Below are 72,089 nucleotides of genomic sequence, written 5' to 3' on the forward strand. Positions count from 1 at the left end.
TCTTCACCATTAGTTAACCATTTTGAGCCTTTATCCACTTCTTTTCTTCACCTCAATCTTAAACTTGAGCCTTATTGTTTTACACTCTTTCTCACCCTTGACTAGACAAAGAATTGAAGCATGGATGTGTAACTTTGTTCAATAAAAAACAAAACAGTAGCATTCAAAAAAAATGGAAAAAGAAAAAGAAGAAGAAAAAAACCACACAAAAAAACAGATGGTTTTTTTGGGTCTTTGATGTAAATATTTGGTTGTTTCATTGATCTTGTTGACGTTTAATTCATCTTGCTTTTCTCTTGGACTTGATTAAATTATTTGAAACATTCCTTGTATCAATTATGAACCTCATTTTTAGCCTTTTTCCTACCTCCACCTAAGCCCTATTACACCCTTTTTAAAAACCCAATGATCTTTGCATTTTGTTTCTGTTAAGTAATGGAGATTTGATTGTGTGATAAGCCGATGGAATTTTTTGTTTGGTTCTGACTTTAAGAGTAATTGCACTCGAAACACATTTGAGTGGATTAAGTGAATCTATGTGAGGAATTGAGTTAGGGAGAATTTTGATTGATGAATGATTGGAAGTTTCAATATCATTTGACTTTATCTTACTTGTTTTTATTCGATTGATTCGTGTTTTGATTCTAATAGTTCTTATGGACTTAGCTTCTATAATTTGCTCTGGTATGAAATAGTAAACTAAGTTTTACTAACTTGCTCTAAACATGCTTGATGGAAAGCTTAAGACAAATAAAGGGGAATTTAATGAGCATTTTAAGTTGTTACTTTTTACTTGTTAATTCTCTCATTTTATTAATATATTACTATTGATTTGGGTTGTATTCTGTTTATTTTTGTGCAATGATTTAATTTCTAAAATTGGTAGCAAAAGGACGCATTATGCAACTTCTAATATTTTCTGATCATGGTTGTAGACATGGGCATGACGCTGGGCACGAAGCGGGTCAGACGTGATAGATTCTAGAAGGTTCAGTCAGCACGATCTAAGGAGATATCTTAGGAATTTTGTTTATAAGTTTGAAATTAAAACATTTGAATTATATTTTGAATATATTTATTTGAAATTCTATGTTATTTTAGGGTTTAGAAGCCTATAAACACCCTCCTTATGGTAAGGCTTTTGATATCTTGAATTCACCTTTGTTACTTTGTTCTTACTTTAATAAAAGTTTTCCTTTTCTTTATATTTCGTTTTCTTTACTTTACGCCTTTACTATTTTCATAAAACATGCTAAGTATGGTTTCTACCATGCTTAGCTAATTTTTTTTATTAGCTGAGAGCTAGCGATGAATCAATTCCACATGTGAGAATTGAAAAGCACTTAAGACCCTTCGGGTTACATTCTTGATTTTCTATTTTATTAGTTTGGTAATAAACCTTACTTTCAAAATTAAAACGCTTTTAATTCAAAAAGAGCTCGTTGGTCTAGATGTTGTTTTAATTTATAGTTTGGAGGAGGGATTGGCCAGTGACATATTCGACCTCGTGTGAACACACTTAGCGATGGTAGGCTAAGAAAAATTGAGATCATATCCGATTCTTGATGAGACAACATGATCCGAGTCAGGCTTTTCCAAAACATTATCTATTTGTTCTAACAATAATAGTTGTGGTTAGTTCACTCAAGTATCAGCTTTCAAAGAGTAACTTGGAAAGATTGGTTATTAAAGACAAAGGTAAGTTACAATGGGTTAGGACTTGTAGACTGTAACCGACATGAATCCCGTGGGAAAATTCCATTTCGATTATCAACGGAATTGAAACAAAGTTAGCTCAAGGCTATTTTCTCATTACACTTTTGATCTTAATTTACGTTTCCTTTATCTCAATTTCAATTCTTTAATGTTCTACTTATCATTTTTTATTTATTCATCTCATTCACGCCACCCCATTTTTTCTTATTCTTGTTACAGCTGTCTGGTTTGCTATCGACACAAATTTTACATCAGGGATTTCTAAGTCCTCATGGATCGACCATTTTCTCCACTTTACTACTTATTTCTACTTATTTTGAGAATAGAAATTTATTTAACGAGTAAAAGGACGCACATCAAGATTAAAGGCTAAATGTTTGAGGATGTCAATATGGAGTCCCTCTCTGAACCTTCTACAGTGAAGGTCCTCAGTAGCCACTAACCAGCACGTAGTGTCTCAGATGAAGAAAGTCACACTCGCACTCTATCACAAATCAGTCCCCCTGAACCAAGTGGGTAAACTGGTCTCTCAGGTTGTCAGTATACGCCTACCCAATATATTTCTGCCTCAACTTCTCCAAGAATTACTCCCATGTCGGTTTCGCAGACTCTAAAGCTAGCTTGACAATCTCCCACCAGTCGATGACATCACCTTTTAGCAGCGCGGTGATGTACTCAAGCTTACCCTCTGGGGTAAGATGCATATGTCTAATGGTACGAATAATCTCACAGAGCCACTAGTCAACGACTATGAGATCATCGTCTCTAGTTCCAAAGAAATATGTATGTATTCTTGTAACATTAGAGCTGCTCTACTGGTCACTTATGAGGTGCTACGGGTGGTGGTACGGGTGAGGTAGGTCCCTGAAAAAGGTAGTCTCATCTATCATGGCATCCTCCAGTATACCCATCTCCTCAGAGTTTGGAATGTACTGGTCGCCAGTATCTCCAGTGAGTGAGGCATGACTCTCATTGCGACCTTCTTGACTGTGTGTTGGGTCATCGACCATAACCTACATAGTTCAAAGAAATGAGTTATTATTGGAATTCCAGATAACCAAGTACATTTACACTCTAGGGGCATGTATATCACGGACTCTTATTAACTCTAACTCGCAAGTCCTAGGAAAGACTAAACCAGACGCTCTGATACCATTAAATATAACACCCAAATCCGATCCAACAAAAGCCTGGTGGTTAAAAATTTTCTTGAAAACATTTCAAATCCATAATATAAATCATCCCATAGAGTCAAGTAAGAAACAAATAGTTAAGTTTACAAAACAGGGAGCTCCCAAAATAAATCTTAAATACATATAAATTTTCAAAAGTTATGACTCAATTTATAAAATGGTCTATGAATACATGCCCACTAAGAAAATCAAGGCATACTCTATAATCCGTTGATATATGGAATCCTACATTCTTACGATAAGCTATCGATCTGGCACCTTCTAACCTACGAACGAAAACAATTCTGAACACTGAGCTACAAGCTCAGTGCCACCCAAACTACTCCACTATACTACATACATCCACTAACTATGAATGCTTAATATATTCGATCATGATGTAATATAAAGCACCAAGCAGAAATCATAGCAAAGTACGAGCTCCAACACATCAAACGAATACATATTACGACCTTGCCATCTTATCACAAAAGTACCTTGCACTTATACTAAAGTGTCTCAGTACTGATACAAAAATGCATATGTACTGATACTAAACTGCCTTAGTACTGAGAGAGGAAATCAGGATATCTCTATTCTCAATTATAAATCGAATATCCATACACTCAAGTGACTTGGGTGTCCTCATCGTTTCTCGAGTGGAAAACAAAGGCTAGCCTTATGCCACATTAATAATAGTTCTCGTTTTCAACGATTATCATTGATGTTGTAACTTGTAGTCTTAATAGAGATGTCTTGGTGCCTTCTTAACCCCCTTTCAAGCTCTTTAAACTAGTTGAGTTTTCTACCCAAACTAGGACAATGGTACCAATATTGGGCATGGTAGTATTGATATTGTTCTTGAGGTATCGATACTGCCCGAGTATCGATACCAAAATCAATTTTAATGTTTTAAAAATTGCTTGGTATCGATATTCTTTCCAGGAGTATCGATACTCTTTTCAGTAGTATCAATACTCTTGCTTGGTGGTATCGATATTACCCCGAGTATCGAAACCAAAAATAGCTTTGATGTTTCAAAATAATTATGAGTATTGATACTCCTAATGAGAGTATTGATACTCTACCCCTAGTATCGATACTCCCATGAGTACTGATGCCAAAAATGGTTACTAGAATTTGAAAAATATCCACGGTATCGATACTGCCCTTAACAATATTGATGCACACCATCAAGTACTGATACACATTGAATGAGTATCGATATTGATGGCCTAATGTCCCTCTTTCTTAAGGCTATACGAAGAATTGTATCGGTACAGTTGCCTGAGTACCGATACCCTTCCCCAGAATTGCCCTGATTAGGCACGAAAATGGTTCTCAAAAACCACTCACAAGCTTCTCTAAGGCTCTTAAACATTTATTAAGTTTTATATGAGTTCATAGCATCATTATAAGCCATTTCAACACAACATAAACATCAAAACAACACATTTTCCTCAAAACCCACAAAGACCCATATTTACACCAATGAACACAACAAGCGATGAAACATGGTTTAATGACCTACATGTTGTAGAGGGGAGTTAGTTTTGTGTTACCTTAACACCAGCTGAAGAAAAGGGTTCCAATGATTACTTAAAAACCTATTTTTCCTTGCTCTTGGCCTTTGAGCTCTCCCCAAACTTTCTCACTAACCACAAGAAAACAAAGTGATTGCAATCTTTTTTTAAGACCCTAAGTGAGTAGAAAAGTGATTCTAAACACTTACAAACAACTTAGGAACACTCTCAAAACCTAAAACCAAAACCTTTCTAAAACCTCCACATTAGTCACCCTGGCCAAACCTTAAGATTTTGGTCTAGAATTGAAGCTTTAGGGGAGGGAATTACCTTTCTTACCTTCAAAAATTCGTGCTAAGTATGTGAAACAATAAAGCTTCCACCTTTAGAAGACTTGGAGGGAAAGAAAAAGGAAGAAAAGTGATGAAGAATAAGAAGACAAAGATAAAAGCCTCTTGCCAATGTGTGACATATGCACAATTAAGGGGGATCAGTTTTTGTTTCAAAATATGGGTAAATTGCTCCCTTGGTCCTCCTTATTTTGACCCTAATTCAAAAAAACTCTTTTTTAACACATTAAGGGCTTTCCCTCAAGCCCAATTCTCTTCATTCTTGACCCAAATGTTTAAATTAGGCTTACTTAAGCACTCTAAGCCCAACATTAAACACGAAACTACTTACCCAGTTTTCGGGGTGTTACAACTACCTTCATTCCATAATTTATGTCTTATATTGACTATGTATATAGTTTTAGGAGATATATTTTATCAAGGGAAATGACAAAATTATCTCTAAAAGGTGATTGATAGATTTGACATATTTGTTTTGATAGGTGCAAAAGAGTGAGACATATAAGGGTAAAAAATAAAATATAAGTGTTGTTGTTTATTGATTTTTCTAATAAGACATTTTCAACGAGACAATTTTAAGAACCAAAAGAGACACATTTAGTGGGATAGAGAGAGTATTAAATATTACTTCAGAAGCTGACACATAATTTTATGTTAGCGATGACGAACATATAAAATTTTATGGGGAAACAAGCTTATAAAGTTTTACGATGTGACGAAAACAAATTTTGAATAAAAATACAAAAATATTTAAAAATTTGTCATACCTAAATATTAGAAATATGAGTGTATGACACCTAAGTTTAGTTGTCATAATAATCCACTAAATCACACCTTTGGTTTAACCCATCATGAAATCTTTAATTCTTTTATCTTTATATCAATTAGTCTATCTCAACTTTTAATTAATCAATTTAAATTTCTAATTTAATTTTGGATAGGCCTATATTTTAATCAAACTTATTTTTTATCCTTTAGCTATACATTCAAAGTTATGAAATTAATTCTCAAAAAAAAGTTCTAAAATTAATAAATGAATTCTTGAAAATATCTTCAAAAATCATAATTTTAAAACTTGATTCAAATTTTCGAGACGTTGTATCGTATAATTTCAAGTGTACTAGAATACCTAATATTTTGACTTCTGAACTATGCTCTGACGAGACCGTAGATTCAAACCATGGCTCTATAGCAAAGAAAATTTATTTAAGGAAGGATTGTTATTGATGTTTAGTTGCTGCAAAAAGAATACTATTTACTGTTAATAGTATTATATAAAGACTTAATATTAATATTTTATTTGATATCTTAAGATGATAATTATTTTTTTAAATTTATTGTTTACTAATGAATATTGATGTGAGTCATTTTTTATTTTGTTTTATATTTAGTTAGTACTTATTGTCACAATATATGAAAATATTAATTTAACTCTCCTTTGGCAGCTTATGCAAGTAGGCGTGGGTATTGTTACGGAAACAATGGATAATCAAGTGGAACAGGAGAAAGTTCGAAGTGACTGAAGCTGTTAAGGATGATTGTTTGGGTATTATTGTGTAGTCAATTATGGACTAGTTATTTTATATTTGTTCTCAATTAAAATGGCATTGCTAGTGGTTCTAAAATCTGAAATATATATATATATATACGCTAGCAGTGCAGATGGAATCGGTCTCTCAAGTAGTGCTATCATGGGTGATTAATTCAGTTTGAGACCATGATGTTTCTGGAATTTCTTCAAAAATATATATTATCTTTTTAAAAAGTTGGTAAATGTCCTTTTCATCTTCGTTTCAGCATCGATGTTATGTTCAGAGCGTGGTGGTGATTTTGAGAGATTTTTCTTAGTGTTGAGGAGAATCGAGAAAAAAAGAGTTCGTTATTTCATATTTAGAGATACATGTGCAGTATGCTATACGTGTTTTTGTTCGCAGTAAGCTTAGGGTGGGAGTTGATATCTCCTTTGATCTGGTTTGTTCGTCTGTTGATCTTTCACATTCTTGTTTAGTGGCTACAGCAAGAGAATCGTGGACACTTCCAATGTTTCTACAGTGAATTGTGCGATTTGGAGGAGCGATCTTAGTGATTGTTATTGGAGAAATTGATTGTTGTAAAACGAGGATTTAGCACTGACGGGAAAATATTAAATAAAACATATAAAATGGATGATAACCTTGTCATAGGAATCCACTGCATTAGGAGCGAATTCACTCCAATGTGCGTAATCGCTGCAATGGACGAACGGCCCCTGAGGTTGGTATGGCTCTCCAAATTTTGGGTGCAAATTTCGTGCACCCAAAATTTAGAGTGGACTTTGGCGGTATTACTCTTCTCTCAACTCAAAACAACACTCAAAAGAATACTAGTGTTTCAAATCAAACATTTGCTTAGGCATAATCTAAATGAATGAAATTGCCCGCTATTTATAAGATAAATAGTGAGGGAAAATCATCATTTCCAAAAAACAATTTAATTCTATTAAACATAGAATTAAAATTCATTTAGAAATAGGTTACAATTTGATAATTGCCAACATTCTCTCACTACTGCGAAAGAATTCTTTCATAAAAATGAGAGCAATAAAGTTAAAACACTAGAAGATCAATAGCGAGATTAGATGCTTAAGCGTTAATGAACGTATCTAGAACTAGTATATATTGATGATGAGTAATTATTCTCTTAGATAAGTGAACGAATCTTAAAATTTCTAAGATTAGGGTGAACTCATAACACACAATTAACCTTTAATCCATTGAAGTCTTTGATATCTCTACAAAGTATATATATGAATGTATATATATAGTCATATTTCCTCAGGATTCTAGTAAGTTTACTAGAAAATCGAGCCAACATTTTTCAAAGAAGGTGGCTAATCCTTCTCACTTACGTAGGTTATTTCATCAAGTTTATCGCAATATAAACAACCCAAACTTGACTATGAAATAAATAAGAGCATTTTCAATAACTCATGCTCATAATAGGCATGGTGAATTTCTTCAAGTCCATTTTTAAATGAACCACCCAAACTCTAGGATAAGAAATCAATAAGAATAAATATTCAAACTCAATAATCGGTGAACTCAATATGTCTGTCTCACTAGTAACTTCCAAACTCTTGGGTTTGAATTCATTAAGAGTTTTAAGAAAAACTCATCCTCTCTGAGGTAAGTTTATCTCGTCCTTCGCGATTAGGACTACCCAGTCAACATTGGGTTATGAACTTATTAAGAATAGATATTCAATCGGTAAATTCATCAAGTCTTTCTCAGTAAGGCTACCCACAGCTTGGGCTATGAATTTATTAAGAGCAATTAAGCTCATCTTGTGCGTTTACATTATTTGTCATAGGGATATATGGGTAAAAATGTACATTATGAATCTTTTTATGGCTTCGTTTGACCACATTGAAGTAAGATAATGGGTATCTACCATGAATTCCTCAGGCAATGGGCTTTAAACCTATTCCCCTTGACAAATCAAGAACCAATTTCTGACTTTAACCTTTGGTAAGTGGGTCAACTGGGTTCTTCTCTGACTTTAATCATCATTTAAGAGACCCCCCACATCTCTAACATTTTTAGGATAAAAATAAATTAATAAGAGACTTGAACAATGTGTAAACAAATTCTCTTACACATATACTCAACCATACTAGAGTAAAGTTTGTTATCGGTTTTACCCATAAAATTATGCTTTTTAACAAACTTAAATTTTTTTTCAGATATTTATATTCTCGAAATGTTGAGAAGTTACTAGTCATTAAGATTAGTATTCATAACCTTGAAATCATGAAATTCATTATATTTTAGTCCTCCGCGACTTTGTTCATTCAAAAGGAATTTCAATTTTTCCTAGTTCTTCATAATAAGTATTTAGGAAATTATGATATGAACAGTTTTCAATTTTTTTCTAAAATCAGGAAAATTATCTCAAGTTTACTGCAAGGGATTTTAACAAAACTCCTGAAATAGACCATCTCTTTTCTTTCCTCTGCTTAGGAAAAATTATTCAAGGATATTTAATAACTATAATAAATCTTTTAGTAGCAGCAATGTCTATCATATTCTCATTCATGTTATTTAACATATTAGCCATAAATAGACAATCACATAATTTATTTACTTTGGTCTGATTTTGGTACTCTACTCAACTAAATTAATTTCTACATTTTTTCACTTTGACACTAAGTTTAAAGAGATCTTAACTCATCGTAGTATTTTATAAATTGTAATAGTGAGCATAGTAATGAACATAGCACTAGGTAGGTTTCTAAGAAAGAAAGGTGGTGCACTAGGCACGCTTAAATACTAGATCTTTCATAGAACCAATCCCAGACATGCACTTTCATACTTATCACACTATTTTCTAATGAATTATTTTATGAATTTTCTCTTTATTAAGGTTTCTTAAAGAATTATGCTTGATACTTTTACTTACAACAATATCTTATTAAGCATACACATTTTGGGTTCACTACTACCTTAGCCTTAGTAGTTTTTCACTACCTTAGTCTTTATTAGTGGTTTATCTCATTCCATAAAATTTTCACTAAGTTTTACAGACTAACTTAGAAGGCTCAATTATTCTAATTCATGCATTTAAAAAAGTATGAATTAAAAGGTAACAAGTCTAAATATCTAACCTCGTAGACAGAATCATAATTCTTAAGATGACTTGTCCACTCTCACCAAGCCTGAGATCGTCACCTTTTGCATCTTTATGTCTTAATCAGTATCTTAGAGTCTACCAAGATGATCACATCATCAACATCTTTTTTTTTGATTTTGTTAATTCTAGAACCATAAGAAATTCCACTAGATTAACATTGAGAAAATAATTCACTATCTGTAAAATTCACTTAAAATAATTTACTGATAATAATAAAATCCTCAATCTTTAATATCTCATGTCATTGACTTCACATCTCTTCTCCAGGTTAATCATCTCGTACTTTGACAACATTGTTTCTTGAAAAACAAATCAAATTTTACAATAACCACCTTAGACACTCAATGGTATAAGAAAACCATAGGTTTCCATATACATAATTTATGTGCACCAATGATTGTGCTATTTAGACTAAATGACTAGCTTTCCAAAATACCAATGTCATCAATCGTCATTAAGCTAATAATAAGTGGTGTCTCTTGATGTGATCCTGCGTAGGGCCAAATTTCTTCAAAACATGCTCATATCATGGACGTTTTACAATGATGAATCGGAAGGAGTTTTACCTTATTTCATTACTTATTTACTTGTATATGCATTACATGTGCTTTAGCATTTAGATCATGCTTGAATACTTGCATACTTTATGATTTTCATTCATATTACATCTTTACTTAAGCATATGTCATGGATATGTTAGCTCATGCATTCATTCTAGCTCAATTCATGAATACACATTCTATATTTAACTCATTTTATGTTTATGCCATTCTCATTCATCATCTTTAGCTCATTCTATGTAAATGCATTCGTAGTTAGCTTATTTGCATTCAAACATGGGCGGAAACAAGCATTCATCGTTATCCTATCTCAAATCCTATCTAATTTCTTGTTTTTATGTTTTTCATATGTACATTGGAATCTAAGGCAACTTGTGGCAGCTCGTGGATTGAAAATACAATCTTTGGCGGCTCATGTTAGCTCATAAAGATGTTATGCTAGCTCATTTAACACAAGGGAGGTTAATGGAGCTCAAAGATTATTTGAATTAGATAAAGAAGAGATTAACATGGCTGAAGAGTATCTGGAAATACAAAAGGAGCTGAACGCATTTAAGGTGCACAATATGAACACATTAAATCCAATGGACAGTTCATGTCAGTCAGATTGTTCGCCATTTTTGAGCTGGTTCCAAGCATATTGGGTTATAATGTCTTCTTGACTTTTAATCCCCTATTTCTTAGCTTTCCAATTTACTTTGAATCATATCAATTCAACATTGGGAGCTCAAGACAATGCAGGCTAAAAACTCATACGGGATTTACAACCATTCATATCCTTCAAAGAACTTTTGCATGGAGGCATTAATGGAGACATGCATGGACCATAAATGAATATTCAAATGATTTAGAAAAAATTTATTAAAAGATAAATGAATCATCCATGAATCAACATTCATGAACCAGGTGCATTAAAGAAGCCGATGAGTCATGTTCACACATGGGAAAACCAAGTGCATGAATGCTAGTTTAATGATCAAGTTCACATGGAGTTCACATCCATCCAAGGCATCCAAGAGTCTTATTCACACTTAAGAATGATGAATTCATTTAATCCATGCACATTCGTCCAAGCAAGTTCATGAAGGAAGATGAAACAACTTGTTCACACTAATGAGGATAAATTCAACCAAAGGGATTAATTCAAGAACATACATTCATCCAAATGCTTTCACATCGTGCATTGTATCCACTTAGGGGATGAACATTCAACCATGAATGTTTATTCATTAAAGTGTTGCGGAAGACAGCTATCAGATAGAGCAAAATCATAACTGATAATTTGAGAAAATAAAAATGAAGATAAAAGAGACACAAAATTTACGTGAAAAACCCCTAAATAATATAGGGTAAAAACCACGGGCAATGGTATAAGAATTTCACTATGAGAAAATAGGAATTACAATTTCTCTCTATCTACCAAGGAGAAAACGATGATAATTCTCTCTTGATAAAAAGAAGAAAAACAACCCTCAAGAAACTCTCTAAATTCTCTAGTACTGGGAGAAAGCTAGAATGATTTGGGATGGTTTTGAAGCTAAATGAGCTAGGATATTTATAGTTGAAGCTTAAGGACTAATTTATAAATACCCTAAATTATAATGACTAAAAAATTATTTTACCATTTCCAAAAATTCAATATTTTCAAGTTGCAACTTTTGGTGCCCATTAATATGCACATGCACCGAAAGTTGCTTTGTCTTCTTTTTAAACGATCTCCCACTTGAAGATTTGATTGGAACAATCATATCTTCACACCATTCTTTCTACCTTGTACCTTTATGTTGCTTACGTTTCTGTCAGGCCACAAGAGGATCGATACCAAGTAAATTTATCACTATTGATCACTTTTATTATGAAATCTACTATGTTGCCTTTGGTATGGATCTTCTGCATATCTACCGTCCCTTCATCCACCTTTTCACGAATGAAATGGTACTGAACTCGTATGTGTTTTGTCCTTGAATAAAATGTTGGATTCCTTGCTAGATGCAAGGTGCTTTGACTGTCACAAAATAAAGAGACATACTCTTGATTGTGCCCAAGCTCCTCTAATAGTATCTTCAACCAAATTGCTTCTTTACTGGCTTGTGTAGCTGCTACATATTCTGCTTCTGTTGTGGATGTAGCCACAATTGACTGCAATTTTGAAACCCATCTTACAGCTCCACCAGCAACTTTGAACACATACCCTGTAGTAGATTTGATTTTCTCTAAATCCCCTGCATAGTCAGAATCAACATACCCATTGATAAGTAAATTTGATCCTCCGTAACATAATGCAACATTTGATGTCCCTTTAATGTATCTCAGGATCCTCTTCACTGTATTCCAATGCTCTTTTCCTGGATTCTCCATGTACCGACTAACCTCTCCCACTGCTTGTGCAATGTTTGGTCCTATGCATATCATAGCGAACATTAAACTTCCCACTGCTGATGCATACGGTACTTGAGACATCTTCATCCTCTCTTGTTCACTGCTAGGACTCATACTGGAGGATAATTTGAAGTTAATATGAAGAGGGGTAAAAATTGGCTTACAATCTTGCATGTTGAATCGTGATAAGATCTTCTTTAAGTAATTCTTTTGTGAAAGCCAAATCTTCCTATTACTTCTGTCTCGGTGAATTTGCATCCCTAGAATCTTGTTTGTTGATCCCAGGTCCTTCATTTCAAATTTCCTAGCCAGTTGTGCCTTCAATTATTCAATATGATCTTTGTTGGGTCCTATAACCAACATATCATCTACATACAACAGCAATATAACAAAATCATTATCACCAGACCTCTTGAAATAAGCACAAGGGTCTGCATTAAGTCTGTTGTATCCAAGGCACATAATGAAGGAATCAAATCTCTTATACCAACACCTCGGCACCTGTTTTAGATCGTACAGAGATTTGTTCAACCTGTAACCCAAGTTCTTCTTTTCTTTTTCTTCAAAACCCTCAGGCTGGAGCAAGTAAATCTGTTCTTCAAGATTTCCATGAAGAAAAGTTGTTTTAACATCTAGCTACACTAGATGTAAGTTCAATGTAGCACACATTGCCAAAACTACTGGAACTATTGTTAGTCGAACCATATGAGAAAATATTTCATTGAAATCAATACCTTCTTTTTGAGTATATCCTTTGACCACCAGTTTTGCACGATACCTCTCTACTTGATCGTCACCATTTCGCTTGATTTTGAAGACCTATTTGTTACCAATTGGCTTCCTTCCTTGTGGTAGTGGTACAAGGTCCCATGTATTATTTTTTATGATGGGCTTCAATTTCTTCTTGCATCGTCATCATCCATAGTGAAGCATCTGAGTTGTTTATTGCCTCCTAGTATGTTGATATCTCACTGTCCTCTGTTCAAAGGCAGTATGCAATATTTCCTTCTATAACACAATCTGAGTGCCAATTGGGATGTCTTCTCACACGATCTGATTGACGAGTTGTTGGACCTTCAGAACTCTCTGGTTCTTATTCATCATGTGTTGGTTCTGCTTCAGAAGAATCTCTTTGTTCAACCTCCTTTTCCATATGTATATGTGTAGTCTCTGACTTTTCAGCATTATCATCATCTTCTTTTCTTTGTAGTTTATATTCTACAAAGATAACATCCCTGCTAATGATCACTTTACGGGCAGTGGGATCCCACAAGTGATACCCCTTTACACCATCAGCATACCCCAAGAATTTGCATTTCCTGGATTTTGGATCCAACTTTGAAATTTCTTGGGAGTTGTACATCACATACACAATACTTCCAAATACATAGAGGTTTGAATAATCAGCTGGTTTACCAGTCCACATCTCCATTGGTGTCTTTAGCTCTATTACAGTTGATGGAGCTCGATTCACCAAATAACAGGCAATATTGACTACTTCTGCCCAGAATAATTTTTCTAGGTCTGCATTCCTCAATATTTCTCTTGTTCTTTCTAACAAGTTTATGTTCATCTGCTCTGCCACTCTATTTTGTTGAGGAGTGTTTGCCACTTTGAACTATCTTTTGATGTCTTCTTTCCTGCAAAAGTCATCAAATTCTTCACTTTTGTATTCTCCTCCATTATCTGTTCTAAAACACTTGATCTTATTTCTAGAATCAAGTTCCACCCGCGCTTTGAAGTTTTTAAAAGTTGAAAACACATCTGACTTCTTCTTAATAGGATACACCCAACATCTCCTGGAGTAGTCATCAATAAATGAGACAAAGTATTTTGCTCCACCTAGGGATGTAACTGGTGCTTGCCATATGTCAGAATGAATCAATTCTAGAACATTTTTGCCTCTACAATTTGATGTGTTGAATTTCAACCGGTGCTGCTTACTTGTTATGCAATGCTCACACAAAGTAACTGATACCTTTGTTAAGCCTGGAAGTAACATTTGGTCCATAAGGACTTTCATTCCTTGTTCTAACATGTGTCCAAGTTTCTGATGCCATAGCATTGCAGAATCTGAACTACATGAGGCAACAGAGGCTTCTGCTTCTAGCAAAGTCTCTCCCTTCAGCATGTACAAGTTTTCTGCTATCTTTTCGCCTTTCAGTACCACAAGCGCTCCACGGAACACCTTCATGATTCCTTTCTGTGTTTCAATCTTGCTTGCATTATTATCCAACAATCCGTAGGATAATAAATTTTTCTTCAGGCCTTTCGCGTGCCGCACATCTCGAACAACTTTAATTGTTCCATCATACATCTTCAATTTGATGGTTCCCACGCCAAAGATCTCTAAGGCATGATCATTGTAACTATACACAGATCCTCCTGGGACAGATTCATAATGATGAAACCATTCTCTTTTTGAGGTCATGTGATATGTTGCTCCCGAATCAATGAGCCATATATCTGCATGTCTCTTTCTACCTTCCACTGTGGTTGACACTTTACAGCATAGAGCATCTCCATCATCTGAAGTGTTTGCGGTATTGCCTTGTGGATTGGAGTTTTTATTTAGACTCCAACAATCCTTCTTCAAGTGACCCTTCTTTCCACAGTTGTAGCACTTTAAATTCTTCTTGCTCTTCGATTTCGATCTACCATATTTGTGACTGCTGCTTTGGCAACGTTCTGTTGATTTCCCTCTCGTCGTTGTCAATGCTTCTGCTTGTTACAGATTTACTTGTCTGTCTTCCTTGTTCTTGCGTCGATTTTCTTCTTGTAGAACAGCAGCTGCAACGTCATCGAATACTAGACTGGTGACATTATTATTTGTCAAGTTAATGATGAGTTGATCATATGAATCTGGTAGACTTTGAAGTAGAAGTTCAGCACGTTCTTGTTCTCCTATTTTACATCTTAAGGATGGAAGCTGAGAAAACAACGTGTTCAGTGTGTTTAAGTGCTCCGTCACTGAAGTAGATTATGGCATACGGAGAGTGTATAATTTCCTCTTAAGGAAAATTTTATTGTGCAACGATATGGCCTCATACAATTTGGTGAGATGATCACATATCTCCTTAGCTGTCTTTTTCTCCTCAATGCTTGACAATACTTCATCTACTAATGCTAGATGAAAGTTTGTCATAGCATTCCCGTCTATTTAGATCTATTTGTTATCATTTGTGAAATCTATCGGTCTTTCACTGATAGCTGCTAGACAACCATCTTTTCTCAGGATAGCCTTCATCTTCAATTTCCACAACGAGAAATTTCTCCCATTAAATTTTTCAATATCAAATTTCGTTGTCATAGCTTCTATTACGGATAACTCTCATTAATTCACTATCATGAATAGTTCTCTAAAACCTTCAAAGAATGGGTAATATCTTCTTACTATCTTATGTTGAATGATCCACCTTTTGGTGACAACCACAAAGACAATAATCAGATATTACACACTCAAATTTGGCTCTGATACTAATTATTGCGGAAGACAGCTATCGGATAGAGCAAAATCACAACTGATAATTTGAGAAAATAAAAATGAAGATAAAAGAGACACAAAATTTACGTGGAAAACCCCTAAATAATATAGGGTAAAAACCACGGGCAACAGTAGAAGAATTTCACTATGAGAAAATAGGAATTACAACTTATCTCTATCTACCAAGGAGAAAACAATGATAATTCTCTCTTGATAAAAATAAGAAAAACAACTTTCAAGAAACTCTCTAAATTTTCTAGTATTGAGAGAAAGCTAGAATGATTTGGGATGGTTTTCAAGCTAAATGAGTTAGGGTATTTATAGTTGAAGCTTAAGGACTAATTTATAAATACCTTAAATTACAATGACTAAAAATGATTTTACCATTTCCAAAAGTCCAACATTTTCAAGTTGCAACTTTTGGTGCCCATTAATATGGACATGCACCGAAAGTTGCTTTGTCTTCTTTTTCAACATAAAGGTCTTATGTTCGCATTTCAAATGCTTTGTATACTAGGCATCCTTAGGCTTATAAATAGCTTAGCATTTCATTTTGTAATTATGAAATATTTGTGAGAGTTTCTCTCTTTGGTTCTTAAGTGAACTTTATTGACTTATCAAGCTTATGTTTGTGGCGTCAACCCCATCTAACTAAGATGCTCAATCCCAAAAATATATACTATCAATTAGGTTAAGCATTTGATCGAGTCTAATCAAGTTAAAAAATTTCGAATTATTTGAGTTGACGAATCCTATTTTATAACTCAAAGTTGACTTGAAATTTTTTCGAGTTATGTCAAGCTTTTAAAATTTGAGTTGAATTTTCGAGTTATGTTTAAATTTAATTATAAATATTTATAATATTTATGATATTATTTGATTCCAGTTTAAATAATTTTTATAATCTTATACAATACATTTGTATTTCTTCATATTTTTTCATATGTGATATATATTTATGTTACAGAGTCGAGGGATTCAATTCAAACTTGAAAATCAATCCACTAATTATTAAAAATTTTGAGTTATTCGAGTTACCATTCGGGTTATATTTTACAACTTAGTTTGAAGTTGAAATTTTTTCGAGTCGAGTTAAAGTTGAAAAATCGATTTTTCGAGTTGAGTCGAGTTTTGCTCACCCCTATTATCGATATTTCTGGATAAAGGTATTATAAATACTAGTATATATTTAAGGACGGTTCAAAAAGTACAATATATGATTACACATTTCAATTACTAAATATTAGAAATTATGAGTGTACTTGGGACTCCTTGTTCATAAGAAAATCTATAATAGTAATAACAATAGGGGTCCGACCATACTTTCATTATTAACATTGGACAAAGTAAATGCGACAGAATTAATTGTTAATTGAACTGACAGATGTACTACGAACTCTTTGTTCATAAAAGAGTAATTCTATTATTCTTGTTTTAAGAGCGTCTTAATCAAGTCCACAAGCGTCTTTTTCATTTCTATTCTTATTTTAGGAGCGTCTTAATCAAATCTGCTTAACCTTTAATTATTTTTTTCATTAATTTAGTGTGATTATAACTTAGTATTTGTTTTAAAGATTTTTAATAATTTGATGATAAAAACTAATTAATCTTGTAATTTCCGATGCTTGAACCTAAAATTTATAGGGATAACAACCATCAATCAAGTTCTGCGCAAATAAAACGAGTGAATTGCCAAAAAAAAAAAACACATCGGCAAAGTAGTTGCAGATGAAATAGAAGCACAATCTGTGAAGTGTGAACAGAAATCCAACTGTCCATGGTAATTTATACAAGGAGAAAAAGTGATTTAATAGCCATTTAATGATGCAATATCTTCCATTCGATATTAAATGATTGCATGTTGAAGTTCATGCCAAAGCCATAACCAAAACAACCAGATAGAAAATGTATGGTCCAGAAATTTTCTTCATACCAGATGAAAATCACTGGAACCGAATGCCCGCACCTGTGTCAATGCCTACACAAGAGTAAAATCTTTATTAACTATTGCTTTAAATCATAATTTTTATATACTGTATAAAAAAGAAATTAACAAGCCTCGTGTACCGCTAAATAAACTATCTATAATCTCAAAAAAAATAATTAAATAAACATACTATAGAGATGAAGGGTCGATCCGTAGGACTTGGAAATTATGTAGAATATTCTTGATTCTGGTATTTTGGCGAAAATGAGTAATTAAATGGGGGGTTTTGTTTGAAAGAGTAAACTAAAATAAATGTAAAATTAAAATAAAAGTAAATCTAGAGATTTGAGAAAAGTAAAACGTAAAAGTAATTCAATTTATGAAAATAGTCTTTGGATCCTAATAAACCAACAATCCAAAACCAATCTTTGGATCACAATCTTTATTTGGACTAATCACGACTATCGTCGTATCGCCAATTCAAAATTAAGTTTTCTAAAAATTTGATTCGGAATATGTTGTCTTAATCAAAATCAAATTCGATCTCAAAATAAAGCTTTCTAAAAGAAATTTTAGCTAAAAACCACATTTTGAACGTAAAATTAATACCAAACGGGGGGAAAATGTTGCAATAGGAACGGTGGTTTCAAACCAATCACAAAAGATAGAATTTCTAGTTTTTTAATTTTCAACTTTTGGTTTGAAATCAAATTATAATTTTACCCTTACTAATGCATGAACATGTGACACCCGTTTTTGAACATGATTAAAATATATATATTATATTTATTATAATTATAATTATTATATTTATTATTATTATTATTATTATTATTTTATTTACATATTTGTGCAGGCCCTTGTTACATCCCAATTTGCAAACATAACAGGACCCAAGTTACAAATAAGCCTAAACCCGAGGCTTAGCACAGTTCTAGACTTGAATCGACATTTAGCAGACCCAACACAGGATCCAACCCGACCCAGTAACCAAGTTTGAATCTAACCCGACCCATTAGGGTTTTGAAACCCTAAAAATACAACATCAAGCCGCCATCACCCTTGCATTCGTTGGATCAGATGAAGATCCAACGGTCCTCATATATCAAATATTAGGGTTTTTACCCTAAATTGTCACCCAGTCGCAATAGTGAACCAGTCGCCGCCGAACACTCTAACTGAGCCACTGGACCAGCCATCACCGACGAGCCACTAAATGAAGCCATTACCGACAAGCCATCGAGCAACACCATCCTCATTCCATATGTCAACATGCAACCAAAAATAATAAAATCAGACCAAATAAATGTTGAATCCACTGAGCATATTATTTTATCAAGCCAAATCTTGAAAAAATCAGTGTTGATATCTACTCTACCACTACTCGAAAAAATCAGTGGAAAACGCACCAACAAAATCACTATAAATACATGCAGGGATTTCAGACAGAAGGGAGGAAGAAAAAGAAAAAATGAGGAAGAAAAAGAAAAAAAGGAAGCATTTCGAAGGAGGAAAACTTACAGTGGAGATCAGGAAGCCTTAAAGCTGGTCGTGGAAGCTCGAACATCAATAGGTTCTTCATTTTTTACGGTAATCCCTTAGATCTACGATTTTGGGTTGAGTTTTAGACTAAGGGGAGGCTAGATTTGTGTTAAGGGTAAGGAGAGGATTATATCGGTGGCTTTTAGTTACCTGTAGACGCCGGCGCCACCGTGCTCCGCCGCTCACCACCGCGAGCTCCGCCGTGGTTTCTTTTCCCGGTGAGGGGAGAGTTGAGAGAGATTTTGCTCTCTCTCTCTTTTATTTCTGATAAAATGAGAAAATGAGGGTTGAAGAAACAAAAGCCCATTAGTTTGTAAAGCTATAATTGCGCGGATGGGGTAATGACTTATAGGTCCCTGTTAGTTTGTAACATACCATTTTAAACATTAATTGAAGATTTTGATTTTGAGCACTTATATTTCAATATTTATATCTTAATCCTATTTTTATATGTTACATATTTTTGTAAATATTTGACATTGGTCATTATATGTTTAATTATTATATTAAAGTCACTGATTTATATTGTTATAATATTTTCGGTTATGTTCAATTTAACCACTAAATTTTTCAATATCCTATTTCAATCATGCTATTTTTTCAATATCCTATTTCAATCATGCTATTGTTATTAGTTTTAGGTTTTTTTATTTATAGAATTTTCATATTATTTGTTTTAATTTGACCATATTATATTATTATATTTTTTCTCAACATAATTGGTATATTTTTAATTATTTCAAGTTTATTCTATAATTTTAGATAATTTATATTTTAATCTTAGTTATATAGTTTTATTATATTTTAGAGTTAAATTGTGTTATTTTCATATTATGAAACATATAAATTATTAGATCGATTAAACACTTAATTTTTCAGATTTTTTTATTTAATTTATTTTGATTATTATTTTATTTTATTCATAGTGCATTTCATAACTTGAATTTATAAAAATTATATTTGAGTCATTTAAATCTTGTTTTTGTTTGAAGGAGAATGAATACAAGAACCCATAGTTTTGTTGGGTGGGAAACCGTGGGATTTTAGAATTGGGAACATATCACATGTCATGTGATTCAATTGATTTTGAACTCTTGGATTCTAGTGCCTACATATCATACTATACAATATTTCTTGGCCCCCCAATGTCATGCTTGAATATTTAATGCCAGAGACTTTAGGATACAAATATATTCATCTTGGTATGTATTTTTTTAGACATCGTCCTATATATTTTTAAAATGTTTATTCTTTTAGTCCTTTATTTGATGTTTAAAAAGGATATTTTACATCTTTAGTATATAATTTTAAATAATTTATATCTTAATTATATAGTTTCATTATATTTTAGAGTTTAAAATTATATTATTTTCATATTATAAATTATATAAATTATTAGTTTGATTATACATTTAATTGTTTTTAGGTTTGTATTAATTAATTCATTCTACTTATTATTTTATTTCATTTTTAAAGTTTAAAATATTATTATTATAAATATTTTACTATTCAATATATTTTTATGTAAAAAATGATAGTTAATTTATATTTGATTTTATTTTATTTTTTTAAATCAATGAAGGTGAAATTTTCTTTTACAGATAAGAAATAGATGAAATGGATTTACCGATAGAGGATTGTTAATATTGAGATTTCTTTTTAAATTAAAGAATTTTCCCTAATTAATTAATTAATTTGAAGCAAATTAATATTCAATAAACGGATCATATTTTAACTTAATATTTGATTCAGAATTTAACACCATTTACGACAATGTATAAGCGACATAGTACCAATTTTGGGAGCTGTGGGGGTGCTAATCCTTCCCCGCGCGTAACCAACTCCCGAACCCATTTTAATTGAATCTTTGATAAACGCAGACCAATTTTTGTCTTAAAAAATGATTTTTCCTAAAATGATTTTTTTAAAAAGACGTTATTAGGTTTTCAACCTACCTAACCCAAAGGTTGATGGCGACTCTTTCCAATTTTATCCAATTTAATTCCAAATCACTGGATTTTCCAAAACTAAAGTCGAAATTGTTTTTATAAAACAACAATCGATTGTCCCCGCCGAAAAACGGTTACGATAGCTTGGCGACTCTGCTGGGGACTTTTTTTTAGAGTCAGTTTGTAAGTCGTTTACACATTGTCATAATAGTGGGAATATTGAATTGAATATAAAATTAACTTATGATCCTTTTATTGATTTTTTTTTTGCTTCATTTTATTATTGTTTTACTAACATTTGATTTTTGCTTTCAGATCACACCAAGTTTTTATCGAATTGTGTCATTTCTTTTGAGTCAAAGGGTTGAATGTTCCTTCTCACACACGTCACGGGCATTTTCATAGCATAAGCTCTATACCCGAGCTCCGAACCTTTCTAAGTGGGGGAAAAAGCGACGCCTTTGTGAGAATTTATTCTCCGTGCAAGCCTAGCAAGTAACCTTCGGGATTCATATACCTTATGTCTTCGAGGGAATTTATTCTCCACATAGGCGTAAGGGAATGTATCCTCTCGAATTGAACTCGTTCCGCTCAAAACCTGTAATGGGTGAGGATCGAGGGTTTGGTAGCCCAAGGGGGCACTGACATCAAGGACAATTCGAGTACCTTTTCTTGATAGAGCCGAAACTATGCATATAATGAACCGTAGAATGGTCACCTTAAACCTTTGTCCGTCAGTACCCAAATTAAGTATACACAAAGGAGGAGTGTTTCTGAACCTTTATCTTTTTGCTTTAAATTCGTAGAATATATTTTTATTTTCGAATAAAGCATGTGAACTAGATACCATGCGGTTAGGATTAATTTCTTGAAAAATCATTTTGAGTAAATAGCATGTCCGGGTAAGAATATTATTTAATTAAAGCATGTTTGGGTAGATATCATGATTGGGTAGGTGTTATATTCATCTTTGAATAACATTTTTTATTTTACCTGTACTAACTCATTTTGTTTATTTTTTTGTTATTTGCATTGCATCATTCAAGATTGAGGGTGTTGATCTTCAGTTAATTGTCAATTGGAAAGCTTTCAGTAATAGACAAAAAGTATTCGAATCAAGTAGTTCAAAACTCTTAGGTACGACGGTGGGCTGAAGCACTGCAAAAACAGGAAGGGGATAGTTTGCAAGCTGATCATGTGTCAGATTTAGCAGGTTATGCTTCCGTTTCTCTTAAAATAAATGACATACGGGACTTACAAGACATTTGGGAAAAATGGGAGTCGAGTAAGAAGCTGCAGTTTTACCGATGTTATGGGGATATTTCCTATCTATTGTATGTTGATATAGACGATGAGTTGATCCGAGCCTTGATTCAATTTTGGAATCCAGGGTACAACTATTTCACTTTCAATCAAGAAGACATGGTTCCTACCATCGAAGAATATATTGCCTTGTTGCTCATAGAGGAGGCTCAAGAGAATCGGATTTTTTCCAAGTCCATCAAAACTCAACCCTTCAGAATCAAATTAGCAAAAATCGCAGGAGTGCGCGAGGAATGGGTGGTTGCTCGTACCAAACAGAAAGGTGAAAGTGAAGGCATTTCTTGGATTGCTATTAAAGAAATCATTCAAAGTCATCATGACGAGAAGGTGCGATTTGACCTCTTTGCACTAGGTATTTATGACTTAGTCATTTTCCCGAAGGCCTTTGGATATATTGAGGCTGCAGTTGTGGATTTATTCGAACAATTATAAAAAATGGTCAACCCTGGTCCTATGATTTTAGTAGAGACTTTTCGATCCTTGAATGCTTGTCGAAGGCTTGGAGGTGGTCGGTTTTTAGGATGCGCACAATTGCTATATGTCTGGATTCGTAGCCACTTCTGGAAAATTGAAAAAAAAATTAATATCATCGGTTTAGTACCAGTTACTCACCTTTGAGAGAATTTCTAGAGCAAGATTGGCCAAAAGGAGTCACTAAAGACATGTGTATAGATGCCCTTAGGAATATGCAAGACAAGGACATCGTTTGGCGCGCCCCTTGGCAAATAAAAAGTGAGTTCCTCTATAAGTGTGGTGATTATAATTGGGTGATGTTTCTCGATTTATGGGGAGAAATTGGGTACGTACCACTTTTGGTTATAAGGCAATATGGTGGCCGTCAATTTATCCCAATCACTACTGGACTGCACGCATCTGAGTTTGCATTCTACGAAAACAATTACAAGAAAAACATCTCGGATGCAGTTAGAGGATGGAAGAAGACTTTTCGTACTAGAGCCGATGCAGCCAAGGTAATGTTGACGCCCAATTATTAGGAATGGAGATCTGTTAGAAAGAATGAAAATATTCCTCTACCTGATCAAAATAAGGACATCACTATGGAGGAACAAATTTAGATAGTGTCATCGGAGATAGAGATCTTAAGAGCAGAATTTGAAGCTGAGAGAGAAGGTTGGTTGAAAGAGTTGGAAGAGATGCTAAGAAGGAGAAAAGAAAAAGTAGATTCAGAGTTAAAAAATCTGAAAAAGAGTTACTACAAGCTGCAAAAATCTAGGATAATAGTTGGGTCAAGTAGAGCATCAACACAGTTAACCAAAAAATTAAACACAGAGAAACATCGAGTCAAAGATTTGAAGGTGAAAAACGATCATTTACTCAAGAGCTTGGAGAAAGGAAAGGAAAAAATAGAAGAGCTTGAGCATGATAATAGGGAGCGGATCATAAGATACAAGGTCGAGAGTCGCAAAGTTATGGATGAACTAAAAAGGGAGAAAGATCGAGTCAAAAAGCTGGAGGCTGAGAAGACCATCACGTTCAGGGGGTTTGACGCTGAAATGAATAGTATGTTTGTTGAACTTGATATTAGAGGACAAAAAATCGAAGAATTTGATATTAAAAAAAGGTGGGAAATAGAAAATGAACACTTCAATACTAGGCTCGAAGCAAGACAAGAGACAATCAAAAGCTGGATGAAAACGTGTGGAGACAAAAATGTACAAATACAGAGTCTTAATCGAAGGATGCAGGAAACAAAAACGAGACTTGAAGAGGATCTGGCTCAATGTCGAGCTAAAAACATAAAATTCGGTGATTATATCCTGCAACTCGAAGAATCCTTGTTCTGAGGAAGGATTCTCATGGGACTGAGTAACCTTCAGGAAAGTTATGAAGAGAATACCTTACTACGAAATTGAATTTGAAGTCTAGAAAGTACATTGCAGAGCTATCAAGTACGAATCACTGAACTAGAGCAAACTCTCCAAGGAACTATTGAACAGTGGCAAACATCGAATGATTTCTATGAAGAACAGATTGCAGATAGAAGCAGCATGGTAGTCGAGGCCATAATACAGATGAGTGAAGTTGCCAGATACATTGGGGAATTAGCTGTTGAAGCAAAGTTCATCGAGCATCACATCATTCCGGCTTCTGAGTTTGGGAAGAAGATGTCTTGGTTGATTAATGAAGTTGTAGAGCTTAATCGGAGAGCTAGGCCGTATCTGTAGAAGTGAACTATTTTGTAATAAAAACTTTGTGTTCCAATGTAAGTTGTTCTATGACAATTAACTTTATAAGATCAATACCTTTTGCATACTTTCATTCTTCATTGCATTTATATTTTTGCATTAATACATGCATTCATTCTCAAAATATCAAAATTAACAATAAAGGGTATACTACAAAATACTGGGACCTTCCAAGCATCCATACAACACGTTGAAGAAAGCCATGGATGATAAGATTATTCAAATTGAAAAAACTCAGTTGGAATTACAAGAGAGTATAAAGAAAATGCAAGAAGATATGATCAACGCTCAAAAGGATATGTTTTCTAAGTTGGCAAGTATGTTGGAAGGGAGAAATCCAGAACATGGAAAGGGCCCTGTGTCAAGAACTGATGAACCACTTTATCCTCCAGGATTTGCACTAGGAGCATCACATCTTGCTGGGTTTACATTTGACCCCCAACTCTCGTCAAGATTTACACTAGAATCCGGTCCTCCTCCTGGTTTCACACCTATACATATTTCTGCTCATACTCTGGTACCTCAAGAAGCCCGACCTCATGTATATCATCAATGAGAATCAACAACACCACATGGGATCCACATTCCCAAATAATTATCAGCCTGTTACTGAGCACTTAACTCCAGATCTAAATGAGTTAGCCGAAACGGAAAAAGCCAATGAACAAATAACTCAATAGTTGAAGAAATTGGAAGAAATGGTAAAATCAGTAGAAATGATTGAACCATTCTATGGGTCTGACGCCAGAGAGTTGAGTTTGGTCCCAGACTTGATCATCCCGATAAAGTTCAAGGTTCCTGAATTCGAAAAATACAATGGAACCACTTGCCCTTCATTTCATATTACCATATTTTGCCGGAGGATGGCTGGCCATGTGAATGATGAAAAATTGTTGATTCACTGTTTTAAGACAGTTTAACATATTCTGTCGCCAAGTGGTATAACCAATTAACTAGGGCTCACATCAAATCATGGAAGGACTTGGCAAAAGCATTCCTAGAACAGTGTCGCCATGTTACAGATATGGTTCCTGATTGGTGGACTCTTCAGAATATAGAAAAAAGAAGTGATGAGACTTTCCGACAATATGCCCAAAGGTGGCGTGATGTTGCTACACAGGTCCAATACCCTTTACTCAAAAAGCAAGCTACTGTAATTTTTTTCAAGACTTTGAAAGCTCCATACTTAGGGCATTTGCTTGGAAATGCCACCAAAAATTTTGCTAATTTGATTATCTCTGGTGAGCTCATAGAAAATGCTATAAAAAGTGGTAAGATTGAAGTAGCTGAAGGGTCTAGCTCTAAAAGACCTGTGTACCGGAAAAAGGAAAATGAAGTTAGTAATGCAGGTGTCTACCACAAGAATATTGTAAATAGTGTCACAATAACCCAATCAAGGGCGGAGAGGAATGACATGAACACCACCAGAAATGATTTTAGGGGACCTCGTAAGGAGAGAGATGAGGTGTCCTTCACATCACTACCCGTACCATATTCAGATATATACGCCTCCTTATTAAAGGCAGATGTGGTACGCCCCTACCATTTGACTCCTCTTCAACCACCGTACCCTCATTGGTATGACGCAAATGCACATTGTGATTTCCACGATGGAATTGTTGGTCACTCTATTGAGAATTGTTTTGCCTTCAAAAAGATAGTGTAAAATCTGATTAACACAGGAGGATTACAGTTTGACTCGCCAGATATATCAATACACCCACTACCGAATCATGGAGGTAAAGGGGTAAATGCAATTCATGAGGAGAATAGGAGGAAGGCAAAGACATACGCTCATAAAATTAAATCTCCCTTTAGTTGGGTATTCCAACAACTCTGTCAGGCTGGTATGATTCGACAATATCCTAAGCCAAAGACCAATGAGTGTGAATACTATTGTGAATATCACCGAGAAAAAGGACATGAAATTCAGCTTTGCCTTGAATTCAGGGGGTTACTACAAAGAATGATGGATAATAAGGAGGTAGAGTTCTTTGAGGAAGATAAGGAAAAAAAAGAAGAAGATGTCTTCACAACAGAAAATTCTGAGCTCGTTCACATAACAAGTAAACCAGTGGTCATCACTGTGAAACCATCAGCAATGAATTCTGGGTCATCAATGCCAAAAGTTGTAATCACAGCCCCTTCACCATTTCCATTTAAAGACACCCGTAAGGTGCCTTGGAACTATACTGCCAATGTTTCATTAATAAGGGAATCTAGTTCGCTAGATAAAATAAAAGCAGTTGAAGATGAAGCACCAAGAGGCAACTTGATGACTGAAATAGTGAATGAAGTCAGGCACTTTACAAGAAATGAGAGGTGCTATTCTCCCGAGATATCGAAAGAAGTGGACAGAATGAAAGCAAAAGGAAAAGCTACAGTGGTACCGCAGAAGATATTTAACGATGAATCCCCACCAATGATCAATGAGCCAGTAACTGAAATGCAAGCTCAAGAATTCTTGAAGTTTTTAAAATATAGTGAGTATAGTGTAGTTGAACAGCTACACAAGCAACAAGCATAGATTTTCATTCTGGATTTTTTAATGAATTCAAAAGTACATCAGAATGATTTACTGAGAGTGCTCAATCAAACGTTTTTGCCTGATGATATACCAGTGAACAAGTTGGATCGAATTGTAGGGCACATAGCTGCTGACAACTACATAACTTTCACTGATGATGAAATTCCTGATGGTGGAATGGGATCGGTAAAAGCCCTCAATATCACAACTCACTGTCATAGTCATGTCTTACCAGGTGTTTTGATTAACAATGGGTCTACACTTAATGCTATGCCTATGGCCACATTACGAAGGTTATCGGTGGACAACTCACATATGAGGGCTTACCAAAACATTGTTAGAAACTTTGATGGAACCCAACGGGATGTTCTTGGAAAGATGGAGGTACCACTGTTGATTGGACCAACTGTCTACAATATTGATTTTGTGGTGATGGACATTAACCCCTCATATAATTGCTTGCTTGGGAGGCCATGGATTCATTCTGCAGGGGCAGTCCCTTCGTCCTTATACTAAAAATTGAAATTAGTGTCAGATAGTCAGTTGATTAGTATTGGGGTAGAGGAAGAGATCATTGCTTCCGTGACTACTGACGCCCCATATATTGAGGCGAACGAGAATGCCCTAGAGTGTTCCTTCAGAGCCTTAAAATTTGTCAATGCTACTTTTGTTGCTGAAGGAAACAAGAGTCCTCGCCCATGTTTATCTAATTGTACTAAGATGACTGTGCGAGAGACTCTAGGAAAAGGAGCCAAGATAGGAAAGGGTCTTGGTAGATGCTTGCAAGGGACTTTATATCCCAAAATTTTCATGATGAAGAGCGATCGCTTCGGGCTGGGATTTAAGCCTGATTTTAAGCAAAGAAAAAAAGAATTGAAAAAGAGATGTGAAATAAGAAGAGCTAGACTGAAAGGAGAGGACATTCCATGGGAGCATATGTTTTTCCCTCCCCTGATGAGCTCTTTCAAGTTTGGAGGAGTATTTGATATAGAGCAACAGTTAGCCGGAGCAATTGATAAAAAAGAGCATATGAAAGATAGAGACTTGTTCAATGATGCTATTGAGGGTTTGGTCATTAACATGATAACTGGGGATGATAAAGTAGGAAGATATTTGGATGGAATCCATCCTGGCTTCCCAGGGGAAACTCTAAAAATTGGACTGCAGAGGATCTTCCTGTAGTTTTTAAGATTAATTCAGAGTAATACCCAGTATTAATCCTTATACTTGTGCCTGCAAGTATTAAGGAATTTTCATAAGGGCAGCTATGTTAACTCTACTTGCTTTCAATAAAAGATAGTCTTTTGTTTCTTAAATGGTCGTCATTATTTTACATTTTTATTATTTATTATTTATTCTTTACATTCATTTCATAAATGTTGGTCTCTTCCAAATATATATCCGATTCAATTTTTCCCTTTGCAGGTGTCACAATATCAATAGCATGAATGTTTCTGAATTTAATATTGAGATAAACTTTGAGCAACCCATATGTTTGGAAGACATCAATGAGTGTGAGGATGAGGTAGAATGTGATATTCCTAACGAACTATTAAGACTGGTGGAAAATGAGTACAAACAGATCTTACCTCACCAGGAAGAAACTGAGGTTATAAATTTGGGAACTGATGATGACAAGAGGGAAGTGAAAATCGGCAGTGTAGTTTTTGTTGAGATAAGGCAAGACTTGATAGATCTTCTTCGAGAATTCAAGGACATCTTTGCATGGTCTTACCAAGATATGCCAGGGCTGAGTACAGATATAGTAGTGCACAAGCTTCCGATAAAGCCTGAGTGTAAGCCAGTTCAGTAAAAGCTCAGAAGAATGAAGCCAGAAATGCTGTTAAAAATTAAAGAGGAAGTGATGAAACAGATTGATGTAGGGTTTCTTCAAGCGGTAAAGTATTCAGAATGGGTCGCCAACATAGTTCTGTGCCAAAGAAAAATGGTAAAGTTCGCATGTGTGTGGATTACAGAGATCTCAATAGAGCAAGCCCAAAAGACAATTTTTCGTTGCCTCATATAGATACTTTAGTGGATAACACTGCTGGTCATTCGTGGTTTTCTTTTATGGATGGCTTCTTGGGGTATAACCAAATAAAAATGAACATTGAAGACATGGAAAAAACTGCATTTGTGACTATGTGGGGAATATTTTGCTATAAACTGATGTCATTTGGTTTGAAAAATGATGGGGCAACTTACCAAAGAGCTATGGTGACTCTTTTCCATGACATGATGCACAAAGAGATTGAAGTGTATGTGGATGACATGATTGCCAAATCCAGGACTGAATTTGAACATATTCAAAACTTGAGGAAGCTTTTCCAAAGAATGAGGAAATATCAATTGAAACTCAATCCAACTAAATGCACCTTCGGGGTAACGTCAGGGAAACTCTTGGGTTTCCTGGTTAGTCAAAGAGGAATTGAGATCGATCTAGATAAAGTAAAGGCCATTCAAAATCTTCCACTGCCTCGTACACAGAAAGAAGTTCGAGGTTTCCTAGGAAGGTTAAATTATATATCTCGATTTATTTCACAATTAACTGAAAAGTGTGACCCAGTTTTCAAATTGCTTCAAAAGAATAACCCCGAAGTTTGGAACGACGAGTGCCAAAAGGCTTTGGAGATAATCAATGGATATTTGTCTAATACTCCAATTCTGGTGTCACCAGTCCCCAGTAAACCATTGATCCTTTATCTAACGGTCTTTGAGAATTCGATGGGATGTGTGTTGGGGCAGCATGACGAATCTGGAAAGAAAGAGAGAGACATCTATTATCTAAGCAAAAAAGTTCACCTATTGTGAGATCCGATACCCGCCAATTCAAAAGCTATGTTGTGCTTTAGTGTGGGCTACTCAAAGGCTCAGGCAATACATGTTATACCATACTACTTGGTTAATATCTAAGCTCGACCCTTTGAAATATTTAATGGAATCACCGGCTTTAACTGGTAGATTGGCTAGATGGCAGATGTTGTTATCAGAATTTGATATTGTATATGTGAACCAAAAAACAATCAAAGGGAGTGCCATAGCAGATTTCCTTGCAAGTCGTGCCTCAGATGATTATGAGTCCTTAAACTTTAATTTTCCAAATGAGGATATGATATGGATCACAACCAATGAGGAAACAATTTAAGATGATAAATCTTGAATATTGTATTTTGATGGGGCATCTAATGCTATAGGAAAAGGAGTTGGAGCAGTACTGATTTCCCCAGAAAATGTTTATTATCCTCTTACAAGCATATTGGAGTTCTTTTGCACCAACAATATGACAGAGTATAAGGCTTGTGCTATGGGGTTAAGAGCAGCTATAGAAAGAAAAATCAAAGTGCTCCAAGTATATGGAGACTCGTCACTAGTGGTGTATCAATTACGAGGAGAATGGGAGACAAAGGATCCAAAGTTAGTGGAATATCGAAGATTGATCCTTGAATTGGTAAAAGAATTTGAAGATGTCACTTTCAATTACTCCCTCGAGAAGATAATCAAATGGCAGATGCTTTGGCCACACTTGCTGCAATATTCCAAGCAAATAGAATAGCTGACATGATGCAAATTAAAATGCAAATGTATAACAACCCGATACACTGTTATGATATCGAAGAAGAGGTAGATGGTCGTCCATAGTATTGTGACATTTTGCAATACATCAAGCATCAAACTTACCCACAAGATGCATATGAGATCGATAAAAAGACAATAAGGAGAATGGCTACTGGATATATATTAGATGGGGAAGTTCTGTACAGAAAGGGTAGTGATCAAGTTTTGATGAGAGTGTGGATACCCGAGAAGCAAGAAGTATACTTGAAGACGTGCATGAAGAGATACGTGGAACGCATGCAAATGGGCTTTCTATGGCCAGGAAGATCATGAGATATGGATACTATTGGGCCACTATGCATTCAGATTATGTTGATTATGCACGAAAATGTCACAAATATCAAATCTATGGAGATAAGATCCATACATCTCCGTCACCTTTGCACATGATGACTGCACCATAGCCATTTTCTATGTGGGGCATGGATGTCATTGAGGCAATTACACCAAAGGCTTCAAATGGACATTGCTTCATATTTGTGGCTATTGATTACTTTACTAAGTGGGTTGAGGCTGCTTCATATGCAAATATCACGAGATCTACAGTTTTCAAATTCATAAAGAAAGAGATAATTTGCCAGTATGGGCTGCCCGAAAGAATTATCACAGATAATGCAACCAATTTGAATAACAAGATGATGGTTACTCAGTTCAAGATAAAACATTTTAATTCAGTGACCTACCGTCCAATGATGAATGGAGCAGTGGAAGCAGCAAATAAAATATTAAAAGGATTATCACAAAGACCACTGATACTTACAGAGATTGGCATGACAAATTAATTTTTGCCTTGTATGCATATCAAACTACAGTGCGAACTTCGACAGAGGCAACGCCTTTCTCTTTAGTCTATGGGATGGAGGCAGTCTTGCCAATGGAAGTAGAAATCCCATCACTTCGAATTTTGAAAGAGGTGAAGTTGGATGAAGCTATTTGCCAATTGAATCTCATTGAATAAAAGAGATTAAAAGCTATTTGCCACGGTCAGATGTATCAGAAAAGGATGATGAGAGCTCATGTTAAGAAAGTTCATCCAAGAGAATTTCGAGAGGGTGATCTAGTGCTAAAAAAGATCCTGCCAACTCATAAAGATTTTCGAGGGAAATAGATGCCTAATTGGGAAGGTCCATATGTTGTCAATAAGGCCTTCTCTGGGGGAGCGTTGATCTTGCCAGAGATGGATGGAGAAAAACGTCAAGAAATACTATTCTTGAAGAAAAAAGAACAAATGAAAAGGAAAAAAATGAAAAAATGAAAAAAAATGAAAAAATGAAGAGAGAAAAAGGAGGGTTTGATATGAAAATCCGCAAAGGACATCTTGAAACCAAAGAAGAACTTTGAGTTGAAAACCTGAAAAGACGGCTCAAAGACATTTTAAGATTAGGCATCAGGCAGCTAAATCCTCTCGAGGGTCTGATATTTTGAGTTCACGTCTACAGACATTTTGGCAATCTTTGAAGTCCTCCAGACAGAAGCTCAACTCAATAGTTATATCAAGTGGATTGGTTCAGGAACACTCATGCTAGTAATCCATATGGACATCTGACATGTGTTTTTAAATTTCCACTATTTATGTGATCGCCATAATTTTGTAAAGTCAATTCCTTATCAGTGAATTCAAAGTTTTTTATTTCAAGTCCCAATTCTATTTATTCTTCTTGACATGGCATTTAAAAATAAAAGACTTCTTGGTATTACTCTTAATTAATATTTCCATATCAGAGATTCTCACCATAATGCTCGAAGAGAATATGGTAAGACATGGCCAAAGAAGATGCATATGAGCTGAGAAAAAGCACATTGAAAACGCTGATATTTTGATACGCTGACAAAGATGAACATTTCAAAGGGAAGCAGAAAAGGATTTGTATGGGAACAAGAGAAATAAAAATTTGCATAAAATAGTCCAAACAAAGTGTGGAGTGCCAACGAAAGGGCAAATAACGCATTTAAAATGAAGATTTACAGGACCACAAAGCTCATAATATTAAAATGAAATCATGCATACATCCGTAGGCATCTATAAATAGGAGCATGCTCATTCATTCATATTCATTGAAATGCTTTGACAGAAAGTCAGAGAGAGTCAATAACAATTAAGATTCACCGCAAATGGGGTGAACCAACATTTCCAATGGAGAGTTCATAATGAGAAGAACTCATCCGACAGAGGGAGAAGAAGTTCATAATGAGAAGAGCTTGTTCGACCTATCACTCGATTCACAACATTTCGAATCAGTGACGCATCGCTTGAGGAATTGACATTTCCAATGGAGAGTTCATAATGAGAAGAACTCATCCGACAGAGGGAGAAGAAGTTCATAATGAGAAGAGCTTGTTCGACCTATCACTCGATTCACGACATTTCGAATCAGTGACGCCTCGCTTGAGGAATTGACATTTCCAATAAAGAGTTCATAATGAGAAGAACTCATCTGACAGAAGGAGAAGAAGTTCATAACAAGAAGAGCTTGTTCAACCTATCACTCGATTCAAGACATTTCGAATCAGTGACGCCTCGCTTGAGGAATTGACATTTCCAATGGAGAGTTCATAATGAGAAGAACTCATCCGACAGAGGGAGAAGAAGTTCATAATGAGAAGAACTTGTTCAACCTTGCATCAGTGTTTCCAATGGAGAGTTCATAATGAGAAAAACTCATCCAGCAAGAAAGAATAAGTTCATAATTAGAAGAACTTGTTCAACCTTGCATCACTGTTTCCAATGGAGAGTTCATAATGAGAAGAACTCATCCAACAAGGAAGAAGAAGTTCATAATGAGAAGAACTTGTTCAACCTTGCATCAACATTTCCAATGAAGAGTTCATAATGAGAAGAACTAATTCACAAGAGAGAAGAAGTTCATAATGAGAAGAACTTGTTCAATCGAATAACGAAGTAAGACTGGATAAAAAGTGATTGTCTTTTTCATCTTTGCCCTATTCTTGTTAACACAAGAATATGGGCAGCTGTCGACACCCATTTTTTATCAGGATTAAAATATATATATATTATATTTATTATAATTATAATTATAATTATTATTATTATTATTATTATTACAAATTTGTCCAGGCCCTTGTTACAGCCCAAATTGCAAACATAACAGGACCCAAGTTACAAATAAGCCTAAACCCGAGGCTTAGCACAGTTCTAGACTTGAATCAGTATTTGGCATACCCAACACAGGATCCAACCCGACCCAGTAACCAAGTTTGGATCTAACCTGACCCATTAGGGTTTTGAAACCCTAAAAATACAACATCAAGCCGCCATCACCCTTGCAGCCGTTGGATCAGATGAAGATCCAACGGTCCTCATATATCAAATATTAGGGTTTTACCCTAAATTTTCATCCAGCCGCAATAGTGAACCAGTCATCGCCGAACACTCTAACTGAGCCACTGGACCAGCCATCACCGATGAGCCACTAAATGAAGCCATTACCGACAAGCCATCGACAACACCATCCTCATTGCATATGCCAACATGTAACCAAAAATAATAAAATCAGACCAAATAAATGTTGAATCCACTGAGCATATTATTTTATCAAGCCAAATCTTGAAAAAATCGGTGTTGATATCTACTCTACCACTACTCTGAAAAATCAATGGAAAACGCACCAACAAAATCACTATAAATACATGCAGGGATTTCAGACAGAAGGGAGGAAGAAAAAGAAAAAAGGAGGAAGAAAAAGAGAAAAAAGAAGCATTTCGAAGGAGAAAAACTTACAGTGGAGATCAGGAAGCCTTAAAGCTGGTCGTGGAAGCTCGAACATCAACAGGTTCTTCATTTTTTTAAGGTAATCCCTTAGATCTACAGTTTTGGGTTGAGTTTTAGACTAAGGGGAGGCTAGATTTGTGTTAAGGGTAAGGAGAGGAATATATCGGTGGCTTTTAGTTACCTCTGGACGCCGGCACCGTCGTGCTCCGCCGCTCACCACCGCGAGCTCCGCCGTGGTTTCTTTTCCCGGTGAGGGGAGAGTTGAGAGAGTTTTTACTCTCTCTCTCTCTCTCTTTTATTTCTGATAAGATGAGAAAATGTGGGTTGAAGAAATAAAAGCTCGTTTTGGGACTTATATACAATAGATAAAACGACGTCATTTTATCAAGGGTAAAGCTGTAATTGTACGGATGGGGTAATGACTTATAGGTCCCTGTTAGTTTGTAACATACCATTTTAAACATTAATTGAAGTTTTTTTTATATTTTGAGCACTTATATTTCAATATTTATATCTTAATCCTATTTTTATGTTAATTTTTGTAAATATTTGACATTGGTCATTATATGTTTAATTATTATATTAAGTCACTGATTTATATTGTTATAATATTTTTGGTTATGTTCAACTTAACCACTAAATTTTTAAATATCCTATTTCAATCATGCTATTGTTATTACTTTTAGGTTTATTTATTTATAGAATTTTCATATTATTTATTTTAATTTGACCATATTATATTATTATATTTTTTTCTCAACATAATTGGTATATTTTTAATTATTTCAAGTTTATTCTATAATTTATATAATTTATATTTTAATCTTAGTTATATAGTTTTATTATATTTTAGAGTTAAATTGTGTTATTTTCATATTATGAAACATATAAATTATTAGATCGATTAAACACTTAATTTTTCATATTTTTTTTATTTAATTTAATTTAATTTTATTTTATTTATAGTGTATTTCATAATTTGAATTTATAAAAATTATATTTGAGTCATTTAAATCTTGTTTTTGTTTGAAGGAAAATGAATACAAGAACCTATAGTTTTGTTGGGTGGGAAACCGTGGGATTTTAGAGTTGGGAACATATCACATGTCATGTGATTCAATTGATTTTGAACTCTTGGATTCTAGTGCCTACATATCATACTATACAATATTTCTTGGCCCCCAATGTCATGCTTGAATATTTAATGCCAAAGACTTTAGGATACAAATATATTCGGTTTGGTATGTATTTTTTTAGACATCGTCCTATATATTTTTAAAATGTTTATTTTTTTAGTCCTTTATTTGATGTTTAAAAGGATATTTTACATTTTTAGTATATTATTTTTAAATAATTTATATCTTAATTATATAGTTTCATTATATTTTAGAGTTTAAAATTATATTATTTTCATATTATAAATTATATAAATTATTATTTTGATTATACGTTTAATTGTTTTTAGGTTTGTATTAATTAATTCATTCTACTTATTATTTTATTTCATTTTTAAAGTTTAAAATATTATTATTATAAATATTTTACTATTCAATATATTTTTATGTAAAAAATGATAGTTAATTTATATTTTATTTTATTTTATTTTAAATCAATGAAGGTGAAATTTTCTTTTACAGATAAGAAATAGATGAAATGGATTTCTCGATAGAGGATTGTTAATATTGAGATTTCTTTTTAAATAAAAAAATTTTCTCTAATTAATTAATTAATTTGAAGTAAATTAATATTCAATAAACAGATCATATTTTAACTTGATATTTGATTCATAATTTAACACTATTTATGACAATGTATAAGCGATACAGTACCAATTTTGGGCGATGTGGGGGTGCTAATCCTTCCCCGCGCGTAACTGACTCCCGAACCCATTTTAATTGAATCTTTGGTAAACGCAAACCAATTTTTGTCTTAAAAATGATTTTTTAAATTGTTTTTTTAAAAAGACGTTTTTAGGTTTTCGACCTACCTAACCCAAAGGTTGATGGTGATTCTTTCCAATTTTATCCAATTTAATTCCAAATCACTGGATTTTCCAAAATTAAAGTCGAAATTGTTTTTAAAACAACAAACAATTGTCCCCGCCGAAAAACGGTTACGACAGAACCCCACTCAATTCCCGCCGAAAAACGGTTACGACAGAACCCCACTCAATTATGTATTTATATTTTATTTTAATAATTTAATATTAACATCCTTAAAAAATAATTTATTACTTTTAATAATTTATTTTAATTATTTAAAAATAAATAAATTTATGATTTATATATCAAAATATTAATAACGAGTTATATAAAATATATTTTTATTATAATTATATTTTTATTTTTATTTTTTATATTTTGTTATAGTTTAAATTGATATAATTCATATATAATAATATTTTCTTGAATTTATTATAGTTTAAATTGATATTATTCATATGTAGGTGTAAATATAATTTAAATGTTATATTTTAATTTACAATGTAATGTCTATAATGGACATTTTATCTTTTCAAACTCGTTTTTTGACAACAATCCCAAACAATTAAATTTTAAACTACACCTTTGTTTGTACAACACTTTTAAAAATTCGTTTCTACAACAATTTTAAAAGTCACTTTTTAAAATACCAAACTGACCCTAAGAATACTAAAACTATTATAAAAATATTAAATTTTTTAATATATATCATATGTTATAAAATGATAACTTATAAAATGATAACTTATAATTATTATAAAACTGACCCTAACAATTTTATCATTAAGTTTTTAATGACGGCATATGAATACCGTTTATCTATGTATTTATGTATTTATGTATACATGCATTTCATTTTATCTATATTTTTAATTTTCTGACTGCCGGAGGTCTTTCACGGAAGCTACTCTCAACCTGGCGTTGGGGGCAGCCTACTACCCTACCTCCCCCTTACCCCATACATATGGGAATTGGGTTTTGTTGTTGTTGTTGTTGTTATAAATTATCAAAAAACTTTTAAAAAAATTAAAAAGATATATTATACATAATATATACATGTAATATATAGACATATCATCAACACTTATACAAAATATTCTTACTAAATTAATCAAGACTTACAAAATTTAAATAAACAAGACTTACAAATTTTGGATTAGTCAAAACTTACTATGCTTTCTAATTATATTTTATGTCGAAACTTATTATATAATTATCGTTTAAATTAGTCGAGACTTACAAAAAGATAGTTAAAAAATATAATAAGTTTCGATTAATCCAAAAATTATATGTCTCTACTAATTTAAATTTTATAATTCTCGATTAATCTAGTAAGAATATTTTTGTATAAGTGTTGATGATATGAAAATATGTTACATGTAAATGTTATGTATAATATATCTTTCTAAAAGTAATTATTTATAAGCCTATTATATATATATTAAAAAAAGTATAATAGTTTTAGTATTTTTTATATGTATATTTAATTTTGTAGTAATTTATTTTTTATATTTAATTTTTTGAATATTTGAATAAATTTATATTTATCATTTGAAATAAATTTTATTTTTTATAAAATTAAATAAACCCTTAGACTTTTTAAAAAAATCAATTTGGCCCTCGAACAAAACCAAAAAACCAATTTAGTCCATCTGTCATTTTATATGCCATGTCATCAACTACTGTGGATTGCCACGTCAGCATTATAGACCACCACATTAGAACCGTGAACTACCACATCATCACCGTAATGGTCAACGAGGAAAAACATTGTTCAAATGATCACATTATGTTTGTTTTTTAAGTTAGAAGACCATATTAAAAGAAAAAATACGAGTCATGTTATTATTTTTTAAATACATTCACCTTCTATGCCTTTTTGGCCACTTTTAAAGAACAAAATATCTAAAATTGTAGAATTAAGAACTTACTCGGTGCTTCATGCGGAGCTTTGGGGTCTGCTGGACGGGTTGCTTGTGACTTGGAAACAGTGAGCTAACCGGCTCATGGCGGAAATGGATAACGCGAAAGCCATTAGACTGGTCACTGCCCATAAAAGAGCCGTGTCAGATATTTTTCGAGGTCTTGGACAAAAACTTAAAAATATGACTTTATACAAAGAAAGTATATTTTATTATTTTAAACAATTAATTTAATATTACAAAAAAAATCATAGAAAAATGATTAAATTTTGTAAAAATATATTATTTTTATTATTTTATTAAGAAAACACCTTAAATACAATTAAAAGAGAATAAATATAAAAAAATGGATGTGTATATGATACATTGCTTGATTTTGAATAATAAATAAATAAATAGAATTGTATATTATTTTATTGTTAGATTGAGATTCAAGAAGACTAAAAATTAAAAAAAAATATTTGATAAATTGAAGAATTAGATTTGAAAAAAGAGAAAAACATGACTAAATTTAATTCAAAATTGAATGAATAAATAAGAGAAATGAAAAAAGAAGGTAAAAAACTAAACATTTTATAAAATTATAAAAATTAGAGGCCCTAACTATAAATATAAAAATTGATTAAATTTAATTTAAAATTAAATAAATAAATAAGATAAATGAAAAAAGATCGCTAAAATCTAAATTTTTTATGAAATTATAAAAATTAAAAAGCTTAATTATAAATATAAAAACCTTTGCAATAAAAAAAACTTACTCGTAAGTTAATATGTAATATTTTAATTACTGTAGTAGACTTTATGTTTATATATCTAATTCATTTAATTTTAGAACATATACTATCACTTGTAATTATTTAAATTAATAAAAAAATTTGAACAAAAATATTCTCTCAAAAATTTAAATGCAAACAAATGTGTCTATAAAATGTATATACATTATCATAAATTAATTTTTTTAAAACAAATATTATCTCATACTTAATTTATATTTTTCAAAAAAAGATAAATTCCAACGAGCAGGAGACCACAGGTAGCAAAAGGAGGCTTCCGTACGCAATTATTTGGTATACATATATCAGTTACTATTATTTTGAAGTTTCGTCGGCATGCAATTATAATTATTTTAGATGATTTTTAAAATTTTATTATTTAAACCTTTTTATTAATAAACATGCATTTTAAAAATGTGCTATAAAATAAACTTTACTATATATATTATACAATTTCATTATTTAAAATAATTAGATTTATGGATATTTTTGGCAGACTCAATTTATCATTCTCGATCTTATTATATTTTTGTATCAATTTAATCTTTGAAATTGTTTATTAATTGCATTATTCTAAATTTTAAACCCTAATTCTTAAATCTATTTAACTCTTAAATCCTAAACTTGTTTAACTCTTAAACTCTAAATAATAATAAATATTTTAAACACTGATAAAATTAAAAAAATTCGAAAGTTACGTTAATGTAAAAATGTTTTAAGAAAAAATGATAAATTATATTAAAAAAATAACCTTTGAGTCAAATAATTATTATCAAAATTTAAAATATTTGACCATTCAAAGAATTAATGGAAAATAATGTTAATGAGACGTAGAGACCACATAGCCACTCTTTCCTTTTTTGTATAAATCTTATCTTCTTTCAATAAAACTTTCCACCATCGGTATTGATTACCGACTTTTCAAAACAGAGATATGGAAAGTGGAGCTGAAGTAGACATTTGGAATTATGTCTTTGGATATACAAAAATGGCCGTTGTTAAATGTGCTATTGAGCTTGGGGTTGCCGATGTTATTGAAAACCATGGAAGCCCCATGACACTGTCCGATTTAGCAGCCGTCCTCCGCTGCGAACCGTCGCGTCTCCACCGCATTATGAGGTTCCTTGTCCATTACCAAGTATTCAAACAAGAACCCACCGGCCAGCACTCCATGGGCTTCTCATTGACGCCACTGTCTCGCCTTCTGATGAAACATGGAGAAAACACCATGGCGCCTTTTATACTGTTAGAGTCTAGTCCTATCATTTTAGGGCCATGGCACAGTCTCAGAGCTCGAGTCCTCGAGAGTGGGAATATTTCACCATTTGAAGCAGCAAACGGGATGGATCTATATAGCTACACCGAGGCAAACCCTTGTCATAGCAAACTCTTCAACGATGCGATGGCTTGCGCTGCTAGAGTGGCGATCCCGGCGTTAATTAAAGGATGTCCAGAAGTGTTCGATGGTGTTGAAAGCTTGGTGGACGTTGGTGGAGGTAATGGTACTGCTTTGAGCCTTATAGTTAAGCAATTCCCACGGATTCGAGGCATCAACTTCGATCTCCCTCAAGTTGTCGCCGCGATGAAGAATGCATTAGGATCCTAAAGAAATGTCGAGAAGCGATACCAGAAGACAAAGGAAAGGTCATAATTGCCGATGCAGTTCTCGAAGAAGATAATAAAGGCAACGAGTTAGAATTCGTAAGGTTGATGTTAGATATGGCGATGATGGCTTTTACTAATAAAGGGAGAGAGAGGACTCGAAAGGAATGGGACTATGTTCTTCGGGAGTCCGGATTTACTCGATTCAATGTTAAATCCATCCAAGCAGTTAAGTCTGTAATTGAAGCTTATCCTTAGAAAAATCTATTGCTCAATGCAATGTTTTATCAACCGCTAGAATAAAAACCTGTTGTGTATGAAAGATTTCAATCCCAGCAGTTGTTGTTGCAGTGAAATATTGCATGTTTTAGTTTGTTATTAATTTTATGTAAAGGGTTGTTGTTCAGTATATTTGTACTTATCTATTGATGTGTATCACTAATTTTTTTATCTAACTGTGTTATTATTACAGTAGTTAATTTGTGATCTTTTAAAAAGATATCTTTACTCTTATCATAAATTTTTTATAAAAGTAATACAAGTTAACATATATCTTGAGATAACTACATATTTATATAAAGGGTAAAGTATATAATAGTCTCTGAACATTTATGGTACTTGCATTTTAGTCACCTAACTTTTTAAAACTTACAATACAATCATCAAATTTTTAGTTCCTTCTCAATAAAGTCTTTGCCGTTACCTCCCGTTAATTTTTGTTGACATTGCACTTAACTCCCTCCTCCTCCTCTTCTCAAACAATTAATCAAGTTGTTGGTAATAGGGTTTGCAGCTATCAACCCGGAGCTGAAGATATTGATGGTCGAAAACACTCCTGACGATCCCCGACAAAGGAAGCCAGACATAACCAAACCAAAGTCCTGCTCGGACTTCCACTTATGGAAGAGGATTTCCGGCGGAGGCTTGGGGTTCGGAGCAAGAACTGATTCAAGTTTATTGTACAGTCATTTTTGTATCTTTGGTTTCTGAACTACAATCTTTGGTTAATGGAAACACAAACTTTTTGAGTCTCTTTTATTAAAAAAAAACATAATAAAGCAAGCAGCAGGAACAAATGCAAAATCCAAATAAGTTTCTAATGCAAAGAAATGAAAGGGGTGGAAGATTTTGAATGCTACTTCCGTGGAATAAATAATCTGTGTCTGCTATCTCCTGAGTCCTGACTTCTCTCATCATCTCAAAATGCACAGCAGCTAGGGTGTATATATCACCTCGTGTCTGTAGACAAACAGTTGCCAGTATTCGACGTTAATTTTCAAGCACATCGAATTTGAAGGGGTTTATCAGACTGTAACTAATGGAATGGATTCCGAAGCTATGTGTTTGAAGAACGAATTATGAAGAACGAATTATGAAAAACGAAAAGTTAAGGAAATGCATTTGTTGTTTATGAATCACAAATATCAAGCAAATGGGTATCTTCCAAATACTTTGACGTAATCTTGAAGTTTTTTTTTTCAAAGGTCAAGAATTTTGGCTTACAGAAATCTAGGGTTCGACCTAAGAAAGTGATGTTTTATTGAATATATTTGTGATTCATTCTCCCTGTTTCGAACAGATCTATGAAATGAATAAATTTTTGTTTTCCATGCCATTAGTTGCAGTTTATCAAATAAAATGAATTTCGTTTTCCTTTTTCCAGAGTTTAAGATTTTGGATTTTTCCAGAGCTTAAGATTTTGGACTTAGAAGAAGTAGTCAACAAGAGTTAAGTGTCACGTCAACAAAAATTTAGATTTTTCCAGAGCTTAAGATTTTGGACTTAGAAGAAGTAGTCAACAAGAGTTAAGTGTCACGTCAACAAAAATTGACGGAAAATAACGACAAGAATTTTACTGGAAAAACTAAAAAGTTGAAGATTGTATTAAAACTGTCAAAAATTGGGTGATCAAAATATAAGTACCCTAAAAGTTTAGAGATTATTTATATACTTTATCCTTATACAAATTGAATATTAAATCCGTTTAGAACTATTTATAATTGTATCACCCATCAAATTGTAAATACAAGTTCTGATCATTTATAACATAATTAATAACTTAATTTTTATATTACACTCTTTAATAACATCATACATTATACATATGTATCCACAATTGCAAATTTTAATTTAATAAATGAAGAATGTTGATGGAAAAAAATTTAAGGTCCAAAAAGTACTGATTAATGGTTGATTATGGTGTAACAAAACCAACTGAAGGTGTTATGTTGTTGGAGATTCAAAGAATTGAGTCGGAAAGAATGAAAATAAAAATATTTGATGATAAAAATAACTTTTTTCGAGGCCATTAATCGTTTCATTTTAAAAATTTATTCTTAACGAGAAGAAACTTCCAAGATATTTAAAATTTCATGAAGGAACGTGACAATCATTGTCAAAATAATACATGTTCATAGAGAGAGAGAGAGAAAAGATGAGGATAGAAACCTCTATTGAAGATAAAGTTTGCATTATTGGAGATGAAAGATAAAGTTAAAATAACAAATCAAATGTATCTTTTTATCTCTATAGTACAATTGATTCATGCTTCTTGATGATCAGATTGAAAGACATGTATGGTTGTGGTATTTTCTCTACTAAAGCCATATTTTTTATGCTTTAAAAACTCTTCAACAAAAGTAACAAATGACCATAAAACGTTATGATTTAAACATTGATATTTTTATTTTTTAAAATAATCTAAAATGGTTGTAAACAAGAATAAATATAAAATTTTACGTCAAGAGATGAACTTATCAAGTTTTAAAATATCACAAATTTATAAAAGTTTAGGCATTAAAAAAATTATCAATAAAAAATCTAAAATATGGAAAAGTTTAAAATTTTTAAAGACGATTCTAAAAATACAATCTATGATTAACACATTTCAATTACTAAATATTAAAAATTATGAACAAATATTATAAATTATGAGTATATGACACCTAAGTTTAATGCGTCCGACATAAACCACTAAAGCATGCCTTTTGTTTAATCAATCATGAAATTTTTAATATTTTAACTCTATCTCAATTTAGTCTCTGAGCTTCCAATTAAGAACTTCTAATAAATTAAACTTTAGCATCGAGACATTTTAATTCCATTATTCCTAAATCGACATTTAATTCCATTTTTCCTAAATCGAGCAGCCTAGTGATTTATCAGAATATAGGCTAATTTGCTTGGTGAGTTCTATTTACAAAATAATCCCCAAGGTTCTGTCGAGCAGGCTAAGGAAGGTTATGGCAAAGCTAATGAGTGATACCCAATGTGCTTTCATAGCGGGAAGACAGATCTTTGATGGAGTTCTTATTGCGAATGAAGTAATTCATTTGTTGCAGCGGGAGCAAAATTCAAGGGGAGGTTTGATTATGAAACTAGATTTCACAAAAGCGTATGACTGTGTTTATTGGGAGTTTCTTTTGATGATCTCAAAGATGATGGGATTCGGGGAAAAGTGGAGATAGTGGATCCTATAGTGCGTATCTAAGGTTAGAATTTCAATCTTGTTCAACGAATCTCCGACAAAGGAATTTCACATGAAGAGAGAGTTATGGCAGGGGACCCTCTTTCCCCATTTTTGTTTATTTTGGTGACGGAAGTTTTGCAAAAGTTGCTGGAAAAATCAATTGAAACAGGCAAGGTTGAGGGTATAAATAACAACATCCCTGGTTGTTCTTTGTCCATCTTCAATTTTCAGATGACACTATTTTGTTTCTAAGGCCGGAGGTGTGCTGCGTAATTAATGTGAAGCGTATTTTGAGGGGATTCGAAGTTTGTTCAGGATTGAGTATTAATTTTAAAAAAATCTTGCATGATTGGTATCGATATGGAAGACAGTAGGCTGGAATATCTTGCTCAATTGTGTGGCTGTCGGGTTGCTTCGCTTCCTATGAAATACTTGGGCATTTCTCTCGGGGCAGATCCGAGAAAATAAGTAGGTGGGAGCCGGGGTGGAACGTTTTTACCACAAGTTACAGACAACGCATGATTTTCACTGTCAAATAATATTTAGCCTTAATCTCAATTAAAACAATATGAAAGATAGTATAGAGAAAGTATGGGTCAATCCACATGGATTAGGAGATAGACGAACTTCTTGCTTTTGATCTTGTCTCTGACGTGATTTGTAGAGAAGAGTAAAAAAAAAGGTTCGAGAGTTGAGATAAAAAATAAGATTTTATTCAAAATTAAAGTGAAAACTCAATTGATAAAATTAGTCATAGGCTAAAGCTCTTTGCCTCTATTCAAATCGATCCTTAAATAGGATTTTACCTTAGGGCTCACGCCGGTTATAGTGTACAGGCACAACCCCTGTAATTTGTTTTTCTCTCAAATAAATAGAGCATCTAAAATCAATTTTTAGATCTCAATTCTTTGGGAATTAATCGTGACAATTGTCTACTAATCCAACACCTTTAAATTATGGAAAAACCCCACTCGGATTGTACCGTCTCAATCGAGAATCTAACCCGATTTCAATTTCCCTTAGCAAATAATCGCTAAGTGTGGTCACAGGAAGTTGAATGTGCCACAGGCCGATCCTTCCTACCAACTATTCATCGAAACCGAAATTCAATTCCAACATGCACTTTTTGAAATTAAATCGCTTTGATTGTAAAAGGATTGTCGATTACAAATCCTTGATTTTCAAAAACTAAAAATATAACCCTAAAGGGTATGATGTGCTTTTTGATTCTCGCGATTTAGAATCGAGTCATCGCTTCAGCCTTTGGCTATAAAAATCTCAGCTAAGTATGATATAAATCATGCTTAGCATTTTTAAAAGAAAATAAAGCGAAAGAAAAGAAACAACTTTTATAAAACTAAAGAAAGATAGTAACAAGAGTAAACATGATCTCAATGATCAAATGATGAATTAATTGATTTGATGCCTTGAGGCTTACCCTAAACGGGTATTTAAAGTCCTAAAAAACCCTAAAAAATAACATTCAAATTAAAAAGATAATTCCTAAAAAATAAAAATAAATCCTAATTTGAATTTGAAAAATGCGGCAGAGTCTCTTGCTCCCACCAAGCTGCTGACTAGACTTCTAGAAGCTACTGACTGGACACCACGTCAGATGTGTCATGCCCCAAGTCATGCCAACTAATTCAACCATGACTTCAGAAAATCAAAAATTGCATAATTTCATCAGTTTTAGCATCATTTATTGAATCTACTGCCATGTATTGAAAAGGAACGAAAAGGGCTAAGTTAACAACTTAGAATAGCTAATCAATGAGTAATTAATCACAAAATAATGCACAATTTAAGCACTAATCAAATTCCCCCTCACTTATTCAATGCTTATCCTCAAGCATTTCTCATTTATCATGCCAAAAATCTTACGTTGCCAACTCCAATTTCATAGAATATCCAAGGTTTCTAAGCAAACTCAATCAAATGTCAAAATTCAAGATCAATCAAGTAAGGCATAATCAATTAAGTGTAAATCAAACATGGCATTTGTAACTCCCTAAACCAGTATGACACTCATTTGACCGATTAGGATGCTACACGGAACCGCCGAACCTGCTAACCAACTTTTTAACTCATTTCATGTACTTAAAAACTACCATTTTCATAATATAAAAACATCCATAAAAGGAATTCAAAAACTTGATGCATCGAAGAACTCTCAAATTATATAAATACATTTAAAAAATATACAACCTCACTCTTAATTGACTTTATAACTTAACTGTACAACAAAGTGTACAAATATACATGCCCTTAAAAACTTCTTGATGATGTACTCTGGTCTGCACTGGATTTGGACCTCGGTCATTCTTGATCTTCATGAACTGGTCGATCTACACTAGTAGAAAAAACCCCTTTAATGACGCGCATTGCGCGTCATCTATGGGTGCGGATGACACACATTTGCCTATCGTTGAAGCCATCGACATGAATTTAAGATGACGCGCAACTGTGCGTCATAAATTTATGATGCGCATTTATGACACACATTTATGACGCACATTTATGACGTTCATTGAGCGTCATTGAAGCCCCTGTCATAAATTAAGATGACACACATTTGTGTGTTATAAATTTATGACACGCATGTATGACTTACATTGCGTGTTATTGAAGCACACGCCATTAAAAAAGATGACACACATTTGTGTGTCGTGATTGTATTTCGTAAATTATTGTTATATATATATATATATTGTATATTGACAAATAATCAAACTAAATCACATTTAATGCCTCATAATACTAAATATATATATCATATTATATATAAGCAATCCATTTGCATACAATATATTCACATTAAGTTACAAACATAATATCCATCACCTATGGCTATTTGAAAACAAAAAACCAAGAATGTTCTCAGATTATCACAAGAAGATACTAACATATTATAAGATCTTAGATGCAACTCCTCTAGCTTCTTCTGCAATTTTGAAGTTGCTTCTTCAGAGTCGAGAACTCTTGAAACAGGCTGCGAATGAGCATTGGCTTCAACTGAACTAGTAGGAACATCAAATGCACAAGTTGTTCCTGAACCCTTCCTAAAATTAGAGTTGATCACCTTTGGTTTCCACTCCTTATTTGAACCAAATGCTGACGACATATAGGAATTAATACTTTTCATATATTAATCAAGCATCAACCATCCTCAGGTGAGAACATAAAGTAGTCCAAACATTTGTAAAGAGCAAACATTTTCATTTATGGTTATCAAGTCATCACTCATCACTAAGTAATATGAAAAGAACGAAAAAAAAAAGTAAATTTGTGGTAAAGGCATCTTAAGCTTTAAAAGCTTTACTTTTCATTTCTCATAGTTACATTGTTATTTAAGGGGATAAGTCTATTTACATATGGGTAATTCACCCATCCATCTCGGTTATAATGATGATTTTCATTCAAACTTGCTACTAAATTCTATTTCGCTCAGAGGAAAAGGTGATTGATATCCATTTACCAAAATTAGTTATAGATTCCAATGATTATAAGGAGTAACATAGTGGGTCTGAACTCTGAACATCCTTAATCAATCAAACAAAGGAGGGTATTTAACTAAACTTTCCTGGTCTAAGTGAATTTAGATAAATCCCATCTCTAACAAATAACGCACATATCTTGATATCTAGGTTAGATCGAGACAACTTAAGCATCCATGTACAGTCCAACAAAAAGCCAAAAATCAGATTTTTTTTGGTGTATCAGAAGGATTATAGCACAAAATCCACAATGTTTCTCTGGATTTACCCAATTAAGCCATAAAACCAATAAAACACCATCTAAGTTTCATCATCAATTACCAATATATAGAAAAGTTACAAAACAACATTGATTTGGAAACTGAAAAGTTAAATAATAATCCATTCTACCTGCAGGTTTCTTTGATTTGGATCCAATAAATCTGTTATTTGCTCTTTGTATATCTGCAAAAGAAAATTAAAAATGAAGTGATAAGGAACAAGAACAGTATAACGCTAAGCAGTCCAATTATGTCAAAACTAAGAACAAAATAATTCAATTATGTTTATCAACATGCTTAATTCACAACTTCTAAACGGGAAATATAGTACAACTTAAATACCCACCTTGACACATAGAACTCCAATTACAATCCCTCTAAGGTGGGAAAGACGGACAATAATGCATAAAGTATGGAAACAAGAATTACTCAATCGCACTGATTTAGCAAATTAGATTACTAAATTACATACCGATCAGCTGGTAACCACAGAAGTCACATATAAGTTAAATGTCCTCGGGAATAGACTATTAATAGTAATTTAACTTTGAAATAGGCTTGCGATGCTATATGCATGAAAAATAGAATACACAAAGGATATCATAAAGGCAAAAACAAGAAATTCATATATCAGTTAAAAGCATAGCAGCAGAGCCCCAAACAAAGGGAACTAATTAACAACACATAAAATATTAGGAACAAAAGGCATATTGACAGTGGAAATTACATTTTATTAAAGAACATTTCCCATAATACTGAGAATTAAGCTTATTGATTACAAATAATAATGCATTAATGCTTACCTTTGGGATAGGAACTTCCCATGTTGCCACTGCATTCAAGTCTAAAAATAAAATTAAAAACCAAAAAATTCAATGAGAATAGACTCTAACCAATTGACTAGAGAGCCACCGACTAATAAAAACTAACATACCATGGTTGCAAAAGTCAATGCTAGGGAGAAGACCCTCCACCCAGATAGTTTCTTCTTGTTTCGATGTGGAAGTTGCTCCATTAACTTTGTTATCATTTTCATGACCCTCAAATCCTGATATAAACCCAAAATAAATTAAAATCTTTAACCTCATCTCCATGTTAATACAGTAAACTTTCACATGTGAAAGCAAATAAGAGGAAATATCCAGGCACAAAAGTGGTAAGAACTAAAGTGTAACCTCACCTTTTCCATCAATTTCATTAATAGGCTCTCCACTTAGTCCACTATGACTGATGGTCACCTCAGAACTTCTTTCAACTGGACAGGTTGTCTCGGTATCTTCTTGAATTTGGGGAAATACATAAGAATGTGGAAGAGGAAGGTTCAGAGCACGAGACCAAAATATAGAATTCGTCCTAGTATTACAGAAATCACGCAGTATTAACCACCAAAGTTCGAAGTGCAAGGAATGTCATCATATCATAGTCCATCTCCTTCATTGTCCCCACCCACCCCATTTTGAGAGAGAATAAGAAAGAGTTCATTTTGAGGAGATCCCTGCCAAAGGAAATCTTCAAAGCAGACCTCACTGCAAAATAAGCATTAACAACAATTCATAATTGGGAAAAAGGAAAATAAACACACTTGATTCCTAATTTATTCGATGTAATTAATACCGACCTTTCTGAGACTCCATCAAGAGCAAGAAATTTCTTCACCAAACCCTTCATTTTATCTTCGTACACAGAAATCAAATCCTTTTTCTATAAAACAATTACACTAACTTTCATCATCATGGGTAGTCAAATTACATGCATTTCATCTTCAAGAGAAACGTTAAACTATATGCTTATATTTACCCGTAATTCAGCTGCTCTATACAAGATTGTTCCTCTCAATTCCAGCATCTCATCATCGGTAAACCATAACGGATTCCCAAAAGTGGTGGGAAGCATATCAAGATACCTGAACCAGTCTTTAAATCCACATAAATAATAAATAAAGGAAAACTAAAAGAAAACAATCAAATATGTTAAGTACATATGGTTTCCACGAAGAATTCTTTCGGAGACGTTTCACAGTAAGAAATAAAATCATTAAAAACCTATCATCAACTTCTCCTTCTTAAAACATCGCTCTACACTCTGCTCTAATTAAAGGATCTTGCAAAATTAATCAAATTCAACTTTGTATTCTGTCAGGTCTACTTGGACTAAATAGCTCTAATGAACAAATCAAAAAATTTAATAGAAAATCACACAGTAGCAACTATAAATGCAGTATGGACAGAGGACTTAATGAAATGCTCTATTTGAACCAGAGATGTTACCAGTTCGATAGTGTTTTTATCATACTCCCAAGTTGTCCTGGCCTCAAATCCCTCCCAGCAGCAAATTGGATCTTCTAGAACAAATATTAAAGTTTTTAATCAACGAAGAAAAATAAATTTAAAGGAAAATTCTTGAGAGGAAATGACAGTATACCTCAAAACATCTTCGCAGCTGATCCAACTTTCCTCTGACTATACCCTAACAAAAAGGTTGGGAAATATGAACAAAAATCAGCACACTTTCAGTATATTTTCACTTCTGGTAGAACTCACTTCCTTTAAAATTCAACAAAACATCCAATAGGAAGGAAAGTTCCCCGCCTTCCCCTTCTTTCTCAGACCTTTGTGAAAGCAGAGCCAGAGTAAGACCTAAGGTATTGGGTTTGACCACCAAAGGAAAGTTCAAATAGCTGTAGAAATAACTGTGAACAATACAGGGCCACTCTAAAAGTTAACCATCCCAAAAAACCAAACATGAATGCAGAAACAACTGCAAAGTTCTTTCACATGCAACACATTGCATAAAAATCATCCATTGGTTCCCAGGGCCTTTCAAGGCCGTTCCAGTAGCTAAAGCATGTCATAATGGAGTAAGTCCTAGGATAAAAAATTAATAGAGAATTAAGTCGGGAGTCTACCCACCACATACATGCACTCATTGATAAGAAAATCTTTAAGTTCACGAACATTGGTGACATCTAACTCCAGCATTAGTTGATCATATGGTAATACTTGGTCAGGATATTTAAATGGTAAATGAACTTGATACAACCAACATTTATAACCTATAGTGTCATTGTCAGACAAAGGGTATATCCATTTCAGTTAGAAAGTGGAATAAAACAATTCAGAAAGGCATTAAAATTTTTCAAGATATTCTAAAGACTTGGTTTATTCACGTTACGAAGTCAAAGTCACGTTCAATGAATATCAAAATAACTATAACCACTACAATGGAATGAGGCTGGCAACTATAGCATATTTAGATTATCAAATGCCCTCTTTACTCAACTACAATACCTTGTTCGTCTCAGCAAGTGTAAGGACAGTGAGTTGCTTTAACTTGAGAACTTGATCAGGGACCAGTTGAGGAAGGCTGCCACTATTACCTAATCAAATAGTTTATACAGCCAGAGTTGGTCACATTATGATGTGAATAATAACTATAACAACAATCAAAGATAGAAATAATCAAGTCGATTAATTAAGTGAAGGGTAACATTTAGAAGAGTAAAACTAGTAATCTTGAAGAGACTTACACGGTAGTGACAAATGTTTACTAATAATGATCTTCAAATTATCTCGAATAGAAAAAATACGGGTACAAGTGTATTGAAAACATCACAAACTTGTCACAAACAATAAAACACATGTTTTCCAACTTACTCTTGTAATCGCTCCATGTGCTATGGGCAAACAACCGAAGCACCTCCAGGTACATCGAGTTTTCAGTTCTGTCAAGCTACAAAGGTATATAGGTTTCTTATAAATTACAAGTAAACTAAAGCATCAAACCGAAAGTGAAGCAATGAATAAAACTAAAACACCAGACTATATTGACAGAAAAAGAAACAGGAAGAAATGTTATTAAGCTATGTGCAACAAAAATAACTGATGACAGCTTTTATTTCTCAGATTGAGGAAAGTAGGGGAAAGAAAAAAAAGAAACTAATAACGGAATAGGTCTTTACCTCAGCGACGGTGGGCATGGTAAGAATCTCGGAGAAGGCGAAGAGTGAAGGATGAGACGTCACTTCGACGATAACAGAAACAAGGGTCGTCCCCTTCTGAGCCGACGCTTGCTTAATAAAGTGATCGATGAACTCGGCTTGCTTTTGCTCGATATCCATCTTAAAAACTCGAACCCCCGACCACAAACCAGGAGGGGGAAAAGAAAAAGGAAATGGAAATAATTTGAAGAATGTTACTGAAAATAAAACAAAAACACACAGAGAAAGAAGCTTTCAGAAAAATAAAGAAAACAAGTTAGGGTTTTGGCATTGGAGAGAAAAGAAGAGAATGAAAGGAGTGCAAAACATTAGGCGTGAACTGATTATAAGGGGAAGAAGCGGGAAAGGATGAAAATAATGGGGGAAATTAAAATACGACTTCTACATATGACACACAATTAAAAAGTGTACTCCGTGTTTTTGCAAATTTTTTGGATTATGACTATTAAATATGACACACATTATTGTAAGTCATAAATCGTTTAGATTTTAAAAAACATGACATTTTTTTATGACACATATGTTTTGCAAGTCATAAATTAGCGTGTGTCATCGTTCGTGTGTCATTAAAGGTATATTTTCTTGTAGTGCTACCAACCTACCAACAGAAACATCTGAAGGCTAAGCTAACTAGCTCAGTGCCACACTAACAACTAGATCATACTAAAAGTGTATCACTGAAAGGCTCATGCTATCAAGTCTACTGTTTTGCTTTAGTGCGTATACTTGTATACCCACTCTCTATATCAAGTTATCTAGTCTCATTCACTAGTGAGTATCCTCGTGATATTCACACTCTACTCTATGATAGACATCATGGTACGGATGAGGGATATATCCATCTCATAGCTCACACACTCCTCTAGTCTAATGAGGCTGGTTGCCCGAAATATCTGTATTGATAAACCCTCTTGACCGGCCCACTCCTTGGTGTAGGAACTTGCACCCAAACTAGTCAACTTAAAGTATCTCGCACACCCCCTAAGGATATATCCAGACTGAATATACACTTTCGACTTTGCTATCTTTTCTAAAGGAACTCGGGTGTCCGAATCATTTTCTGAGCACCAAACAAGGCTAGTCTTATCTCATCCTACTTTATCTTGTCTCTATGTTTTAATTAAACATTATTAATGTACTCACTTGTAGTCTTATATGAGAGTAATTAAAGATTTGGGGAAAAACCTCATCTCTTATTAATGCACTTTGGAATTCACTGCACAAAACATAACACTGGTATCGATACTGGCCTTATATTATCGATACCCTACCCAAGGAATCGATACCCCCTCGCTGAAATACCTTGAAAGAAAATGGGAAGTATCGATACTCATTTAGGAGTATATATACTGGGATCTTGGCAGTACGGATACCAAAAATGTCTATTGGAATCTGTTAAAACATTTTGATATTTCGATATAACAAATTAAGTTAAATGGATTTTAAGATTTTCCAAATGATTTTCTAAGTATATTCGATATAACTATTTGAATATCAAAACATTACTCCAAATATTTCAAAAATCATTTTTAATCCTTACTTAAGTGTAAAATTAAGTTTTAATCATAAAACAATTTCAAAATAATTTTATAAAGTATTTCGAACCATTTCAAAGCCAAAAATTCCAGATTGCTTAGAGGGAACAGATTCCCCCCCAAGGGGGTACCGATTCCCCCTGAATGGTTTGGCTCCGAGATTTCCAGAATGCTCGGAGGGAACCGATTCCCCCATAGGGGGTACCGATTCCCCCCTGTTCAACGGTCGAAATATTTGAATTTTACACTTACGAACCGATTCCCCTCACGCTCCAAGCTGTTTTATTAATTGTGTTCACACTAAAACGGCTATAATATCTTCTCTAATCATCCCCAACGTTCAGAAGTGATTCAAGGTGTATTTAAGCAAGCTTAGAAGCCATTGATCAAGAACAAGAAACATCAAGCAACTAGAATCAAGAGAGAATCAAAGAGAAAGCATCAAACCTCAAGTTTGAGCATTTCAAGCCTATTTTCATTCAATATTCATTTTGCTTTCAAGAACACTTTTTATGCTCAATTGTATCCATCTTTGAGTGTTCTTTTCTTTGTTCTAGAATTGTGCAAACAATCTACCTTGTGAGGATTTCCTTGTAAGTTTGCAAAATTTGTATTGTTCTCTTTAGGAGAGAGTGTTCTCAAGAATTTGGGGTATAATTCTTGAGGGATTGTAAGGTTACTCTTTGTCCTCAAAAGAAAGACAAATTAGTGAATTTGTGGAAAATCCTTAGTGTGGATAGCTAAGGTAGTGGACGTAGACTTTGGTTGATAAAGTCGAACCACTCTAAATCGCTGTGCAATTACTTTCAATTTTCTGCAAAAGCTTCCACCAAAATTTTAATTGCCAATTCACCCCCCTCTTGGCCAATTTCGTCAATCGATTAACTCAACAATTGGCATCAGAGCTTGACTCATTTGAAGGTTTAACCACGTCTTGAGTAGATCCGAGAAGAGTTATATCGATAATCAAAGTCATCAATGGCCTCCGCTTCAAACTTCGACTCCGGTCTCGATTCGATGCCCGTCAACAAGCCTCCTTTCTTCAATGGGGCTAACTATGCCTATTGGAAGAATATAATGATGTATTTCATTCAAGCAAGTGACATGGGAGCATGGAATGTCGTAGTAGAAGGATACATCAAGCCTCTCACTCATCCAAGATTGTGGAGTGAAGGAGAGACAAAAATGTTCCAGCTCAACTCCAAAGCCATCCATATCATTTTTTGTGCTCTTGGACCAGAAGAATATGGAAGAGTTTCTTCTTGTACAACCGCCAAAGAAATATGGGACAAACTTCAAGTCACTCATGAAGGTACTGATGAGGTAAAGAAATCTAAAATTAGTATTCTAACGCATAGCTATGAAAATTTCAGGATGAAACCAAATGAAGATATCAAAGCTATGATGGATAGATTTTCAACGATTGTCAATGGTCTCAAATCATATGGAGAGATCATTTCAAATGAAAAGCTTGTGAGGAAGTTAGTCTACTCCCTCCCAAAATCATGGCAATCAAAGAAGACGGCAATCATAGAGTCTAAGGACCTAACATCCTTAACTCTTGAAGAGCTAATCGGTTCACTCCTCACCCATGAAATGATGCTTGAAGATGAGGTGGACCTTGATAAGATTGAAGAGACACCAAAGGAGAAGGAGAAGAAGAAAAACATTGGAGTTGCTCTCAAATCCACAAAAGATGAGAGTGATTTGGATGAAGATGACGATGACGAAGAAATGGCATTGTTTGCCAAACGGTTCAGAAAAATGATGAGACCTTACCGAGAAAGAAAATTCAAACGAAATGAAGGACTCAAAAATGAACCAAAAGAGAAGGACCCAATCATTTGCTATGAATGCAAAAAACCAGGGCATGTCAAATATGATTGCCCACAATTGAAGAGAAAGGGTCAATCAAAGAATAAGCACAAGGCTCATGTGGCTACATGGAGCGATGAAGAAGGTTCCGATGAAGAGGAACAGGAAGTAGCAAACTTGTGCTTGATGGCATTCGGGGAAGATTCTAAGGTAACCTCTAACTCATCTGATTTTGATGATTTATCTTATGATGAGCTATTAGAGGAATATAATGGGTTAGCTTCGGATTATGAGAAATTGTTTTTAAAATATAAAAATGATGTTTCAAAATTGAAAAATGAAAATAAACTCATATCCAAAACCAACAACGATCTTGAAAGTAAAATCAAAGATTTGCAAATCAAACTAGAAGAGTTTGAAAAGAAAAATTTAGATTTGCAAAATTTACTTTCAAAGGTGAATGATGATCATCAAAAGAAAATTGATGATCTTAAAAATTCTTTTGATAAAGTTGGAAACAAACGTTTTGAAATTGGAGAAAATTCGAAATCCAACTTTGTTAGAAAGAGTTTTAAAAACTACAATCATAGAGGTCCCCAAAGAGCCTCTAATGGAAAAATCGTTAGAAGAATATGGGTTCCTAAAGAACTCATTACTACTAAAGATAAGGATATCCTACACAAATGATACCTAAGGGGACTAGGATTTTGGAAACTAATGAATATGGACCCAAAAGAATTTGGGTACCAAAAATAAAAAATTAATCTATGTTTGTAGGGAAAGGAGCATTGCTACAAGACACGGGAAACAAATTCAAATTCATGGTACCTTGATAGTGGATGCTCAAGACACATGACCGGAGACAAAAGCTGGTTCATTAAGCTTAACGCCAAAAATGGAGGAGAAGTGACTTTTGGTGATGATTCAAAAGGTCACATTGAAGGTATTGGTACTATTGGTAATACCTCTTCCATACAAATTAAAAATGTTCTATATGTGAATGGATTAAAGCATAATCTATTAAGTATTAGTCAATTTTGTGATAAGGGATTCAATGTCATGTTTGATATTAATGGTTGTAAAGTCATTGGCATTGCATCTAATCAGATTATGCTTGTTGGTCATAGAATAGGAAACATATACATGGTGCATTTAGATTCTATTGATATGACTAATTTGTTCGTAGTTGCTAAGGATGAACATGATAGTTGGTTATGGCATAGGAGACTATGACATGCTAGTATGAGTGTTTTGCAACGGCTAATTCAAGGTGATTTAGTTCGAGGGTTGCCTAAGCTTAAATTTGATAATGATAAAATCTGTGATGCTTGTGCTAAAGGAAAACAAAAGCGTGTTTCTTTTAAATCAATTAATGACGTATCAACTAGTAGAGTATTACAATTGATCCATGTAGATCTTTTTGGGCCAACTAGGACTACTACCTTGGGTGGAAAACAATATGCATTTGTCTTGGTAGATGACTATTCTAGATATACTTGGGTTCTATTTTTAAGTACTAAAGATGAAGCATTAGAACAGTTCATCACTTTTTCAAAAATAATCCAAAATGAAAAGTGTTACTCTATAATTAGTGTTAGGAGTGATCATGGTACTGAATTTGAAAATCTTGGTTTTATTGATTTTTGTAATTCTAATGGTATTAGCCACAATTTTTCAGCACCTAGAACCCCTCAACAAAATGGAGTTGTTGAGAGGAAAAATCGAACTTTAGAAGAAAAGGCTAGAACCATGCTTTGTGAAAATAATTTGCCAAAATATTTTTGGGTGGAAGCCACAAATACTGCTTGTTATGTTGTTAATCGAGTAATGATTAGGCCAATTTTAAAGAAAACTCCATATGAAATTTTCAAAAATAAAAAGCCTAACATTAGTTATTTTCATCCTTTTGGATGTAAATGTTTTGTTTTAAACAACGGTAAAGAAAACCTTGGCAAATTTGATGCTAAAAGTGATGAAGGAATTTTTCTGGGTTATTCCTTAAATTCTAAAGCTTATCGAGTATTTAATAAAAGAACTTTAGTTGTAGAAGATTCTATACATGTTGTTTTCGATGATAATCCCCTTCCGAGGAAGGATTCTTGTGTGAATGATGATGTAGGTGTTATAAATACAAATGACGTTAGACATGAAGTTGGAGAACCATCATCAAAAGAAGAAACGAAAAATGAGGAAACTCATGATCCTCTTGAGAATCCAACCATTGAAGAAAGGGAAGTATCTTATCCAAGAGAGTACAACTATGTCAAGGGTGGTGAGATTATAGGTGATCCATCCAAAGGGGTAATAACTCGATCTTCTCTTAGAAATATTTGTAATCATGTTGCATTTATTTCATGCATAGAGCCTAAGAATATTAAAGAAGCATTAAATGATGAACATTGGATTATGGCTATGCAAGAATAATTAAATCAATTTGAGAGAAGTAAAGTATGGACATTAGTTGAAAGGCCTAGTAATAAATCTATTATAGGTACTAGATGGGTATTTAGGAATAAGCTTGATGAAAGTGGTAATATAGTGAGAAACAAGGCTAGACTTGTTGCTCAAGGGTATAGTCAAGAAGAGGGCAGAGATTATGATGAAACATACGCTCCCGTAGCTAGGATGGAAGCAATTAGAATGTTATTAGCAATTGCATGTTTTCATGAATTTAAATTATATAAAATGGATGTTAAAAGTGCATTTTTAAATGGTTTTATAAAGGAAGAAGTGTATGTGGAACAACCTCCAGGTTTTGAAGATTCAAAATTTCCGGATCATGTTCTTAAATTGACAAAAGCTCTTTATGGTTTAAAACAAGCTCCTAGAGCTTGGTATGAAAGATTGTCAAATTTTTTAATTGAAAAAGGTTTTTCAAAAGGGAAGGTTGACACTACATTGTTTTTAAAGCATAAAGGTAAAGATTTATTAGTAGTTCAAATTTATGTTGATGATATAATATTTGGTTCTACTAATGATATTCTTTGCCAAGAATTTTCTAAGCTAATGCAAAGTGAGTTTGAGATGAGCATGATGGGGGAGCTCTCATTTTTCTTGGGACTCCAAATCAAGCAAAGAAAAGATGGCATCTTCATTAATCAAGCTAAGTACGTCAAAGATATGCTCAAGAAGTTTGGACTGGAAAATGGGAAACCTCATGACACTCCAATGAGCTCTTCAACAAAGCTTGACTTAGATGAAGGAGGTAAATGTGTAGATGTTAAATTATATAGGTCAATGATTGGCTCTTTGCTTTATCTAACTGCAAGTAGACCAGACATTATGTTTAGTGTTTGCTTATGTGCTAGATTTCAATCATGTCCTAAGGAATCACATTTACTAGCTGTTAAGAGAATCTTTAGATACCTTAAGGACATTCCTAGTTTAGGACTTTGGTATCCTAGAGACTCTAGTTTAGGACATTTACTTGCCAATTCCTTGGAAATATGCTAATTTCTTGGTTTTCAAAGAAACAAAATTGTGTTGCATTATCTACCACTGAAGCCGAATACATTTCAGCTGGTAGTTGCTGTGCACAAGTTTTATGGATGAAACAACAACTTTTTGATTATGGAATTGAAGTAGGTACCATTCCTATCAAGTGTGACAATACTAGTGCTATTTGTCTCACTAAAAATCCCATCCAACACTCTAGAACTAAGCACATTCAAATAAGACATCACTTCATTAGAGACCATGTCACTAAGGAAGATGTAGTTCTAGAATTTGTTGATACTTTGCACCAATTAGCGGATATCTTTACAAAACCCTTAGACAAGGAAAGATTTTGGACACTTAGGAGAGAATTAGGTTTGACCAACCTATCTTCACTTAGTGTTTAAAATTATTTAGCACTTTTAATAAATACTGAAAAATGCTTATTATAATAATTTTTGATTGCATTCTTGCTATTAGTTAGGGGGAGTTTATGATTCTTGATGAAAAATTAATTTTATGTTCAAATATCGATTAAAGACAAATTTAATTGTTTGAACATAATTATTTTTCAATATATGAGTTGCCAATACCACTAGAAAAGATTAATTTAGCATTTTGTGTGCTTAAAAATCGGATTTTAGCATTTTGGTGCAGAGGGAATCGATCCCCCCCTGAGGGAACCGATTCCCCCTTTGAAGGGGAACCGATTCCCCCACAGGGGAATCGATACCCCCCTGGGGTTCTGTTAAAATCGGGCAGAACCCTTCAAAACATCAAAAACCCTCCTCTTCTTCTTCCGCCGTTCTTCACCTCTAAATCTCTCAAATCTCTATTTTTTTGCCTCAAATCAACGATATTAATCGGAATTTTCTTGAAATATCATCTTCTAAACCTGTTAGAATCATCAAAAACATGCAAACTTCATCCAATCTCACTCAAATTCGAAATCCTTCAAGGTATTTTTCAAAAACTTCTATTTCATCAATTTATGAACATAGAACTAGTTTTAATTAGTTCTAGGTTGAAATAGTGATCGGGCATTGATTATTTAGTGATTAGAAACTAGATTTTACTACTAATTTCATCAAAAACACAAGAATTTTCCAAAATTTTTAAATTTTTCGAAATAAAAAAAATTTCAAATTATTGTGTTTTGATTAAATTATGTTGTTGTGAAAACTATACATATATTGTTTCTCAAAATCGTATTTTTCAAAAGTTTTTCAAAACTTTGCCCAATAGGATTGATTTGGAGAACCTTGAAATATTGAGGACTCAATTGAGTTTTGGGATTAATTGAATTGCATACATTTGTTTTTAAAATTGCAGGTTATTCGATCTATTTCGATTTCCTTCACCATGTCCAATCCTAAACGTGCTAGGTCTTCATCTAGTCGTTCTAGTCGTTAACCAAATCCACCTCCAAATCCTCCTCCTATTCCTCAAAATCCTATTCCAAATCGTGATCCCAACTTGACTATCCAAAATTCTTGTTTCAATCAACCGGGTCCTAAAGATTATCGTTTTTGGTTTTACCAATATTTTGACTCGTATAAGATTAGGGAAGAACGTATCCCATCTCTTCAAGCTATGGTTGATATTAACTTCAAATATCTCCCTATCTTGCACGAATGGAAATTTGATAAACTTTTCGAACTTGAACCCGTTGTCTATCATCAACTTGTTCGTATCTTCTATAGTAATGCCGTTTGTATAAAAAATCGTGACAAAACCAAAACCATAGGAGTACGTTCGTACCTCCTAGGTCAATATTTTCATCTTGATCCGGCTTACATAGCCAATGCCTTAGGCTTGGATAATGAAGGTTTATCAAACGAAAAACAAGTTTTAGGCTCTCGCTATAAACGAAATGATAGTGCAAGTGTTCTGGATCTTCATGAGCGTTTTCTTCATCTCATGATCACTTGGTGGTTTCGACCATCCGGGGGTCGATATTCAACTCTTAGAGCTTTATATCTTTGGTGGTTGCACTGTTTTGAACTCAATATAAAAATAAACCTCTCCGAGATTATCTTTGCTGAGATTGTTGAAACCGTTAACCTAGTGCCAAATAAGAAACTCTGTTCTTCACTAGTTTACGGTTGTATCCTTAGTAATCTCTTTTCTAAAGACGAACTCTGAGTTGGTCTAGATGCCTCATTTCCTCTTAAGAAACAAATCAATCTTCTTTCTTTAACAAGAGCGGGATGGGTCAAAATTAAGGAAACCGGTGCATGGGTTCGATCTTCTGCAAATACTCCGGGAGCTAGTTCTTCACAAGCTCCACCCGAAGCTGACGAAGATCCCGAGTTTGAAAAATTAATGAGGGATATCGATGAAGCTGAAGATGAGCCTGAACAACCCGAGGAGCACGCACAACAGTCGACTCAAATGCCTCCATATTTTCAATCCTTTATGGAGACATTTGATTTCCGATATGCGACCATGGATTCACGCTTTACCTCTATAGAGTCTCATTTATCCACAATGGGAGCTCAACAATTAGAGATTATTCGGGAGATGCGTGCAAACAATGAAGCAACCAACGCTCGTATTAATGAACTCACTCACGAAATGGCTGTTATGCGAGCCCGTTTTCCTCCTACCAATCCGGATGCTTGATTATGTGTTTAGCTTAAAAACTTTGAACAAAATGAATATTGTTTCAACATTTTGAATTGTTTGATTTTGTGGATTGTTGGATTTTGGATTTATGGATGGTGTGAACTTATATGTTTGGTGTGTTTTATTCGTTATTGCATCATTTACATCATTATTAGCAATATGACCAATTTTGCCATATCACATTGTTTATGAATATTGATTTTGAAACTAATGGCTAACGTTTCTCTTGATTGTGATCTTAGCAGCTTTAACTATAATCAACTTGGCTAACTGATTTATTACCCTTGTTTAAATTCATCAAAATATTTTTTTGATTTAACAAAAAGGGGGAGAAGAATAGGTGTTAAATGTTTTTACATGATAAATGGGAGAAGTGTTAAAGTAAGGGGGAGTAATTTCAAAACTTGTATTTCATCAATTGATTTCAAAAAACTTAAAATTACTAAAATGTTTTGTTATATCAAAAAGGGGGAGATTGTTAAAACATTTTGATATTTCGATATAACAAATTAAGTTAAATGGATTTTAAGATTTTCCAAATGATTTTCTAAGTATATTCGATATAAATATTCGAATATCAAAACATTACTCCAAATATTTCAAAAATCATTTTTAATCCTTACTTAAGTGTAAAATTAAGTTTTAATCATAAAACAATTTCAAAATAATTTTACAAAGTATTTCGAACCATTTCAAAGCCAAAAATTCCAGATTGCTTAGAGGGAACCGATTCCCCCCCAAAGGGGTACCGATTCCCCCTGAATGGCTTTGCTCCGAGATTTCCAGAATGCTCGGAGGGAACCGATTCCCCCATAGGGGGTACCGATTCCCCCCTGTTCAACGGTCGAAATATTTGAATTTTACACTTAGGAACCGATTCCCCTCACGCTCCAAGCTGTTTTATTAATTGTGTTCACACTAAAATGGCTATAATATCTTCTCTAATCATCCCCAACGTTCAGAAGTGATTCAAGGTGTATTTAAGCAAGCTTAGAAGCCATTGATCAAGAACAAGAAACATCAAGCAACTAGAATCAAGAGAGAATCAAAGAGAAAGCATCAAACCTCAAGTTTGAGCATTTCAAGCCTATTTTCATTCAATATTCATTTTGCTTTCAAGAACACTTTTTGTGCTCAATTGTATCCATCTTTGAGTGTTCTTTTCTTTGTTCTAGAATTGTGCAAACAATCTACCTTGTGAGGATTTCCTTGTAAGTTTGCAAAATTTGTATTGTTCTCTTTGGGAGAGAGTGTTCTCAAGAATTTGGGGTATAATTCTTGAGGGATTGTAAGGTTACTCTTTGTACTCAAAAGAAAGACAAATTAGTGAATTTGTGGAAAATCCTTAGTGTGGATAGCTAAGGTAGTGGACGTAGACTTTGGTTGATAAAGTCGAACCACTCTAAATCGCTGTGCAATTACTTTCAATTTTCTGCAAAAGCTTCCACCAAAATTTTAATTGCCAATTCACCCCCCTCTTGGCCGATTCCGTCAATCGATTAACTCAACAGAATCTGATTTGAATACCCAGTATCGATACCACACCATGAGTGTCAATACCAACCCTGTAGTACTGATACTCCTCTTGAGTGTATCGATACTTCCTTTAAACTTAAGAAATGTTTACACTGTCTGAAGAACAATATAATTTAAATATGTTCTACCTCTCTAACTAAACCAAGCAAGGAAAATGGATTACTACTCAATTATAGGCTGGATTAAGCTTACATACAAGTCCTATAATTCAAATCTAACCAAAAATAAGCTTAAAACACTTGATTTCTTTCAACTCCAAAACCTCATTTTCTCAAACCTTACCCAAAACCTAAGATTTAGGGCTTAAATTAAAACGTGAAGGATGAAGGTTAAGACTCTTAGCTTGGTTGACTCTAATTTGGCTTGAAATCCCAAAGAAACTCACTTTTTTCTTGCTCTTGGAAAGAAAGAAGAAGAGAAAAAATGAAAATACTTTGGTGGGTATGGTTACACGTGAAAAACACTTGGGTTTGGGGGTGTTAAACCTTTAAAATCGGCTATGGGTAAACTAGACTTTTTTTCCCTATCCCTTTTACCTCTTCTTCAAACCATCACCATACTTAATTCTTAGGCCAAACTTAGCCCCAATATTCTTATAAACTGGTCCAAACCGATCTAGGAGGTCTAATGGACTTAACTTATGGGTCTCGAGTTGACCTAAACTATTGACCTAGAATTTGGGTATTACAACATTTCAATCATCCATCAATTTCAAAAAAAATACAAGATTTAATTCCCCACGTCAGTCCACTCATTTCGCTCAAGTGTTTCGGGTGAAAAAATCGCTCAAGCCTAAACAACTTAACACATTACCATAGGCTTGTAACTAAATCTTATCTCCACTACTTAATATGAAAATGATGCAATAATCAAGAAGACTTCAAAACAGGTTATAATGGGGCTATATTCGGGTAGGATAAAGGTTGAAAATGGGGTTTTAAAAATTTAAGAGAACATAGAGACTATTCCGAAGAATTATTCAAAGGGAAAAAATGAAAGAAATAAGAAACAATAAATCCAACAAAGCTTTTATTCACTCTCCTTTTTTCCTTCGAATGTTTCTATTTTTTTCTCTTTTTTAGTTCGAAATCTATTTTTTTCTTTTTTTTATGTTGTTCAAATTTTCTTAATGCACTTTATTTTTTGCTCATTCGATTCAAAATTGCACTATTCGATTTTTTCTATATTGACGTCTACTTTGTTCGAACCAAACTGCACTATTTTTACCAAATAGTGTAATTTTCTGTGTTGTTTTGTTTGATTCTGCACTTCTTCGAATAGTTTTTTCTGGATTTTTAGAATAAACTCACATTTTTCCTAAAAAGGGTAACACAAAGAGGCAAAACAAAATAGGCTATGGTTTTAAAAATGGGGTGAATCAAAGAAAAGTAAAAGGCTCAAAATGGTTCACTAAGGGGAAATAAATAAAAGGGTAGGCTATTTTGTTTGTGAAGAGAAATTTGTTTAATCCTAATGGCTCTATCACATTAAAGCATCATAATCAAAATGTGTAGTCTCAACAAGCATTGAGTTACAAGTTCTATAATGCAATCAATTAGTTCGACACACTCAATTGAAACAAATAGTAAGAATAAAAGTTACGCTCATTGAGATCAAAACTCACATGAAAGGTTTATTGAACTAAGTCATGCATCAAATCAATCAACGAATTCATGAAACTACCAAGAAAATTTTACCTAAACTAGTCATGCCATGTTATCTTGCATCCTAAGCTCAACAAGAAAAATACTAAAATCACAAAGAAAAATAAGAAATTAAATCAAAATCGAGATCGACAACCAAGATTATAAATGTAATACCCCAAAATTTTAGATAATGACCTAAATGAAAATTTTAAATGTTTGATGGTTAAAGTAGAATAATTGGGAAAAAGTTTAGGGAATTAAGTGATAATTTCCTAAAAAGAATTTTATTTCAAAAATAGATGGTTTACTCTTGAGAGTGGGGTTTTATAGAAATCATATTTTTGGATTTGGAATTTTATTAAAGAAAAATTAAAAAGGGGTTAAAGCCGGTAAGGAAGTCGGTATTTCAGATAGAATTGGAATTTTACAAAAATTTGAAGGATGTTATAAAATGGTTGGAAATATTATTTTAATATTTATATCAGAGAAATTTGGTATGAATATGTGCAATTTTTCAGATTTAATCGAAACAGTGGAATTTAGTGACTAAAAGGTAATTTTTGAAAATTCAAGGGGAATTTCGGAAATAAAGTCAAATTAATTCATATTTGATTTTGTAATATGATAAATATGAGGTGGCTTGGTTTTATGGTGAATAGGAAGATTCATTAAGGGTGATTTGGTCTTATCTCAAGTGAATGAATATTTTATTCATTTAAAGTTAGATTAAATGTAAATTGAGATGAAATGTACCTAACATTTCATTTCACATGTTCATCTTCTTCTCCAAACAGACGTGAGTTTCTTCAAAGGTAAGAGAAAGTTTCAATTCAATTTTCAAGCAATTTCCTTAGGATTTGGGTATGCTGAAAATAGAAAATTGTTATATGCGAAAAACGCTATCATTTGGTACCAATATTGCATGATAATATTGTTAGTGTTCAAGTTCATCTTGAGTTGATGAAGGGGATATTGATTTCTTGTATTTTATGGGTTATGAAGAGTTAAGTTATTTTAAAGAATTGGTTGTAAGAATTGATGAAGAACCTAAGGATGAGGTTCTAGAAAACAATTTATATTTTGAAATTAGTAGTGAGTTTGAAAATTCACCAGAAATTATATAAAAATAATTTGGAGGTTATTTTTATATATTTGTGTTCATATATAGATCTAGTTTTGTTTAAAATAAACGGGGATCAATTTCAAGGTATATACAAAAAGATATGAATTTTTAACCAAGGAAAGGTCAGGAAAAAATCGGACAGCAGATTCTGCAAAACAGATTATGTTGGTCAACTTTGAAAATTCACCATAAATTGTAAAGAATGAATTAGAAGGATTTATTATATAGATAAATTCGTATTCGAGTCTAGTTTTCAACGGAAGAAACGAACTTAAATTCTAGTGTGTATATCAATACAGAATACTGATTCTTTAAAGGTATTGTGAATTGTCTGAATATGGAAAATTGATGGGTTGTTGTGTAAGTGTTATATAATTGATGTACTATGCTGGAAATTGTGGTTTGGGAATTGAAATGAATGTTAGATGTGAAATATGACTATTTTGGAAGTTTGAAAAGACTTTTGATTTAAGTACAACATTTGCATAGTTGGGGTACTTAAATGTAATTATGGTTTTGTAAAAGCCTTTGAATGGTAATAATTTCAATAATGGAATTATTGGTATTAAGAATCTAAGTGATAAAATGTGAAGGACAATTTTGTGTAAATTGGAAAAGTAGGTTCCAATGTTAAAAGGAATTATTAAGTATTAAATATTTTGGACGAAAATGAGTTTTAAGTATATTATGGAGTTAGTATGAGATGTATTTATGTTAGTACAATATTAACATATATATAGGTATGAATCTATATTTTGTACAGATCATGATTTACTCGGTGTTCAAAGCAATTCGAGTATAAAAGGAAAGGGTTATTATGGACAATAGTGAGGCACAAATATTTGGAAATTTTTAAAGTGTCAAGGTGAGTGCAATACATGCATGAAATTATACATGGATGTTTTATACATCATAAGGAAGACTTGCGATAAGTCTACCTTGTTTATATCAGCATGATATTATGTCATATTTTGTATAAATTGACATGACATTGATATGTCACAGTATGAAATTATAATGCATTGATCATGGATAATGTGATATTTTACCATGAATACTTTCGGGTATGAACTGCCCAATTTTAAATATTGATAATATACTTTGCCATGATGGATCAAATAAAATTTACTATATGCCCAAGTATGTTATTGAGGATCAGTGGTATTAATGGCATGCCATAGAGTCTAGCAGCTGCATATTAGGTAGCACTAGAGTGTCTAGAGAAGGCACATAGTGCAGGCCTCAAAGTGTCTAGTGAAGACACGGTACAAAACACTACAGTGTACTAGGTGGGTAAATCCCGACCTCAGCACTACGGTGCATTATTAGGTGAGCAAAGCTCGACATCAACACTTCGATGCAATATTTGACTCTTATACCGGGTTCCTTATACAGTTATACTATGGGCTATGATTTATGGTTTATTGGTTAATAATGATAAACTGGCAAATAAGCTTACGAGCTTATGGGATTAAATGGTAAGTATATTACTAAAATAAGCTTATGAGCTTATGGGATTAAATGATAAGTATATTGGTAAAATAAGCTTACAAGCTTATGGTATTAAATAGTAAGTATATTGGTAAAATAAGCTTACAAGCTTATGGGATAAATGGTAAGAGGTTTTATCTTATTTTGATCATGGAAAAATATTGGATATATTGGTAACATGATTTTATGGCATTTTGACTTTGACATTGAAATTCATGTATGAATTGTATTGCACTGTTTATTGTTTTAATTGCCTCACTAAGTATATACTTAGTGTGTGATGATTTTCACGCGTAGGTAAAAAGCCAGTAATGGAATAAAGAGTTCAAAGTGACATCAAGCATCGAGGAGTATATTTCAATATCAGTAAGACATCCTATGATGGAATTTGACTTATATAGTGCCATGTAAATAATAATATTCAATTTGTTTTGTTGAATAAATTTGGAAACAAAATGGTAACTTTATATGATGAAAGGTTGATTTTTTATGAATTTATATGTATTTTCGAAGTTATTGTAGTAATGAACAGTAATGAGCAGTTACTGTAGCAGTTGTTGTAGCAATGAACATTGATGAACAGTACCCTCGTTTTAGAAAAATTTCCAGAATGCTTAAAGGGAACCGATTCCCCTGCTACAGGAACCGATACCCTCACTGTTCACTATTCATGTATAAAAAAATCTTTTGAATTAAATTTGTTATAACGAAATATAAATTATATGATATTTTTATAATATCAATTACCATTTTAAGAAAATAAATTTTAAATCATATTTGAAATTGGAAATGGTTTTAGAAATTTGAGTGACATCTATAATCTGTATAGGTATAATTATACGGGTTATTGGTGTTACAATCAACAATTCAAATCAAGAAATAACTCAATTTCAATAACAAAGCATAAGCAAGAGTTAACTTGATTTCTAATTCCACCCTTCACTTAAAATCATGTTTCCCAAATATGAACAAAAATAAAGTACCAAAGAAAGAGGGTGGAAATACTCCCCGATTAATTTTGACCGTGGCCCAATGCAAAGAAAGGAAAGCATCCCGATAATGTTGGTCTCGATGAAGTAAAGTTAGCCATGCACCTCATGGATTTCGTTGTGCACATCCAAAGGTGGGTGCTCTTCTGGTGTAGCAGGTTGTATAATTCTCTAAAGAAATATGCGCTCATTGTGAGGGTAATCATGCCATAAGGAACAATGTGTGATGCATCAAGAGTTCCAGCGAGAAGTCTCATCGAATCCAAGCACCAAGCATCCAACGGATACATTGAAAAAGCATAATTAAATTTATTAGAATCAAATGTCAATATAAAAAAATATGTAAGGTAAGTAATATAAAGACTAAGAATTAATGGTCGATCGTAATGCACAACACGCTTGAAGGCGTGCAGGAACCAAAAACCCAAGTTTACCTTCACACCAGTTTGCATACACCATAAGAAAAATAATTCGACCTTACTTAGCAAAGATGTAGTGTCATTACGTCTAAAATAGTTGTATGCAAGGAATCGGTGTATTTAGCAGAGAGCGGGGTCGTGAATGTCAAATCCCTTGGTAGTACGTGCATTGTAGGTAGCACCGGGTGAATTGGTAAGTCCTTCATAAGCCCCATCTAAATTGAAGTCCTGCGAAATCTCACGTAGAGTGGTTAGAAAATCATCTTCCATGACATCCATCATGGACCCTATAGAAAAATTGAAATCCGCTAAGGACTGAACAAATGTTATCCAAGTAACCTAAAAGTAATCACACCAGAAGTTGCATTAGACACAATATGATTTGGAAAATTTGTAAAAGTCATATAAAATTCATAATAAGTAGCATATCTAATTTAATAGTAAGAAAACCAGCCAACCGCATCAAAATAATTCATGACATTATCACACAAATGTAAGGAATCAAGTGTGCGATCGGGAATATACTTATAAACTTGGAACTTACGGTGTCAGATATTGTTAAATTGCCAAGCCTCTTCATTATCAAAGTTAAGCTAACCTTGAAGTACTTTCTCAGCCTGTATAGATACAATTTGCCCTCTGTGATTTCACTCAGAGTAATGGTTGTGATCGAGTACATGTTCATTGTGGGTAAGCAATTCCTTGTAACTTATAGTAAATGATGGTGATCGGGGTTGCTGGTCGCGGGTTTGGCGAGAGGAATACGTCGTCTCAGGGTTTGGTTGTGGCAACAAATTCATAAATTTGAAAGTGACGTCATCTAAAAAACCATAAACAGGATGCCACATTAGTAATGGTTCAATATCGACATGATTAGAGTTTACCTTATGTTGTTTAGGTACTATCAAATGAGCTACATATGAATAAGTGACATCTGGGATCAATTACGAAGCAGATGTCATCGAATAAAATGTTAGAGTGGTCTTCTAAGAATGACGGCTCTACCCGGATCCAGATAGACTAGCAGAACCTTATGGTGGTATCATGAAGTAGGTGGAAGAGTAATTGACAAAGGCAGATGACATCAGCTCGGGAGTGGGTGAGTGAGCTTGCAGCTGTTGCGACGTCTCCCTCCATATAGAGTGGTTGGTTGAAGAATAAGAGTGGGTTGTGGCACCGAGTTAAAGATGCTAGAAACATTAATCATTAGAGGTGCGACAAATCGACGACCACCACTATTGAGATAAACTGGTGGGCCTGAAAGTTTGCCCTATTGGTTTCTTATCCTCAACGTTATTCTTGATCGAATGAACAAGAGAAATATTTGGGGGTAATGTTGGCGGAAAGGGGACAAGGTCTAATTAGGTATAGATCACATGCGCTGGTCCCATACTTTGGTTGCTAACGTATGCCAAACATCTTTGGCATTAATGATACATCGCTTAAAGTAGGGGAGATTTGGCTATTGAAATTCATGATTTTTTGCTCCAAAATTGGCCTTGAATTCGTGTGATTTGTAGTCCTAACTTGCCAATCTTTTACTTCGATCAATTCTCCATTCCAACTTCGTCTGAACTCAATTAAAATGCACGAGGTACCTATAAAATTCAAATTGAAGATTTAAAACATAAAATAAATAAACAAAGAATAAGAAAATTAAAAATTAAAAAATTGAAAATGAATTAAAAGAAAATGAATTTAAAAGAAAACAAAATGGGTTACCTTCCATCAAGCGCTATTGTTTAACGTCATTAGCTCAACGACCTGATTTTCAAATGTATGGGTTCTTCCAATACGATCTCCTCGACTAACCCGACCGGAGGGTTTTCATAACACAACTTCAATATTTGGCCTTTCACTTTAAATCGAACTCCCGAATTTTCTTCTATTTCCACTACTGCATGAGGAAAATTTTGAGTCACCGTAAATGTTTCAACCACTTTGGACGAAGTTTACATGCGAACAATTTAAGCTTAGAATTGAGTAGCAAAACTTATTGATTAACATTAAACAATTTAAAGGATATTCTTTGATCACGGAACTCTTTCGTATTCTCTTTAAATGTTTGAGTGCTATCGTAAAGTTTTCATTGGATCTCCTCTAATTCTTGAATGTATAGCTTCCATGCTTCTCCAATCTCTTCTAATTCCATGTTACACTACTTAACCACCCAATAGGCTTGATGCTCAAGTTCAACCAGTAAATGACATGATTTACTAAAAAGAAGACGGTATGGTGACATTCGAAATTACCCTTTATAAGCAGTCGGATATGCCCAAAGTGCAACGGGTAATTTTAAGCTCCAATCCTTCTGATCTAGCTTGAAAATTTTCTCTAAAATCTCTTTAACTTCATGATTTGATATTTATGCTTGAACATTTGTTTGTGGAAGGTAAGTCATAGAGATTCTTTGTGTCACACCAAACTTCTTCATGAGCGCTTCGATAATCGGATTGATAAAAGGGTTCCTATGTCATTTATAATCGCTCTTGGTGAGCCAAACCTGGAAAAAAAATAAAAGTTTCAATAAAGTTAATGGTAGTTATTGCATCATTATTATGGGTTGCTTTAGTTTCAACCCATTTGGAAATGTAATCAACAACGAGATAATATAAGTATTACCAAAGCACTAAACAAAAGGTCTTATATAATCAAGACCTCATACATCAAAAATTTCGCATATGTGTATTAGATTTAAAGGCATTTTATTTCTATGACTCAGATTACCTGGTCATTGACACTTTTTGCATGATTTTTAATAAAAACAAAATCTCTAAATATATTCGGCTAAAAGAAGCCGCATTCTAAGATCTTGTGAGCATATTGTTTTGGTCCAAAATGACTACCACGCGAATATGAATGACAGAAATTATGGATTAAGTTTACCTCTTCTTCAGCGACACGTTTTCATATTACCTAATCAGAGTCAGGCTTCCAGAGATATGGATCATCCCAAATATAAAATCAAGATTCCTTCTTAATTTGATGAATCACCGCTCATGGAAAGTGCATCGTAATTTTACTTGTGGCCAAATAGTTCACCATATTGGCGAACCAAGGAGAAGTTCTTTTTTGCGCAACATCAAGTGTTTTTCAAAAAATTCTTCTTTAATTAGTAGGTCAGTTTAGGTGATAAGAATCCAGCTCAAGTGATCATCCACCAAATTCTCTCACCCTTTATTGTCATTGATCTCCAAGTTAAATTTTTGCAAAAGCAGAATCCAACGAATAAGTCTCAGCTTTGCTCTTTCTTGCTCATCTGGTACCGTAATACTGCATGATTAAAGAAAACAATAAT

General features: G+C 33.5%; 2 pseudogenes; one reads left to right on the forward strand and one right to left on the reverse strand.

The window, feature by feature from the left end:
• Nucleotides 1–40,258: 40,258 nt before the first annotated feature.
• On the forward strand, nt 40,259–41,358 carry LOC120142633 (annotated as a pseudogene).
• Nucleotides 41,359–50,326: 8,968 nt separating this feature from the next.
• Nucleotides 50,327–52,377, reverse strand: LOC120142694 (annotated as a pseudogene).
• Nucleotides 52,378–72,089: the final 19,712 nt, after the last annotated feature.

The sequence above is a fragment of the Hibiscus syriacus genome, unplaced genomic scaffold, assembly GCF_006381635.1.
Source record: "Hibiscus syriacus cultivar Baekdansim isolate YM2019G1 unplaced genomic scaffold, ASM638163v2 tig00110831_pilon, whole genome shotgun sequence".
Taxonomy (NCBI): Eukaryota; Viridiplantae; Streptophyta; class Magnoliopsida; order Malvales; family Malvaceae; genus Hibiscus; species Hibiscus syriacus.